Source organism: Chaetura pelagica, unplaced genomic scaffold, assembly GCF_000747805.2.
Source record: "Chaetura pelagica isolate M959 unplaced genomic scaffold, ChaPel_1.0 scaffold232, whole genome shotgun sequence".
Taxonomy (NCBI): Eukaryota; Metazoa; Chordata; class Aves; order Apodiformes; family Apodidae; genus Chaetura; species Chaetura pelagica.
In genome coordinates this window covers 2,224,207-2,295,599 of record NW_009952441.1, presented here as the reverse complement: position 1 = coordinate 2,295,599, position 71,393 = coordinate 2,224,207, and the positions used below count along the sequence as shown (strand labels likewise).

General features: G+C 39.9%; 4 protein-coding genes across 5 annotated transcripts in view; 3 read left to right on the top strand and 1 right to left on the bottom strand.

Annotated features, from left to right (window-relative positions):
• TJP2 (tight junction protein 2) overlaps positions 1–6,322 on the top strand; it is a 53,970-nt gene extending 47,648 nt beyond the window's left edge. Inside the window, exons 15-23 of one of the 2 annotated variants that reach the window (XM_010008439.1) lie at positions 438–533; positions 641–720; positions 1,763–1,973; positions 2,349–2,449; positions 2,817–3,029; positions 3,502–3,612; positions 4,892–5,230; positions 5,665–5,750; positions 6,154–6,322. In XM_010008439.1, the coding sequence (XP_010006741.1) occupies positions 438–533; positions 641–720; positions 1,763–1,973; positions 2,349–2,449; positions 2,817–3,029; positions 3,502–3,612; positions 4,892–5,230; positions 5,665–5,750; positions 6,154–6,322 (1,406 nt within the window). The remainder of the gene's footprint in view (positions 1–437; positions 534–640; positions 721–1,762; positions 1,974–2,348; positions 2,450–2,816; positions 3,030–3,501; positions 3,613–4,891; positions 5,231–5,664; positions 5,751–6,153) is intronic. The other variant, XM_010008440.1, reaches the window with a different exon arrangement.
• A 7,966-nt stretch (positions 6,323–14,288) lies between these two features.
• LOC104398336 (interferon epsilon-like) lies at positions 14,289–14,843 on the top strand. The gene has a single exon (XM_010008438.1). It carries the CDS (start codon positions 14,289–14,291, stop codon positions 14,841–14,843), a length of 555 nt encoding a protein of 184 aa, XP_010006740.1.
• Positions 14,844–27,624: 12,781 nt separating this feature from the next.
• On the top strand, positions 27,625–38,837 carry PTPLAD2 (protein tyrosine phosphatase-like A domain containing 2). The gene is made up of 6 exons (XM_010008437.1): positions 27,625–27,731; positions 28,612–28,739; positions 34,990–35,102; positions 37,140–37,246; positions 37,901–38,032; positions 38,755–38,837. The coding sequence occupies exons 1-6, from the start codon at positions 27,635–27,637 to the stop codon at positions 38,835–38,837; spliced, it is 660 nt and encodes a 219-aa protein (XP_010006739.1). The 5' UTR covers positions 27,625–27,634.
• Positions 38,838–44,401: 5,564 nt separating this feature from the next.
• FOCAD (focadhesin) overlaps positions 44,402–71,393 on the bottom strand; it is a 93,121-nt gene continuing 66,129 nt past the window's right edge. Inside the window, exons 23-43 of the mRNA XM_010008435.1 lie at positions 70,608–70,649; positions 67,373–67,481; positions 66,757–66,873; positions 65,051–65,289; positions 63,384–63,473; positions 60,462–60,609; positions 59,024–59,143; positions 57,951–58,073; positions 57,106–57,183; positions 56,645–56,716; positions 56,364–56,466; positions 56,049–56,129; positions 55,797–55,925; positions 52,913–53,028; positions 51,702–51,962; positions 50,983–51,072; positions 49,688–49,865; positions 48,206–48,303; positions 47,121–47,372; positions 45,897–45,972; positions 44,402–44,475 (exon numbers count right to left, since the gene is read on the bottom strand). Of these exons, the coding sequence (XP_010006737.1) occupies positions 44,402–44,475; positions 45,897–45,972; positions 47,121–47,372; positions 48,206–48,303; positions 49,688–49,865; positions 50,983–51,072; positions 51,702–51,962; positions 52,913–53,028; positions 55,797–55,925; positions 56,049–56,129; positions 56,364–56,466; positions 56,645–56,716; positions 57,106–57,183; positions 57,951–58,073; positions 59,024–59,143; positions 60,462–60,609; positions 63,384–63,473; positions 65,051–65,289; positions 66,757–66,873; positions 67,373–67,481; positions 70,608–70,649 (2,596 nt within the window). The remainder of the gene's footprint in view (positions 44,476–45,896; positions 45,973–47,120; positions 47,373–48,205; positions 48,304–49,687; positions 49,866–50,982; positions 51,073–51,701; positions 51,963–52,912; positions 53,029–55,796; positions 55,926–56,048; positions 56,130–56,363; positions 56,467–56,644; positions 56,717–57,105; positions 57,184–57,950; positions 58,074–59,023; positions 59,144–60,461; positions 60,610–63,383; positions 63,474–65,050; positions 65,290–66,756; positions 66,874–67,372; positions 67,482–70,607; positions 70,650–71,393) is intronic.

Sequence of the window (71,393 nt, the reverse complement as noted above, 5' to 3'; positions counted from 1 at the left end):
GCACTTGTTTTGACATAAGTGTAACAGAATGTTGTTGCATTTCTTTTTTTCTTCAAGCTGCCCTGCAGCTGGTTCAGCATCTGTATCTCTATTCACTCAAAACTCATTGGGTCAAGGTTCATGCTGTTGTTCTGGATGGAAAGATTACTGATGATCTGCTGTATGTTTTCAGAATGTAGAATCCTCCCAATACATTTTCATTAGAAGGAGTAAGGCAGCTGTTAAAATAAAACAACCCATTTTGCTTTCTCACCTGATAAAAATAGCTTCCTGTGTGAGCTCTGCTGTTGCACAAACTTTTTGAGAAATATTTTTTTTAATATCTTCACTCACTCATAACCTTGTGTAGTAATTGAGGATCTCTTCTGGGCTGTTTAACTTACGTATAAAACCAATCTTATCAGACTTATCTTTTCTCCAAATTTTTTCTCTTTCAGCTGGTTTTAAGAGACCGGTGGTGATATTTGGCCCTATTGCAGACGTTGCTATGGAAAAGTTGTCAAATGATTTACCTCACCTGTACCAGACAGCAAGTAAGTTGTCCTCCTAGCTTTCTTCTCATCCTTAACTGAGAGAACAGGCAAATTAATAATCGCAGCTGACCAGCCACTCTAAATAAGCTAAAATACTGTCTTTGCAGAGACAGAACCCAGAGACGCGGGTTCAGAGAAGTCAACTGGCGTAGTGCGCTTGAACACTGTGAGGCAAATCATTGAGCAGGTAGAGTATTTGTTTGTGCAAATTGCTTACACTCAAAGACATTGAATTTCATTTGTTTGCTTCTTAGACTTGCAGAGTCCTCAAATCTTCACTGCGTCTATTTCTGCAATAAGCAGACTTGCCTTAATGATAGGGCTGTTTTGAAATGGTTCAAGAACAATTTTTATCATTTTGGTAGCTGTCCTCCAAGTGGGAGGGTGAACCTGATACTAGAAATTAAATTCTCCTTAGTCCATTTTAAATCTGAAGACGGGCATCTGTGTTTTTATATATGCTTTCTGAATTTGCAATGGAAACTCTACTTGCTCTTACTGTCATGAGAAATGTAACATTTAAGAATACTTCAGAGTTGCTACTACTGAACTGAAAGGGAAGTGACTATGACAGCTAAGTGGCTTTTACTGAGACTGTGTCACAGTTTGCATTAACTGTTTTTATAATATGTTTAGAGGTCAAGTAAATAGATGGTAATCAAGTAACCTAAAGCAGTGGGGCAAAACAAATGAACTCCACGACTTGTTGCCCTGAGCCCTATAAAGCTGATGCCAGAGGGTTTAGAATGTCACACAGAAGTCTGTTCGAAGCTCAGGCCCCACTGAAGCACATGTTTGAAAATCCCATTCATCTTTGCAGTAGAAGTAGATAAGAAGGAATATATTGAATCAAATGAGATTTGCCTTAGCTAGCAACTGTACATAAAAGCTCACAGATAGCACCCAGAATGGTAGTGGAAGCTGTGTTGAGACCAGGTTAAGAGAAAAACTAGTTAACTTTCACTAACTATTTAAAAAAATAGTGTAATAAGTGCATTTTACTTAACTTGTGAGTTAGTTAACAAAATAATGAGAACATTCAGACAAAAGCTGTTTGGAAAAATGGAGCTGAAAGAAAACAGCTGCTTGCTCTGGCTTCTGAATGTGATAAAACAAGTTGTGGTCTTATTTGGACAAAAATACCCTGATTTTCCTAGGATACCGTGTGCCAACCTCCTCCTCCTCATGTACTCACAAGCAGTACCCTGACTGGGTTTTCTTGTTAACAGGATAAGCATGCGCTGTTGGATGTGACCCCTAAAGCAGTGGACCTGCTAAACTATACCCAGTGGTTTCCAATTGTGGTCTTCTTTAACCCAGACAGTAAGCAGGGTGTGAAAACCATGAGACAAAGGCTGTGTCCCACATCTAACAAGAGCTCAAGAAAGCTCTATGAGCAAGCGAACAAACTGAAGAAAACTTGTTCCCACCTCTTTACAGGTAAGGAAGAATATGTGTCTAACCTGCTTACTACTCTGCATGTTAACTCATGCAGGCTGGAACTAAAGGTTGTGAAGGTATGGTCATGACCAATCCCTTCCTTGACTTTTTTCAGCATTCCTGGTTCTGCCAAATTCTAATACAAAAGAAATAGTGAATCAGCATACTGTAATTAAAAAATAAAAGGTATTTATTAAGCTTGGGAAGTGGACAAACAATAAAATAAAAACTCTGTTCTTCTGTCAATGATCTAAATGAAATGGCTGTTTGACATTCTTACATAGCTAAACCAAAAAGTGTTAAAGAGCAAAGACTGGATAAAGGATCACTGTAGCACCTACTGTGTATATATACTTTTCCCTTCAATTTTTGCAGCCACCATCAATTTGAATTCAGTCAATGATAGCTGGTACGGTCATCTGAAAGATACAGTTCAACAACAGCAAGGAGAAGCAGTATGGGTATCAGAAGGAAAGGTAAGCATTCGGTCCACACTGTGCTAGGCTATACAGATGTCTCAAGATATGTCTTGCCAGTAAAAAGTTGTTCAAAATTTTGTTTGACAATGCTGCATTGCCTGGAGAATTAGTAATTTTATGTCTGCCTTGGTAACAAAAAATAATTTATTATTTTTCTGTCTGCTATACTTCAGAGCTTTCATCACTAAGGCTTTGGCTAGGCAGGAGGGCTGACGAGGGGTAAACTTTTACAGGACTTTCGGTTATGACTCTTCATTAGAGATTCTTTCACTTCTGCAAAGTCATTCTTAAGGAACTGTTTGGCATGATGTTGACTCTTATATATTTAATATCTGTTCCTTAATTCTTACTGACATTTCTCTAGATGGATGGCATGGAAGATGATGCAGATGATCGTATGTCTTACCTTACTGCAATGGGTGCTGACTACTTAAGTTGTGATAGTCGGCTGATCAGTGACCTAGAGGATACGGATGGAGAAGGAGGTGCATACACTGACAATGAACTTGATGAGACCTTGGATGAACCAAGGATTTCATCTGTTAGCAGGTCTTCTGAACCTGTGCATCAGGAGGAGGTGAGATAATTAGATATGAATGGCCAAATTAGATAGGGCTTCAAGCAACCTGGTCTAGTGGGAAGTATCCCTGCCCATGCAGGAAGGTTAGAGCTAGATGAACTTTAAGGTCCCTTCCAAACCAAACCATTCTATAATTCCGTGATTCTGTGTTTTTTAACAAGGCTGCCTCGGACTTTCTGAAAGCCCTTAAAAATGTGAGTGTTTTTATCTGCAGCTTTCTTACCTCTGATAGTGTTTTAGACCTACATTGTTTAGAACAAAAATAATCACAGCACTGCTTTTCTGCCTAACTCTACGTTTTCTGATGAGTTCTCATTACCTTGAACTTTGCAATTACATCTGCACTGATTGTGGTCAGGTTGCTGACAATCATTTGAATCCAGGGTTTTAATACAATAGTAAGCTAGAGAGAGAGAAAAAGATTGAATTACTGGATGCTGCAGTGATCTTATCTCTTATTTTCTTTCAGAGTCTAAAAAAATTTAGTCCAGAACCAAGGGCGCAGTTGAGAAAAGCTGGTAGTAGGGAGATCCTTAGAGAACCCAGTCCACCTCCAGCATTCAAGCCTGAACCGCCTAAGGTAAACTTGCAGAAACAAACCTGAATACAAAGCTCCTCTTTCTGGAGAACTCTCCAGGGTAGCACATTAGGAAGAGCAATAGGAATGATCAGAGAATAGAAAACTGTAAGTGTGGAGAGAAGGAATGACTGAAGGCATTGCAGGATCAAGAAAAGAGGAAACTTAAAGGATGATAGTTCTTTTCCAGTATATGTGATCTCTTAATGGAATAAGAAAGTAGACTCCTTTTTGTCTGCCAAGAAATTGAAAGGTACTTTTTTAGCTCAGCAAGAACAAGTGTAGTCTAATCATCAGGAGAAGCTATTTGATGGCCATTATTGTGGCCATCACAAAACCAGATTATATGATGTCTGAAATAGGTCTCTTATCACTAGAAATTGATGTTAACTGTCTATTCAAACCTTGCTCAGGAATGATGCAGGGTAAAAATTTATGATGTTTTGACACCAATTTCTATTTTAGAAATTCCTGATTCCCCTGGGCCCAAAGTCCTTCCTTTGTGAAGAAGGGTGCCTTCACATACTGCATGTATTCAAAATGCATCCAAGTATGCCTTGATAATGAAGACTGGGCAGAGTAGGATGTGTAAGGAAAATAAAGATGGAATAAAAAACCTTCTGATAATCCTTAAGTGAGGCAAACAAGTCTAAATGTGCTAGTCTTCTATAGGTTGATGTGTAGTGAATGAATATAGGATGAAGATGCTGCAGTAGTTCAAACACCTTTCAAAGGTTACTTCAGATGAAAATGATCTTCACCTGGAGTATTGTGTCCAGTTCTGGAGCCCCCAACACAAAAAGAACGTGGAGCTCTTGGAGAGAGTCCAGAGGAGGGCCATGGAGATGATGAGAGGGCTGGAGCAGCTCTCCTATGAAGACAGGCTGATAGAGTTGGGATTGTTCAGCGAGAAGACACGGGGTAATGGATTAAAGCTGGAGGAGGGGAGATTTAGGTTAGACATAAGAAGGAAATTCTTCACTATGAGGATGGTGGGAAACTGGAACAAGTTGCACAGGGAAGTTGTGGAAGCCCCATCCCTGGAAGTGTTCAAGGGCAGGTTGGATGGGGCTCTGAGCAACCTGGTCTAGTAGGTGGTGTCCATGGGGTTGGAACTAGATGATCTTTAAGGTCCCTTACAACCCAAAGCATTCTGTGATTCTATGATTGACAGTTTTAATACATACGTAGTAGGCAAAATAATTTCAAATTAAAGCACTAATTTGAAATTGAAATTTAAAAGTTGTGATGTAAGCTTTGCTTGCATGTTTTATACTTACAGGGAAAGTTACAAAACAAAGAGGATCTGTATGACTTCCCCAAGAACTATGACTCCAAATCAAGTAACATTGCAGTCAGCAATGAACCTCCAACTGTATCAGCTAAAGCAGTGCCACCACCAGTTTCTGTGAAACCTGCCTTTGGGCGTCCCATCCTGAGAAACCCTCAGCCAGCAGTCCCACCTGCAGAGGAGAAGGAGGAAGCGAAGTTGGAAGAGGAGGGAAGCGAACAAGAAAATACTCCAAAGTCTGTATTGAGGAAAGTCAAAATATTTGAGGAGATGGATCACAAGGCAAGGATGCAAAGAATGCAGGAGCTACAAGAGGCCCAGAATGCCAGGGTATGGAAAGATGCATTCTCTCCCTGCTATGCTTTCCAGCATGCAGAAGAGCCTGCATCCTGAGAGTGAAAATCATGCCCTTGCATGGTGTTGCTTCCGGAGGGAGAAGTCTGAGAAACAACACATACAGGCATTGGTGTGGATTTGAATGTAAAACCAGGATGTATCTTTAGGCTTCCTATTGCAACTATAGAAAGGTGTCTTCTAATAATCATGTTGGCTTTGGCAGTCCATTTTTTTCATATGCCCTTTGAATAATGACTACACTAGCAAGAGATTCTGTAGTTGTAGGAATAAGAATAAGATCAGTTATCAAGTTGTGCTTTAATTGTTTCAGATGTAGCTGTGACCTGCTAGATCTACAGTCTAGGATTACTGTAAGTCTGTGGATAGACTGAAAAAGAACAGTTATTTTCTCCTACTTTCTTTTAAAGATTGAAATAGCCCAGAAGCATCCGGATATTTATGCTGTCCCTGTCAAAACACAGAAGTCAGAACAGAACTGGCCCCAGCCTATGAGGTAAGGTGTATCCAATTTAAAGAATTTTGTATTGATTGTTTCTTTGACCAGCAGGCGGAGAACTGATCTTACCAGTTTTTAATTCATACAAATAATCCTGCCTTGGTATATCACTTTGCTGGGCTTCAAAGATTACTCTAAAGGTGGGGCAAAATTTCAGTGAACTGTTCTTGGTTTTCATTGTTGATTTTCTTTTCAGCTCATTCACAGTAGCTGAGTTACCTAGGGAGAAATGTGATGTTCTTTTGCCAAAGTATTTGCAGAGCCAGTTTTGTTCCCCAAAAGTATTACTCAGCAGCTTTTCTGCATGCTTGTTCTTTGGTGTCCTTCCTGTGCTAAATACTTGATGACTGTTAGTCCAATACCAAGTATTTTCAGCTCTTTCCCTGTCTTGCTGTGTTAGCTCCAGACCTCCAGAACCCCAGAAACCTCCTATCAGGCCATATCTAGAGAACCGTGGCACTTACGGCAGTGATGCAGAGGATGAGGAAGAGTACCGTCGGCAGCTCTCAGACCACTCTAAGAAGGGGTACTATGGACAGCCATCCAGATACAGAGACACAGAATTGTAGGCTTGCTAGGATGTGCATGTACAGTGCTCTCTCAAGGTTTCTTCCTTCACAGCCAAAGTGGAGCAGTAGTTAGTCTTGATGAGCTATATTTTTGTTTGGGCTGGTGTCAGAGGGTACGTTACTCAACTGGGACATATCTATAAGCCGGAACTGGAAGAGTTCGTTTTTGGGGATATTATTTTGTTAGCATTAAAGAAAAGAAATCACTATTGCCTGAATGCTGTTGCCTGTTTTATAAGGACCAAATTCTGAAAGTTCGTGTTAATTCTCGTTGTTTTCATATTTTAACATAAACCCCCTTTTTTCCCTTTTAATAATGCTGCCTTTTTTGACTGTTCTGCTGTGTTATGAAAGTATGATCCCAGAGATACACTTCTTAATGCAATAGAACTAGATTTGAAAGTGTATTTGAAGAACAGTAAGTGCCTTTAACTGTTGGTTTTGACATCTGAAAATTGGTGTGAAGCCATAACACACTAAAAGGGGATTAACTGTTTTACCTATCTTTTTTTTATCAGTTTCATAGTAACAATTTCCTTGCATGTTATTTTTCTAAGTTCATAATGCATATGTAATATTTCATAAATACTGAATGCACATAATAAAGGTGCAATTGACTGTGTTGTTCAAAAAGACCAGGATGGGTTTAAACAGAGAAAATTATGTAGAAATTCAATCAGGTATTAAAATTTACACAGACTGCAAATAATAAAGGATATATTCTAGACAAAGCTTGTGTATCTTTTTTTTAAAAAAAAAAAGTGTTAGTCTCTCATGGGATAAAAAATATGGTTTTCTGATGCTCTTTTGAATAAAGAGCTAGATTTTCTTGTTGAAGCAAAGGAAAAGATGCATCTCAGGTGAGATCATAATAGATTAGACTTACAGAAGAGAATCATTTAGGTTGGAAAATACCCTTCATATCATAGAATCCAAACATTAACCTCACACTGTCATCCACCACTTTACCATGTCCCCAACTAAGTTCCACATCTACACGTCTTTTAAATACCTCCAGGGATGGTGATGCAACCACTTCCCTGGGCAGGCTGTTCCAGTGCCTGACAACCTGTCACTGAAGAAATTTTTCCTAATATTCAATCTAAACCTCCACTGGCACAACTTGGGGCAGTTTCCTCTCATCCTATCACTTGTTACTTGGGAGACCAACCCCACCTCAATGCAACTTCCTTTCAGGTAGTTACAGAGAGCAACAGTCTTCCCTCCTCTTAGCCTGTTCTCCAGGCTAAACAACCCCAGTTCCATCAGCTGCTCCTAAGAATTGTGCTCCTGACCTTTCATCAGCTTCATTGCCTTTCTCTGGACATGCTCCAGCACCTCAGTGTCCTTCTTGTAGTAAGGGGCCCAGAACTGAACAGAGTACTCAAGATGCAGCCTCACCAGTGCTGAGTACAGGGGCACAATCACTTCCCTATCCCTGCTGGCCATGCTATTCCTGATACAAGCCAGGATGGCCGCCTGGGCACACTCCTGACTCATATTCAGCTGGCTGTTGACCAACACCCCCAAGTCCTTTTCTTTTGTGATCCAAGTGCAGGAATCCAGCACTTGACCTTTTTGAACCTCATACAATTGGCCCTGGCCCATTGATCCAGCTTGTCCGTGTCCCTCGGCAGAGTCTTCCTACCCTCAAGCAGTTCAACACTCCCAGCCTGGTATCATCTGCAAACTTACTGAGGGTGCACTTGATCCCTTCATCCAGATAACGGATAAATATATTAAAAGATACCTATGTAAAAATTGAAATAAATACATAGAAATATGAGTATCTAATTAATATATATTCTTATATCCATATAAAAATACTGATACATTGCTTCCATTAAGCCTTGTTTTAAATTCAGATATTTGTTAGCATTGTCACTTTTTCTCTTCCAGCTATATGGGTTTAGTTGTGGATTTATCTGTACTTCAGTACCACACTCTTACCTTTGAAATGGCCCTTCTGTGATTCTAAGCTCTCTACAAATAGGATTTCCAGATTTCTGAAGAATGAGGTAGGGATGGAAAGTCAATGGAGTAGCCTCATCTTACAGAGATTTAAACCTGACAGGGACAAGCACTAGAACCAAGTATCACAGGGCTCTGTAATTAATGCATTGAGTGGAAATGCAAATGCAAATGAAAGCAGAGTTAACAGAATAATAATGAACTAATGTGAACCCCAATACTAATGCATGACACAAAGTTATACTCAGCTGCAGATAGTCACAAACTGTGCACTCCTAGCAGTGAGGGCTGACTGCCCAGCACTGCCAGCACAACAGCTCTGGTGAGAACGTGTTGGTCACAAAAGGTGCAGGAGTAGGCGTCGGGTGCAGGATGGCTGGGGATAGATGGGATCCTCTTAGGCTGCCATGGGGTTCCCACCTTAGAGTCTGCTTCTTCAGCATGGCCTTGTAGTTGTTGTTCAGTCTGTGGAGAAGGGAAAGGCAGGGGGGAGGAGGAGCAGCCATGTTGAGTAGTTTAGATCACTGCTTCATGAGGCAGCCAGTTGCTCCAGAGAGGGGAGAGTACTGACCCTCACACTATCCCATTTCTCACCAGCATATGGGCACTTTTGGTTTCTCCTGCCTTTGTCCATCCCAGCAAGAGGCTTGCATCTGGCCAGCCACATGGTCATAGCATGAGAGCAAAGAATACAAGTTTGCATTTTAAGTTTTTGCTCACAAAAAAAGAAAAAAAAAAGTAATATCAAAGAGAGAATTTAGATGTATATGGGAGAGGACTGGCAATTTACAGCTGTGGTAGAAAGCATAACAAAGAACAACTGTCTCCTTTCAACACAGGCTGTGCCAGGCTAGCTGGGGAGGAAGCTCTCTTGGGCAGTGCCAAGCTGAATGTATTTGAACTCCTTTGTGGCATGTCACAGTATCACAGAATTGTCAGAGTTGGGGAGACCTCTGGAGATCATCTAGTCCAACTCCCCTGCTAAAGCAGGATCTCCTAAAGCACGTCACTCAGGACTGCCCTGGTGGGTTATGAGTATCACCAGAGAAAGGAACTCCACAACCTCACTGGGCAGCCTGTTTCAGTGCTCTGTAGCCATCATAGCACAGATTTTCCTCAAATTTAAACGGAACTTCCCATGTTCCAGCTTGTGCCCATTGCCTCTTATCCTGTCACTGGAACAACTGAAAAGAGTCTGGCTCCGTCCTCCTTGCACCCACCCTTGAGATACTTACAGGCATCAATGAAGCATCCCCTTCAGCCTTCTCTTCTCCAGGCTAAAGAGTCCCAGTTCTCTCAGCCTTTTCTCATAAGGGAGATGCTCCAATCCCCTAATCATCTGTGTTGCCCTCCATTGGACTCCCTCTATTAGTTCCCTGTTCTCTCTTGAACTGGGGAGCCCAGAACTGGATGCAGTATTCCACATGTGGCCTCACCAGGGCAGAGTAGATGGAGTGAACAACCTCCATCAACCTCTCTTCCACACTCTTCCTTATGCTCCCCAGGATTCCAGTGGCCTTCATGGTGACAAGGGCACATTGCTGGCTCATGGATAATTTACTGTCTACCAGGATACCCAGATCCTTCTCCTTGGAACTGCTTTCCAGCAGGTCTGTCTCTAACCTACACTGGTGCATGGGGTTCTTCCTTCCAAGGTTCTTCCTTCCCAGGATATCAACTTGTTAACATCAGTATGTTTTGAGTGAATTAAAGGAGAAAATAACTGTGATAGCTAGAGTAGGTGAAATGTTAAGCAGAACTGGTTATTTTGATTTGAGGAAGCTGGTGTAATGTTATGTGAAGTAATTTAACATGAAGTAGTTATCGCAAGCTAAAAGCACACTATTTTGCCTTGCACTGCTTCATTTGCCAGCACATACGTAGGCTGAACTTGGACATACCACTTGCCTTGGTGCCTGAGATAAGAGAACTCATGTCATAAGGGATAGTAAATATTCATTTTATTCCTCTATCGCATTACAAAATAAAATTTTTAAAAAAACCTTCCATAAGAAAAGCAATTTGTGGCATTTTAAGGTGTCAGAAAATAATAAAATTATGCACGTTTAGTTCCAGGCTTACACTCCTGTAATGAATACAAATATAGCTAGATGACCTTTTAAGGGCAGATCTTTCTTGCATGGAATAGAAAGTCAGACAATATTGGAAATACAACTGTGCTTTGTAAACTCATTTCCTCTTTTCATTATAGGTTTGAGAGGTCTGTGCTTCAATCACAGGCAGAGAAATAAACAGCAATCTGTGCTGCAGCTTCATGTCACTCAGCTACCTCTTCCAGTCATTATTTTGAATTAACTGTTTGTTTCTTAATTAAGCAATAAAGATAGGTGATTAGAGGACTATTATGCTTCACTTAGTGCACTAATCAACAAACTGGCTCAGTGCAGAAAAAACAATTGTTGTCATAAAAACAAACAAACAATCAAAGCCAAAAAACACTGACCTCAAAAACTTGGAGGACTAAGTGAAGTGTAACTGTTCTGTGAGGAAGGGTGAACAAGTGATCAGTTACAAATAAGAGAATAAAATACCTGGACTTACTCTGTTTTTATAAGAAATCTGGTTTTCCCTATATAATGTTTGTGACACTCAGGATGGCACCTCCAGCTTCTCATTAAGAAGGAAATGCAAAAAAATGTTTACAAGAGGAAAGAAATAACTTGTGTGTCTGAGAGATGAAATGAAGGTGAAGAAGTTTGCCTGTTTAAATCAGTAGAAGGGTTAAGCTCATATAATGATTGCAGTTTGGAAAATAAACATTTGTCTATAATTTTTGGAAATAACTGTAGTGGTATTTAATATTTTTACTGAGCTAAATACATTATTTATTTAAGTAATTATTATTGTATTACATATTTACATTCTAGAGCTGTATTTTTGCAAAAGGGATAAATCTCCGTGGCCATTTTGCATTTAACACAATAATGCACTTCAGGCCAGTTTTTCAAAAGTAATTAACATTCTCAATAACTTAAAAGATCTCCTGTGTCCTGTGTTATGCACTTGGTATCCCTTTCTGATTGTTCTTACTCTTCTTATTTATAGGTGATGGGAGATTAATGTTTTCCTCACACTGGCAATACATCCAATCCAAGGTCACTTAAGCAACATCAGGGCATACAAGGAGTTTGCTCATATGAATAATTGTTCTCAGCTTAATTTATGACTTTTTAAAGCCTGTCAAATATCTGTGTGCTGAACACAAGGGAAGCCCTACAATAGCATCATAAATCTGCTGAGAGTGACTACCACACTGGAAACGAAGCCAACCACATACCAATGGGTGCAACAACAGAACAAAAAGAGGCAGCCAGGTCTCAGACTGAACACACAATTTATTTGACATCTTCATCAAGACATAATCACCTGCAGAGAATTGTATTTGCAATGCTGTATGTTTGCACAGGAGGCTGGGGAGACAGAAAATGATAGCTTAAGACTAGCTTTCATCCAAATAAAATCCAAGACAGATGTCAGATTTCCCAGGGTACTGTGCAAGGCCTAACCTCCTCTATTATATGGCTAGAGAAAGCAAATGGCTGAATTTTAGAGTATTTTTTGGCTTCTCTATCAATTCTCTTCCCATTTAATATCAGAACTCAGACCTGTACTCTACCAGCATTGGCATTAGTTATGACTCAGTTACTCATATGGGGTTAAAAGGGAATATTTCATCCAAGTATCTAACCTGTTCCCATGTGAGTATTTGTGTTGGCATGGCACTTACATCTTCAAGTGACATCGAGGCCTAATTTAATTAGCAGTGTGTATGTATTAAAATATACTTACGTATTTTCAAGCTTATACACATTTTATATATATATATATATATATATATATATACATACAGCATTCAGCAGGTCCCTGACCTATTATTAAGAGTATTATTTTATTTCAACATTCCTTCCACTACTAAAACATCGTAGAATCATAGAATGGTTTGGGTTTGAAGGGACCTTAAAGATCGTCTAGTTCCAACCCTCTGCATGGGCAGGGACACCTCCCACTAGACCAGGTTGCTCAGAGCCCCATCCCACCTGTCCTTGAGCACTTCCAGGGATGCAGCCCCCACAACTTCCCTGGGCAACCTGTTCAGTGTCTCACCACCCTCATAGTGAAGAATTTCTTCACAATGTCTAACCTAAATCTCCCCTCCTCCAGTTTTAATCCATATCCTCTTGTCCTCTTCATACATTCCCTTGCCAACAGTCCCTCCCCAGCTTTCCTCCCTAGGCTTTCTGGGCTGCAAGTGCATACTGACTGCCCATGTTGAGCTTCTCATCCACCATCACCCCCAAGTCCTTCTCCTCTGGACTTTCAGTTCTCTGGATTTTCAGTCCATTTTCCACGCAGCCTGTCTTTGTGCTTGGGATTGCCCCAACCCAGGTGCAGGAACTTGCACTTGGCCTGGTTGAACGTCTTGCAGTTTGCATGAGCCAACTTCTTGAGCTTGTCAAGGTCCCTCTGGATGGCCTCCCTTCCTTCCAGCGTGTCGACCTCACCACGCACTTTGGTGTCACCAGCAAACTTGCAGAGGGTGCACTCAATGCCACTGCCCATGTCACCGACAAAGATGTTAAACAGCACTGTCCAAGTACTGACCCTCGGGGAACACGACTTCTCACAAGTCTCCATCTGGTCATCAAGCTGTTGATCACATCTCTTCGAGTGTGACCATCCAGCCAGCTCCTTACCCAACAAGTGGTCCATCCATATCATTCCAGTTTGGATACCATGATGTCATGCAGGCCTTGCTTCCACTCTCTGTAAATCTTGTTTTTACATGTAAGTGTGGCCAGAAGCTCCTTGCTCATCCATGCAGGCTTCCTGGCACTCCTTCCTGCCTTCCTCTTCATTGGAATTCATTGCTCCTGGGTACGGAGGAGGTGATCCTTGACTATGGATCAGATTTACTGGGCTTCCCTCCCCTCTAGGGCTTTGTCTCATGGTACCCTACCAAACAGATCTTTGAAGACACCAAAATCTGTTCTCTTGAAATCAAGGTGAGCTTGCTTTGCTCCCTCCTTGCTGCCCTAAGCATCCTGAATTCGACCATTTCATGGTCACTGCAGCCCAGGCCCCCATTAAGTTTTACATCATCAACCAGCCCATTGCTGTTGGTGAGAACAAGGTCCAGCACAGCACCTTTTCTTGTTGCTTACTCTACCATTTGTAGGAGGAAGTTGTCATCAATGCACTCCCAGGACTTTCTAGATTTCTAGTGCTTTGCTGTGTTGTCCCTCCCGCAGATAATCCAGGGGGTTGAAATCCCCATGAGGACCAGGGCCTGTGAGCACGAAGCTGCTCCTGTCTGCCCGTAGAAGGTCTCATCTGCTTGGTCGTCCTGGTCTGGTGGCCTGAAGCAGACCCCCTACTATGATACCTCCTGCAGTCTCCTGAGTTAATTAAGAAATGAAGGATATTTCTGTAGCTTTTTCTTCTAAATTCTCCTTATAATGCCTGTAGAACTTTTGAAGGAGAGGATCTAGGTAGTCTAAGACATATATAACATTCTAATACCCGGTTGAAATTACAAGAATGAAGCAGACCCCCTACTATGATACCTCCTGCAGTCTCCTGAGTTAATTAAGAAATGAAGGATATTTCTGTAGCTTTTTCTTCTAAATTCTCCTTATAATGCCTGTAGAACTTTTGAAGGAGAGGATCTAGGTAGTCTAAGACATATATAACATTCTAATACCCGGTTGAAATTACAAGAATGTGGTTTAAAAAAAAAAAAAAAAAAAAAGACAATGAAGTCATAAAGCAGAAAATGAAAGTGCTAAGTGTCAAAAGCATACATAAGGGGGAAAACCTTAAAAACCAAAAAATGATGAAAGAAAACTTCTCATACAGAATAATGAAATTTCAAGATTTGGAGAAAGAGAAGCCCACAAATGACATTCAGAGCATCCCAGCCTATCTCTCAGAATTTATCCAGAGGAAAGGAGGAAAATTAGAGCTTATCTTTACCATGGATGCTTTTGGCTTGATACAAGTTGGTCTCATACTGTTGTCCACCACCACCATCTCCAGTCTTCAGTGTAATCACCTTCAATTACAGCAAAGAAAAGTGATTGAGAACAGCCTGCAACTTCTGGATAAAATGGGCAAAACATTTCCTCAACAATGTCTAAGAGAAAAAATGTCCTTCAGTTTTCCTGAGCAGGTTCTAAAGCCCAGGCAGAAAGACATAGTCAAAGTGGCCCTTGAAGAGATCTTTCAACACATTTTCTATATCTTTAGCCAAAACCTGACTCTAGCTGCCTGGGACAGGACAGCTTTGGAACAATTCCAAAATGGACTTTATCAGCAAATTGAGCTATTGGAGGCATGTGTGATCAAGAAGCAGAACCTCTGCTTTAAGAGTAAAGAAGTCAACAGGCTGAAACTGAAGAAGTACTTCCAAAAAATAGACAGTTTTCTTAAAGACAAACAACACAACCTTTGCTCCTGGGAGATCAGCCGTGCAGAAATGAGGAAATGTCTTCAGATGATTGATAAACTCATATGGAAGCTTAACAACTAAGGTACAAATATTTTGACCAGACATAACTTAGCTTTAAAATTTTTTATGTAGATTATATTTATATGTATTCTTTGTTCTATGTGGCAGTGCTTATAGTTAACTTTGATTGTATTTAAATACTTACGTTGCTGAAACACATTCTTGCAAATGTCATGCATTATTTAATGTAAGTAAATTTTTCCCTTGGTAAGCAAGGTGTCTACACCAGCTATAGATTAATCTGTATGGCTTTTCAGTGAGAGTTACTCCATAGGAAGGTATAGTAATCTAAGGTCCTTTCCAACCCAAACCACTCTATGATGATTTTATGATTATGACAAATAGTGTAATCCTATGGTGACTTCTGCTGAGAAAATGTGCTGGTATTTTCCATCTAATTTTCAACTACTTTTAGAGAATCAAGTATTTGTGAATGGACTACACATTTTTCATCCTGGCTACTGCAATCTCAGACATCACTACTGAGTTCTGTGTTTGATGTTGCTGCATGAAATTTTCTGCCTCTCTTCCTTTGCTCACAAATTGATACACAGAAACATAAAGTACTTGGTATCCCAATGGATTTCCCCTCCAAACCACATAGTTTTGATTAATAATTACAATATAATTTAACTATTTAAAACAACTTGCAACAAACTGTGCAAAACTCTACTACTGTCTATCAGGTCAAGCATGGATTTTACCCTTGGGAAATTGTCCCTGGGTAACTCCATTTCAAATGGTTGTACTTTCTCCAGTCCCTTGCTGTATATTAGTAAGGGGGAAAACAGTTACATCCAAGCTCTGTTACCTAATGAATATTGGTAAAAATGTAGTAGAAAAAGAAAGAACAAAAAAACATCTTCAAAACAGAGCTAGTGACCAAGACTGATGTATGTTGAGTACAGGCTTCTAGGTCTGGCATAAAGAAGGAGAGGAGAGAAAGCATGGCTGCGGCTCCCAGGGGAGGGTAATGTTAGATCCAGAGGGATGAAATTGCCAGAGGTAGGTGTAAGCATCAGGTGAGGAAACACTTCAGAGTTTCCCCTAATCTCCAGTTATTCAGAAGAGTATTCAATGGGGTGATAATAAAAAAGGTATATCTGAACAAAAACTTGACTGGTAAGAGGAATAGCTATGGTACACCAGATGTCAGGTACCATATCTATGACACAGGTCTCTTTTGCAGGGTGTACATACTCTCCTTTCTATCACTCACGGATGCAAACTAAAGAAGTGACAAGAGACACAGGTATCAGGTATGAAGCTGAAATACCAGAAATAAAACCAGCTGACAACTTCACCATAATCCAGAACAATAGAAAAGACCGAAGAAACAGAGAAAGGCATCAGAGCCATTTTTCCTCCTGGTGACACCCTGCTGCAATTGTTACAGCAAAATTCGTATTTTCTGGTGTTTGTAACTAATGGCACTTGAAATTACCCTGTTGTGAGACTGTTTCAAATCTCGTTTCTGATGCTTGCTTGTTTTTGCTTCTCTTCAAGCCTGTACAATAAAAGGACATTTAGCCTTCCTGCTTTTATGGTTCTGATATCCTAGGTGACTTCTGCAATGCAGTAAACTGTTATTGAAATGGCCTGATAACTTCTGAAATTTGGAAATAGCACAAAAGATTTTCAGCTGCCCTTCCCTGAAGGATCCCAGTTTTTATTGCCTCTCTTGCCTGCAGTGTAGTCTACTAACTGTTCATAAACTCTCATACCATAAAACTTTCTTTTAATAACTTTTCATAACTTCCCTTAAAAATCTTATCACCAAGTAAAAATATGTTTTGAAATATTTCAGTCAACAGGGTACTTTGCTGCACAGAAAAAAACCCGAATGGGCACTAGAGGGCAAAGTGAGATTATAGACAAGTGTAAGAATTGTAGGTGAATGCAAGTGTATTTTGGCAAGAGTATTTCAACTCTTCATGAGCCTGCTGCTTAGCAATAAACTGCTATTGGGTTCACAGAAGGGAACTGAAAGAAAAATGCACTATTCCTGAAAGGAGGAAGAAGATACCAGAGATGATGGACAGGAGCTCATAAAACAGGTCTTATGTGGGGGGAGAAGATGGGCTGTTCTCCACACCAGAATTTCATTTAAATTACTTTTTGGGCAGCTGTGAGGTAATAGAAATTGTTTGTACTGAGACAATGTCTAGAAGTCCCATTTAAAGATGGGAACCCTGGAACAGACATACTTGCACAACAAATAAAAAGGAAAAAGAAAGCAGAAAACCAATATATCTTTGTTTTATTCTTACTTTTTAAAGAAAGGTAAAGGAGCTCTTAAGGCAAAGAAAGAAAGTGAAAGAGTCAGAAGATACTCACCTCCTTGCCATTGAAACATTTTGGACCAATCTATTTTAACACCATTCCGTTACCAGGTCAGCTGTATATTAAACCCTTGGTTAACTGAAACCATCTGGTATTTCTTTCAGTTAGTGTTTTTCTAGAAGTTAAACAAATGTAGCAAAATACAGTTTAACATACATTCTTTTCAAATCTAAATGAACAAAATAGTGAATGTGAAGGCTCAAATCTCAGTAAAATATTTAAGGTTCTAATTCTGTCAGTCCTCAGTTTTGACTGGCAGAATTAATCTACTTTGCTTTGGAAACAGAACGCAAAACAAACAAACAAACAAACAAACAAAAAGTGATCAAAGCAATTGAAGATTGCATTTGATAATTTCCAGTAACATGACTGTGCTTTTCAATACAAAAAAAATCTTCCTACCAAACCTCATATAGGTAAGGATGAGCCATTTCTATCAGTATCATTTCTCACATAAAGAACATAACTAAATCCTGGTAAGGTGCAAGGGCTTTTTCAGCATTGAGGTTTCCTAGCAGAGATAACTCTAACAAGGCAAGTGAGGACAGCGTTGCTCCTCAGCAGGCTGACATGCTGTTGTCACAGCCCATTCTGCATCCCAGCAGGCAGCTGCAGTGCTGCCCCAGGGCCACCCCACCAAGCCCACCTTGCTTCCAAGTGCAATTTAGGCTCTTCATTAGTTGTGACCTGGATAAATTCCTATTCTTTCCATACATTAACACTTAAATCCCCAGCTCACATGAACTGGCAACCCTCTGTTTTAATTTCAGGGGGAGCTGAGGATGATGCAATGGTAGGTGATGAGCTGATAAGCACAGTAAATTTAACGTCCTGCCTCAGTTCTCTCCACAACAGGCTGCAAGGTTGTTTAATTTTTTAAGACCAACCTTCTAAAGTCAAAGTGCTTGCAATTAAGATCCTCAAGCCACGTCACGTTCAGCAATGATGTCAATCCTTTAAGCAAATAACTGCTTTTGAAAGTGTCAAGTAAACACAGCTAACACTCACCTCTACAAAATACTTGTTTAAAACATGGTAATGCATTTGCAAAGTCAAAATCCATATTAAAGAGATTAAATACTGAAATTTCAAATAGCATTATCTGCCCCTGCATGCCATCTACCACCATGTCTACTCACTGTAATTCTTATTGTCCATTGTATTCCTCTACTTTCTTATCGTGGTAGGCCAGAATCTGCACAACTTCCTCTGGACTTAGCTGGATGGAGTACTGTGCACTACAGTTCATTTTCCCAGAAAGGAAATACCTTGACAGACATCTTTATATAAAATAGAAAGTCTTTCTTCTATCAAAAAAACCCCAAACCAAACCTGTTTGGATTCAAGTATTATTTTTAGATTTTGCACTCTTTTTAAGCAATTCATATATTTCTCTTCAAGTGTCTTTGATTTTGAGGTGGACTTAGTTCTGGCCTCCGTTTTCTGGGAAAAGCTCTTATTGGCTGCAGCAGATCTTTTATTGTGATAGGATTTTTTTTAAGTTAGAAATAATTTCCTGCTGCCTGTAGTACAATTCAGCTAATGTTCTCAGGACAAGCAATAAATCCTGACAGTGCTACTCACATGTATTTGAAAAGGATTTTTGCTGAATGTCATTACTGGTCTTACTGGTCATTATAAGTATTCATTATAAGTATTTCAAGATGACAAAACCTTAATTTTCTCTCTTTCTGCTTTTTTTTTTTTTAAGGAAAAAGAAAAAAAAAAAAAGGCAAAAGAAAAACAGGGCACATCTCCCTCTCCTTTCCAGTTCCCCATATCAGGGTAACGGTCACTATTTGTGCAACCATTAAACTAGAAAATGTCAGAAGCTCTTATCGCAACGTCCGTTAAGAGTGACGGGGTTATGACTAACACTTAAAAAAAGGGAAATCTGCCAGCCCATCAGGCTGTAATTCCTCTTTGTTATTGGATTGGGCCACGGGTCTCATCCAGCAATGAAACCGAGTGCAGTGAACTGGGAGGCACAGAGACTGTAGAAGAATGACTCATTCCAGAACTGGGTATGTTTTTGATGTTTAGTTAATCCTTTCACTGTCTCCCTAGCAGAACCAGTGAATTTCTCACTTAGCTGAGAAGAGGCTGGCTGGGAATGAGAAGGAAAGACAGGAACCTCTACTAAAGGATTAAAAAATAATAATAATAATAAATTAAAATGAGTGATGCTATTTACTACACTCCCTGTAAGGAAGTTAATTTGTACAAAAATTGTTACCCTAAAAAAATACATTATTTTGTGCTTGAATATGTAACTCAGATTCTTTAAGTACAGTAGAACCAGCTTATAACAAACATCCTAAAAATAAGTCACTCTTTGCATCATAAAATCAAGCTGCTTTCAAGTTGAAATAGTTTTACTAAAAACATAATTAAGGTGTATTACAGAAACACAATGGTTTGCATTCTTTTTTCTCTGCTGAGAGCATAGTCAGTAGTCTCCTACTGATGAGACATCTGCCTGGCAATTGTGGCAATATCTTGTGGTCTGGGAGATCAATGCTTGAAAAAAATGAATCCCCAAAATAAATTTATTCCTACAGAGTTGTAGAGCTGCTTATGAGTACAAAAATCAACCTAGAGGCCTGAGGACCTGCACCCTCAAAGTTTCCCAGGAAGAACAAGTAAGGAGACTGTCACATCTCCAAGTGACATTTTTGGAAAGTCTGGACAGGAGCTGCTGGGATGCTTTTGTCTATCTTCCCTTACCCTTTGTTCTGCTCCAGCTGCAGGGCAGTGGCAAGGAAATGCCACCAGTCTGCTTTTTCTGAAATACCCCTGCCTGCATGACAGCTCAGCTGTTCTGAAAGATGTTAAATCCAAAAGGTCACTTGTATATGGCCAAAGCCAAACAGATGGGCTGGGATATTTTTTTCCTCCAAAAGAATTTCTAACCTCCACCCGTTTTCACCTGATGAAATTGTAAAGCTAAAAATCCTGCCAGCTCTGTGTCTGTTTGGTGGACTCCTGTGGCACAATGCTTGCTCACCCACTGTGCCTTTCCTCATCCTAAAGCAGCCAGGAACTTCATCTGGTGTGACTTAGTCAGCTGATGCCAAGTCAGCTCTGGTAAGGCAGGTCTCTGCTGAATTTACAAAATTGTTAGGGTGTGAGGAGCAAGCAGCTGGCACAGTTGCTGCTTCCTCTTTTGCCCAGTTGGAGAGTATAGACAAAAGCTCTGACACTTTTCCATGTTAACTTGCTTGCAGTATAGAGATGACTTTGCTTCCTTGTCTGCCTCTGCACAGCCTTTCTTTTCTCATTGGCAGTGGTAGTCACAGGATGTAAACACCAGCCTGCACTGTACAAATAAATAGCGGCTAGTGAGAAGTAAGAGTGTCCAGCACTGCAGCACATCAGCCTCACAGTCCCCAGGCAGCCCATGATTTACTCTTCTGCTTTAACTGAACTAAGTAATACTGGAGTGTGTGCTTCCAATTAAGCAACTGTTCAGTGTTTATGAGCTGTGATTTACCAATGCTTAGAGTAGTGTTAATCCACTGTCGAAAACACAGGCTTGAATTCAGGTAGCCAAAAAAATTTTCTCATGGATGAAAGAAGACATAAAGTTAACAGGAACATTGAAAATTAATGTGAAGATGCATGGTTTGTTTTCTTAAAACACATCTGCATATTGTTTTTATAGCAAATATTTGGAAACAAAAGCTATGCATAAAAGAAGCAGATGCTTTATCCTGGTGATGTCTGCTATTTGAAGAGAATGAGATTCTTTCCTTATCACATGGAACATTCTGGTGCTGCTGTTAACTTCTGTCTTAAAGCACTCCCTTGCAATGGTTTCTGGCACAAGCTCTGTGCCCAGACAGAACATATTTTTTCTCAACTCATGAGGCAGGGAAATGGTGATGCATGGAAACAGTTACAATCTGTTTAGATTTTGAGAAATCCAGGAGATTTAGGCTTAGCATGTGCTGAAGAGTCATGAAGCATGTATTAAGAAATGCCAGCAGTTACATACAAACTATTTTTGATGCTGGTTAAGTACTTTCTAGGCAGAAGTTTTTCTGTAAGGGAAGCAGCTGGAGCAGAGAAAAAAAGTTTACTTCCCAAAAATAAGAGCTAGATTTTTTCCCAAGGCCTATTCTACTCGTCCCATATCCAGCTAATGTGTTCCAATATTGCCATTTAATATTTGTTTTAATCTAAATGTTTATGCAGCTTACACAACTGTGAATGTTTTAAGCACAAAATCCTTTCTTCAAACCCGGTGTGCCTGGAAGTGTTCCCACTTTGGTCTAGTGTCATAAAAGCTTGAGGGCTTGGCATATACCAACATCATTGCTTCCACTGACATCCATCACTTGTTTCACATACCATCACACCAGGAGACATTTTTCCAGGAAGCAACGGCCCTCCAGTCCACAGGGACAAGCTGCTATGAAAGGAAAGCCCTCAAAAGGCTCCAGTGGTAGGCACCACCTCTTCAGCAGGGGTTGCTTTGCTGTGAAGCCCTGCCTGGGACAGGGTAGCACTAGTTGGTGCAAGGTCCCCACAGTGGCTGCAGGCTGCCCAGGCCACCCCAGCCTTCCCCTGCCTCCAGCAACCACAGAGAGGAACTGGTGGCCAGCTCACAAGTTCCTGCAGATGCACTTGTCATCTGAGGGGCTCTTTAATTTGGCAGCTGCCAACAAGAAGGATTTTGCACATCACAAAGCTAGGTGAGCTTTGTTGCTCTTAGGTGTTTTCCTGATGTTTTAAAAGAGCTGTTCTTCCTGCTGCTGGATCCTGTTACAGCCGTGAGCTCAACTCCTGGCAGCATTAGTCATGCCAGTTGTCCTCCCAGCAGCACCAAGTGTGGTAGCTGTTTTGCAAGAGCTATGGGCTGAGCCTTTCAATAGCCATTTGTTTAATTATTTCACTCTAGATTTAGCACTGATTTATTATTCCCTCCTGAGAAGGAAATACATTTTCTAGGCTAGAAAAAGATGATGGTTCTTGAGCAGTAAAAGTGAGCTGCCACACCAGCAGGAAAACAAGGCAAAACTGCATGACCCTGCTGCTAGGGTCCTAGGTGGGAGAGATAACCAGGAAAAAAAAAAGGTGTCCCACTGTATTTGCCAGGAAACCACCCACTTGCCAAGGAGGCATTTCTCACCTCTTCAGGACACCACAGGGTACTGAAGACGATCTTGCCAGGAGCTCAACATGACTAGCAGTAGGGAAGTGACCCAGTAAGGCACATTTTACTCCCCAGACTTTTTGCACTTACACACCATATCTATACTCATTATGTCCTCGGTGACTTCTTCAGTCATAACATCAAATTTCAAATCTCACCATAGCTTGGATGTGGCTTCAACATGAGTGCCAGTGGGAAAACTTAGTTCTTGGCAGAAGGGAGTTATTCAACATTTGATGACATTCTTCCTCATCTGACTTATGCTGAAATAAGCCAAACATACAAGGGCAGAAGTAAAACAAGAGTGGTTTACTTCTCTGCTAGTAGTGCCCATATTTCACCAGGGGCAGGAATAAACAGACATTTCTAGGTTAGGAACTGGAAAATTCTTTCCTCTATCTAAGTAATTTAAAGTGCTCCTTTTATAAAATGCTCTCAGCCTTCTGATTTGAAAGCCTTGCTAGAATTGTTGCAGGTACTGAAGATTGAAACAGAAGAGAAAAACAAATTTTTAGATTTTACATTTATTCTGCAAGAATCCTTCAAAGTACTGCTTGGGCGTTAAGAGATACAGGTGGTAGCATTTACAGACTGGCTTACTGGTACAGCAGCAAGAAACCGATTTAGGATAGCTTAGTTTAGGTGAGGTTATGCTAAGCTTGGCTAGACTAGGCTGGGTAAGAAGTCGGGCAAACGGAGAGGAGATAGAAACTCCCTCCTCGGGACGTTCAGCGTTGTTCCTGCTCAGCGCTACATACGGTGACGTCGTGGGGTGGGGGAAGAGGGAAGAGGAGGGGTGACCTGACCAACAGCTGTTGCAGCTGTGGGGAGAAAAAAGAAGGTCAGGAGCGGGAGCTGCCACCCGACCCCTGCAACAGGTAAATACCTCGTGAGCACAGGTGGCCTAGACAGCTCAGATGCCAGAAGGGCAAAATAAAATCGGGTGGGATATGCCTGAGGGAGAAAAGCACATTTGTTGTTTTTTTTTCACTCAGCCGCTTTCTTCTTCCTGAGCTGGAAGTGCTTGCAGCTTGTCAGCGCGGTGGAAGGGCTAGAAGGAAGCCGTGTCAGCAAAGGGGCTTTTCTAGCACACCTTTGCTGCAGTAAAAATAAATAATTAAACAAATACATTTAAAGAAAAACTAAAAAAAAAAAAAAAGGAACGTCGCCCTCTGGTTGCAGCGCCAGGGCTGCTTCCTCCTGTGCGGCCAGCCCGGGTGGCACGGGAAGGCGGGGAAGTGCTCGGGGCATGCTCGTCTGGGTGGGACCCCCTCGAGGAGGGAGCTGAGGGTGCCCTTCATCCTGGCACCTTGCAAGGGACAACCAGGCTGGGGAAAGGGCTGCCCTCAGCTGGGTGCTGCTGCTATGCTACGTGTCACCTTAGCTCGAGGGGTGCGTGGCCCTGAGCACCTTTCAGACACTGGGGGAACCTGCCTCCTTGCTTACCACGGATGGCAGCTTCCCCAGATGTGCTAAACAGCTTTGTGCTTAAAAAAAAAATTAAAATGCAACAACTGAGTGGTTTTTGTCTGCCTGTGGAAATGCGTCAGGTTTTATAAGCTAAAACTGTATCATGGAATCATAGAACGGTTTGCACTGGAAGGGAACTTACAGATCATCTAGTTCCAGCCCCCTGCATGGGCAGGGACACCTTCCACTAGACCAGGTTGCTCAAATCCCCATCCAACCTGGCCTTGAACACTTCCAGGGATGGGGTTCCACAACTTCCCCGAGCAACCTGTTCCAGTGTCTCACCTCCCTCATAGTGAAGAATTTCCTCACAATGTCTAACCTAAATCTCCCCTCTTCCAGTTCTGATCCATTACCCCTTGGCCTCTCACTACAGACTCTTGCAAACAGTCCCTCCCCAGCTTTCCTTGTAGCCCCTTCAGGTACTGGGAGGCTGCTCCAGGGTCTCCCTGGAGCCTTCTCCAGGTGAACAACCCCACCTCTCTCAGCCTGTCTTCATAGGATAGGTGCTCCAGCCCTTTGATTGGTTTTGTGGCCCTTCTCTGAACTTTCTCCATGAGCTCTACGTCCTTCTTATGCTGGGGGCTCCAGAATTGGACACAGTACTCCAGGTGGGAGTACTCTTACGAGAGCCAAGTCAAGGAGGAGAATCATCTCCCTTGGCCTACAGACCATGCTTCTTTTGGTGTAACTCTGCTGGTGAAAAAGAAAAAAAAAAAAAAAAAAAAGGGAAAAGAGGATGTTTGGGACCATGTTGTTGTGTGTACTAGTTCTGAGTGGTCTTGTATTTCATCTAGTTTCCTAGGTTTTGAGCCCAGATAGAAAGCAGATAAAGTTTTCCACTAAACCAGTTTGATTCTAAATATGATTAATGCATCCCTAGCATTTCAATGTATTTTAACTGACAGGTAGAACTGAAAAAAAGACTATTCGTCCAGGCTTCTGGGTCTCTCTACTGCAAGACCTCCGTCTGTTTCTTTCTCCTGCCATCAGTGCAGGCAGAGTACTGAAATGTGCCATGCTCCCTCAGTGCCTCCAGATGAATGCAACCTGCAAGTGTTAAAGCAGATCACATGACAAGGAATAAATGCAGCAGAAAGTCCATTTTGCAAGCCAGGCAGCAGTGAAGCTAAGCAAGGTTTGTAGAGTCAGCCAGCAAGTTTGGGGCAGGGTGGGGAACTGAACAGCTGCCCAGTGGATTGCTAGTGTTTTGTTTGCAAGGGGGATGCAGAAGCAGGCTCTGTGAAGTAAAAGTGGAATGATGCCTGCTGTGAACTGAGAGGAGCAGGAACTCTAAGTAAGTCCTGTCTCTTCTGCCACTGACCTTTCAAATAGGAGCAGATGGCTGAATTTTATAGTGTGACACAAAACTGTTACGACAGTGAAACAGGTTTTCCTCAGTCTCCTTCTGGTTCTCTAGATAGAGAAAATAGACTTTGGATGAGAAAGACCTTAGAGGAAAGTCACATTTCAGTTTCCTTTGATTACACCAAAATCACCTTTTGTTCTCTGCAGATTTGTTCACCTCTTTCAAAGGCTTCTGTTTGGTCTTAGGCACCTTTTGTATGGGGACTAGCAGTCAAATGAAATCCCATTTTGAGATCCAGGCTGCCCCTTCACAGTGGAGAGCATCACCAAGTGAAGGAGCTGTGCTTCTCGCAGCTCTGGGGCCTGGATTGGTCCCTCAGGTGACACCAGCATGCTGCCCACCAGCACATCTCTGCATTTCCCCGCTGGGAATGTGGGCCCCTCTATACATGCCAACAATGTGTATACACTCAAGCAGTTGCCAGTACATTTTAAAGATGGTGAGTTCTAACATGCAATGGCTGCCATATTGCTGAAACACTAACGTGAAGCTGCATTTACAAAGGTCCTCTTGCTTGGCCCTGTTTAGCCAAGATTAAGCAGTTTAAGAATTGTAAAGACAACAATTTGCTAGCCAGTCAATGAATGAAGTGTTTGGAAAATAAGCCCTCATCAATGAAAGACAAGTTCTGAGGATGAGAGATAGGTGTAGGCAACTAAACTTCAGAAGAAGAAAGAAACCACATGTTCAGCCTGCATCCCATGCAAAGCCCACATGGCAGTATCAGAACTAAGAGCTGAGTGGAGGTGCTGACTGCAAAGCCTTAACAATTTTAGAACTGTTCCTGTAACTTTCATACCCATTACAGTAGTTCATAACCATCCAATAATAAGTTTGTTAAATCAGAACAATGTTCTTAATTTTTTGCCTTTTTGTAATGTACTGTGTCCCATCTTTTATTATTACCACAAGAGATAACGAAGTGTCATTCAATAATAAAGCAAATGGAATTTTGGGTCAATATTTAGAAAGGCAACTGGACTTCAGTCCAATTCAGTTGTGTAATAATTTCCCCAAAATGAATGCTTATGGAAGATAATCCTTTGGGTTCTCCTGTGTCGTATTTCCATAGTATCAAAGGGCACTGATGTCTCTTAGGAGGTGAATTATGCCAACAAATCTTTCTGTGCTTATCAAAGTGATGATATGAATAGCAGTCATCCTGCATAACAGGAAGAGAGGAAGAAAGGCATTTTCTTTGACCTCCCTAGGACACACTTAAATAAAAAATTTAGAAGATCAGTTTATCTGGATCAATTTACAGAAGTGTGTGTTGTTATTTATAGTCTTGCTCCAATGCTGGGGATGAAGTATATGTATTTATCATATTTGGATGTTTATAAACACTGAAGTTTCCTGTGTTTATTAATGTACATATGCAACTGAAATAATGTTTAATGGCACAGATATTCCACATTAACACAGTGGATCAAGGGGCAACTTAAAGAATTCTTACTACTTCCTGGGGCAGGAAATTAACTGGTCAAACACAGGAGATAAATTATAGTACAAAATTAAAAATACGTTATCCTAAAAGGTAGAAAATGTAGACAGTAGACAGTCTTTTTCATGCCCAGAGGACAGGCAATCCCCTCTCTCTGGAATAATAATAAAAAAATACATTTATGGGAAAGGAACATGAAGTATCTTCTGAGCCCATGAAGTTTTGCAAAAAAATCATGTTACCTATGAAATTTAGGTTAGACTACCTACAAAAGTTAGTCTGCTCCAACAGGAGAAGATTATGAAATGCAACTTGAAACACAGGCTGTGCAGAAAGACGAAGACCCTAATTTAATGTTTATCTGGAAAACACTAAGTTGGTTAAATATATTCTTCAGACTGCCTCAAATAAAAGCAGGTTGAAATGTGGCTTTCTGTTCCATTTAGTCATCTGTGTTTTTACAACTACTTACAACTATGCTGTCTGTGGGAGAAACTGCAAATTATTTGCATTATAAGCTGTCTTGAGGGCAAGACATGATAAACTTCACCCAGATGCAGCATAAACCTCAAATGGGGCTAGTTCTGCAGGAGTCCAGGGCCCTCAGCAGGGCTGCAGTGAGTGTTAACCCAGCAGTCCCTGTTGTCTGGCAGCTAAGGCAGAGACAAGCCTTGGCAGCTTGAATGCAGCACTCCATGGAATGTCTTTATTTGGTTACTTTGTCCTCTGGAGGTGCAAATTTCATTGTGTGGCCACGGATCACCCTCATTACTGGTGAGAGCTCAGAATTTTTTTCTGGGCATATCCTAGGGATGCCAACAAAGGGAGGCTTTGATCCATTAGGGAGAGTACTGACCTGTGACCACTGGCAAACATAGACAGTTTTCCCTGATCCATGTACATTTCAGCCATTTTTCTTTCATCTACTAACATGTCCAAAGGGGGTGTAATTTCTACAGATCAGAAAGCTTGCATGTTGCAGTAAGTCATACTGTATGCTTTGTCATTTTCACCTCCACAGCTTCACCATGAATACCTACCTCTTTGTGTATGACTTAATGCAATTCTGTGGACATTCCTGGATATTTACAAATATGATCATCCGGTTCATGTCATTTGGAAAAGGTAGGATTCCTCCTGTATTTTCCTTAAACTTTTTAAGAGGTAGGAACACAGAGAAACATTAAATTAGAGATAAAGTTAGGATTCTGAATAGGTGTACCTCCAATACCAGGGGCTATAATTTCAATTAGAAAAATATTTTTATTTCTTCCATTAGAAAGGATGAACAAATCAGTGGTACCTTCTTGTATCACATCAGGAATGAAGCCCTTACTTTACTAATGAGCTTTAATATTAAGCAGCATGCTAGTAACATTTGATTTAGACATAGATCTAAAGGTGACTAGGTCTAGTCATTATGGTGAATATTAACCTTATTGAGGCCATTAGAAAGGATTATCCTTGTGGTTATTGCACACGACTCTCTGTCTCCAAAAACATTACAAGATAGTGCTTTTTCCCTTGCCTCGGGTTAAGGCACAAGAATAGGAAATCCGTGACTAGAAGTTTGAAGTTATTTATAATGGTAGACAGTTATAGGTACATAAAATACCTACTTTGTGGTCTACTTGATTTAGAAAGTGCCATGAGTACAGATACAGGCAGGAACTCAACATCTCATGTTTAGACATTCCCCATACATTTCCTTAACATTTCCTCATATTTAGAAATATCTTAAAGCAGTAACTTTGAACCAGCACTTGCCAGTGCACTCACTGAGTATTGGAGATCCCATTATTTTCTCAGCTTCCTGCCTCTGTGTCAGAGCCACACACAGGGAATGGGCTGCCTCCTCCTGTCCCCAAAGCTTTACTTCTGCCACCCAAAAGTCTGGTACTGTGTGAACTTTATTTCTTGTCATAGGGCAGGAGCAAACCCAGTGGCTAGTCTAGACTTTCACTATACAACCACCCTCTAATTTTGCTCCTCACTTTGTCTGTAGATTCCATGGTCGACACATTTTACTCCATAGGACTTGTAATGCGCCTTTGCCAGTTGTTGTCTATACTGGAGATCCTACACATCATTATTGGCATTGATAAAAGCCGTCTCTTCCCCAGGTTTTTGCAGGTAAGTCCATTTCTCAAGACTCTCCTTCCACAGCCTGCTCACTGTAGCCATGGCTGCCCCTGGGCACAAGCCCAGGCTGAGCTACCCTGGGTGGTCCACCTGCACTCTTCCTCAGGACACTTGATCTGCTGTTGGTTTGCTAACTGCAGAGACTCAGAACTGGGTTGGGAAAAAGCTGCTCTCTCAGCTTTTTTCTTTTTTCAGTGGAACTAAACAGTGAGCACCCCACGTCCAGCCCAAAACATCAGGGACTTGGATGATGTCCAGAAATGGGCAAGTCTCATTTCTAGGGTGCCATAGGTGGCTGAGGATGGATACTACCCCCGCCCGCCAAGTTGTTTACTGCCAAAAAGTGACATTTCAGAGCCTAAGTTTCAGTAGCTAATTCTTTTTCATGCCATTTCTTCACTTAAAAGAGCACATTTATTTTGTAGACAAGTACAAGACAAGATTTTGTGGCGTAGCAAAGGGATGGCAGAGGGAAAACCACCAGCACATCAAGCATCCTGAAACAGGGTTTGCTGGCAGTCATGGAGTGTGGAAGGAAAATAATTGAATAAGAAAGAGAAATTAAGGGACTGAAGAAAAATAATGCTGGCAGGGGAAAAAAAAGATAATTCATATTCTTGCTCTAATGGTCTCTGCCCTCTCAAACTCAGACATGGGCAAATTGTGGCAACATGCACAGGTTCTGATGCTGTTAGGGGTTTATAGGGTATAAGTTCAGCTGTAGGCAGGAAACCAGCCAAAAGATCACATGCTATAGCCATAAACAAAATGATGCTCTGACATTTTCCTTGCCACACTCTTGTTTTCTGGTGGGAGTTAATATGAGGTTTTGGTATTTTTCTTAATACATTGGAAAAAGTCAAAATGTTGACTTGAGTTTACCTTCAAACCTTTCCAATCCTTAGTATTTGAATAATGGTGAAACTGGTATGACTCTCAGCATTCAGAACGTAGCATACTAAGAGTAGCTAGTTACGTTTTTAGTTTTCTGGGTAGCCCATTTTTGTCAAATGACATATTACATGGGTGAAGATGTTCCTCTTTTTAAATCTCCATTAGGAATTGATTGACTAATTCAGATCTCTGTTAATTATGCTGCTCACTAAGGATGGTAGCACATTTGTCAAAATGCAATTAACTGTTTTTTCCCCTGCCTAAACCTTTGTGCTTTTACACTAATTGGGAGAAGAAAATTTAAAAAAAAAGTATCCTATCTAATGCATCCTGTAACAAATCTCATGGCATCTCTTGGAGGGAAGACTAGCCTGCCAGTGCTAAAAGTCTTAATTAAAGCAAGGCTTGTCCAGGCAGAGTTCACACATTCCCCAGCTGTGGCGTAGTTCCTTTCCTACCCAGCCCCATAGAAGCAGAGATGAGGGAAGTTTGCACAAACACTGCACTGTGTCGACCCAAAAGATACTAGATATGTAGAAATGGATACTCTGAGCAAGAAAAATCTGCTCTTCTTGGGCAGTGCAACTGCCACAGTGTTTTCCAGGGCAGCATGGAGAAGCTCAGCTGGGAACAATACAGCACTGTGACTCCAAACTTGTGCCTCTCGACAAAGATAGCTTTAGGTCCTTAGTTGGCTCTTTACCAAAGTGTTCTGTCACCACAAACACTCTTGCCTTGATGGTAGTCAGTAGTTGCATGCTGTCCAAGCAAGGTGTAGAAACTTTTCAGTGTAGGCTCTGCTTTCACTGGCGTTGCCCTGCTTTTGCTGTGAGAGTGCAGGGTAAGCAGTTGTGTGCCAACAGGACTCCCATGTGCCTTGCCGTACTTTTCTCCCTGCCTCTTAAGGAAGAAACAAAACATATAAATATATAAATATAAATATATATATACAGACATTCTCCATAATTAACCAAATAGGAGCAACTTGAGATGCTTACCTTACAGCACCCCACTGGACTACTGCACGTAGTAAGGATACTGGTAAAGCTGGCAGAATTTGATAGTGGCTGACCTGTTCTGCTGGGCCCTGTTCTGCATTCCCACCACCTGTTCCGAGTCCAAGCTTAAAAGGTATCTCTAGATGCACCCCTCAGGCCATGCACACATATGCATGTCCACACTCAAGCTCACCTCAGGTGATGTCCAGAATGCCATGGTGGCTGTGGCAATGTCGAGGAGGCACATGGAGTGGAGTTAATGCCACCTTGAATAAAACAAGCTGTGAAAACAGCTCTTTGGTGATTGGTTGTTTTTGTAGGCATTATAGCAGAGAGAAATCTTATGCAGAGTTTAAATAAAGGATTTCTGCCTACCGTAACACCCATTTATAATGGTTTAGTAACATTTACAAGGAACACTTTGAGATAAACTTTATGGATACTGGAAAGGCAAACTCAGAGGTGTTTTCTGGAAAAACCCATTCAGGATGCCCTTACTGAGAGACAAAGCCTCAGGCCATCAGGCACCTGAGAAAGCTTGGGTAGGCCAAGGCTATGTCATACCATGAAAGACAAATCCTGCATGATGGATGCTCTGGAAGAAGGGAAGAAAAGAGGAGTCACAAGGTTGGTGCAAAGGGCTGCAGGGCATTTGCAGCCTGCATGGTCGAGGGGAGGACAAGAATGTGTCGTGAACTAGTTAATGGACAACAGATTTAGTATTATTTGTTATATTTAGTGGATAATGACATTTAGTACTCTGGCCAGGGAGTAAAGGCTGATGGGTGCCTTTAGAAAGGAAGACAGTAGGAAAGATGTAAGAAAGAACTGGTGGTTTTGTGAACAAAACACTGGTTCTTCACCCTATGCAAACAGGATTGGATTTACCAGACCAAAAGCTATGTAATATGCCTTTGTGGCTAATTCTTACAGTATTCTAAGTATTTAGTAGCATCCTTGCCTTGCCTTGCCTTCCTTTCCTTTTTTTCCTTTCCTTTAACAGTCACTCAATCAAATAGCTATGTAAAGGTTTCGGGTACCAAGTACGATACTGCACAGTCACGGTTTTTAAAAGTGGAAGTGAATGTGCTGCCTGCTCCTCCCCTAAGCTCACTAGTCTAATTTTCTCTGTTTCACTTACTTGCTTCAAATGCCCAGGCTGCCTTGTGGAAATTCATGCCATTCTACAGAACTTGCTGCATCCTGTGAGAGACCAGTGCTGGGAAAGAAAGGAAATTCCAGTTTGATTTTAACACAAAAAAGAAGAAGGAATGAAAAATGAAACCATTGTATTTATGCTTTCTGAGGTGTCAGCACATACTTCCTTTTTATGAATATGAAAACACAGGACTTCTAGTTTGTCTTTTTTTAAAAAGCAAGAGTGTAGCAACAGACAATACTCCACTTTCATTCATGCAAGGACTGATGGTCCATGGAAGAAATGAGGTGTGGCTGAGCAGCAGCACATGCTTATATGTATTTGTGTATCTATGTGTATGTGTATACACACACGCATACATACATGTGTGTATATTTATATATGTACATGATTCCAGTTCTTCAAATAGCATCCTGCCCTGCCACTTGCTGAAAGGTCCCAGCCTCTGACTAAGCCCTGCATCTACCTTCAATTTGCATGGGCTACCTAAAGGCATGAGTGCTCTGAAAGAAAAGAACACAATGTCTTGTAGGGTAGTAAAGCAAGCAGGCAGGCAACCTCCCTATTTGCACAGAAAAAAGGTAGGATGCCACTTCCTGTCCTTATGAGGACATCACAGTTGCCCTGAGCAGCCAGGAATATGTCCTGCCTGCAGATGAGCTCCAGAACAAGGCAGTTTTCTGTTTTGGCCTCAGCTGGCTGCTTCTTGCATCCCATCACTTGCTTGCTAAGGCCAGCAGGAACAGAAGACCTGCTTTTTGTCAAGTCCACTTCCCTGCTCTTGCATGTGCTTAACCTACTTTACACAGTCTGATTACTGACTTGATCATCAGCAACTGTGATGTCCTGGGGACAGAAGGAAATCCACAGCCTCTTCTACTCCCAGACCATGAGGCTGAATTGTGGGTCTCCATTGCCACTCTGTCTCATTAGCCAGTCATCCTTTTCAAAGTGGGGATGGTAAGTCTACTTGCTGTCTACTGCTTATCCTTCTGTCTCCTTGAAATAGGATCAGCTCCTGATCATTTGACCTGTGCTGTTTTCTAGCACTTTTCCACCCAGCCACCTTCTCAAAGAAGTGACTGTTTTAAAAATCTACCAGCTCTTGCAACTAAAAACATGTCTACCTTTTCATTGTAATGATAAATCTTTGGTCTCTAGGTGAAACAATTCCTTGTGACAATTCACAGAATCTTAGAATCACTGGAGTTGGAAGGCACCTCTAGAGATGATCTAGTCCAACCCCCCTGCTAAAGCAGGATTGCCTAGAGCACATTACACAGGATTGCATATCTCTCCTATTAACAATACTGCAGCACTCTTTTCCCACATCCCAGACTGATTTTAGGGACAACAGCAAAATGCCCGCACCACCTTTAGCACTCTTCACTGAATCTAACTCAGGCTCTGTTTTATTTATTCTCTCCAGCACACAATCCCATACATTGCTGACACTGCTTTTACCTTTTTTTGATTTCCCTCTGGTGATGGTTGTCCCACCGTGCTTCTCCTATCACTGTCATATCTGGTTTCAGATCCTGCCAGATACTTCCAGTTCCCCCATTTTCTTGCTAGGTTCTTCAGCATCAGTGTACGACACAGGACTTAATACCTCTCATACTCTCGTTTCCTGGCTTGTCTTGTACCGAAGTCTGTCAACATCTGACCTTCTTAGAAATCAGTTCCTCAGTTGGGGACCAGTGGGATCAGGAGCATAAGACATCAGCCATGGCAGGGTGAGAGGCTAAAAAAACATGCTTATCTGTTGTGGTCCCTCAGTGCTTTTCAAGACAAGGAGCCATATCCCTAGGGGATGGACATGCCCTCTTTCTGTGTGAAAAATTGCTCTCACGTCATTTTGCTAAATAGTGAAGTGATGGCTGCTTATCTGACATATGTGGTTTGCAAAAAAAACTCTGTAGCCAGAATGTTCCACACAGGAAACGGTAAATGTTATGCAGCAAAACTACTGCACTAACTTGCTGAGAGGCCAAGTTCTTATTTTGTTTAAGGGACAAGTAAGGTGAATGGGGAAACTAGTGAAGAATGACTCTGCTTATAAATCCATCTGGTTAATCCATTTACATTTCATGTCTTTCCATTGACTTGACATCTTGAACCCATAAAATCATTAAACATAAGGTACCTTATGGAAGAGATAGCAGTGGATATAAAAAAACCCTAAAACAATAATGAGGCTATACTGATTCATACCAACTGAACCAGAGGCATGTTTTCTCCTTCAAAACTTTCAAATAGAGGGTAAATCTGAGTGAACTGGTACTGTTCTGGGGGAGTTTCACAAGCACCTGTTGGCAGTACTGAATATTACAGACATGTTTATTTTACAGGGCATGGCATGGATACTGATTGGAAACTTGTCCAAGAAAGCTGCAAAAAGACACACTTGTTTTTACTTTCTAGAATTTTAATATAACCACAGTATTTTTTTAAGCTGGAGACACTGTCTTTTTAAAGCACCTTCATATGTTCTCATCTATAAGGCATACCTTATGGGTTAGATAAAGGTATATGTTGTGAGTGAGATAAGAGTCAACCACTACAAAAATGTTACTACATAAATATTATGGCAAAGGTTCATAGAAATGACAAGCTTAAACCCATTTCTCCTAGCCAGGTATAAGAAGGGAAGATAAGTAAGGAATTTTACTTTTCCTCCTCCTTTCTTCAAATCTTATATGATCAAGATCCTGTGGGATGCAGCCTTCCAAGCAATGGAAAGCAGAGCTGGGACTGTGACATTAGCACCATCGGATGTACTTCCCACCCAAGGATCCTGTCTTGTCACAGCCTCCCAAACAGGAAGGACACTTACCCTGGTGGTCTTTCAGGCACCAGGGTGCAGGGGAAGTCCTTGCTCCCACGACCTTAGCTGGCTCATTCACAGGTTCCCTGTGCCACAACCTCAAGTCATGCCCACTGGTAAGCATGGCAATCCTTTACCATAGCAGATTCTGCAGCCAACTGTGCTGCAACCAGCAGTTTCCAGTTCCCTAAGCTGGAGGCCAATGGGGTCTTGAACAAAAGCAGTTCAAGAAACAAAACATTCACTGGACCATGTGTGTACAGCAAACTGGGTTAATCTGTGGCCTCTTATTTTGCCAAAATGGCACAGAAATGAGAGCTGCAGAACATGCTACCTGAATTCACAATTCTTTTTTCTTTTTAGATCACTGAGAGATTAATTGTTTTATTTGTCGTGATCAACAGTCAGGAAGAGGTTCAAGGGAAATACATCGTGTGTGTTTTATTTTTCCTTTGGAATTTACTAGATGTGGTCAGGTAAGGAGTTAATGGCAAAACCATGAGGGGAAAAATGGGTCATTCCTGTGGGCAGCATCCTACCCCAACTGTACTGCAGGCTCATTTCATTACTTCAGAATTGGTGGAAAAGTATATTATCCTTTTTAAATGGAAGATTTTATTTAAGAGCTACTTACCAATTTTTTAAAAAATCTGCACTTACTCAGAGCAGGGAGCTCATATGGAATTAGGAAGCATTTTAATAAGGCATAGCCCTCATGACAACCTCTGTGTGGGAAGAAAATGTTTTTCTTTATCTCACCCCCCTCCCCCCTCCCCCCGCTATTTTTTTTTTTCTGTTATTTTAAAAACATTACTTTGAAGTCAGACTGGGGAGTGTGGATTTAGGAAGCAAAGGAAATGTATATTATAAAAGAGATCTGAAAAAGGAAAGCATCAGGTAGGATGGATAAGAAATATTTTGAGTCAGCTTTGAAGTATTTGTACTACGTGTGTTAATAAACTACTATGTTTATTAAATATTTGAATTATTGCTCCATTTCTTTTTGAAGTTTGTAAAGCTATAATAGAACTTGCTCTCAAATGCAAGGGTTCTGTGCAGCTGGAGAAAGGCCAAAATTGTAAACAGTACTGGCTGTAAAGTCCTGTCAGTGTGTGGTAGTCCTATCAATGCATCATCTTTTTCTACCACTGCTAAAGAACCTTGTCCAGCATCATTGCAGTAACAGCAGCTGTTTAATGGGCAAGATACCGTGGTCTATAGCAGCAAATGACCTATTTAAATAATAACACACAGTGCTACCCATACAGATTTAAAATTCTTACCTGATCTATTTTACTGCATCGGTGCCATGTCCTAGCATCTCAGATAATCAAGTCATGTCTAAAACCTGACCCATCCCTTAACCAACTAATCTTGAAGTATTACAAGGCCTTCCCCCTAGTACTTCAGGAACATAAATAGCCTGTGCATTTTGTTTAATGATACTCTAAGAGCAAATTCTGCAAGGTTTTCTGTATCTGATCTTTCCTGCTTATAGCAAGGTGTAAGGTATGTAGAGAGCGAGTAGCTGTTTCCTTTTTGCATTGAGGTAAGGCCTTAAAAGAAGCAGTAATTAAAAAAATTGAGACAATCCTGAGGTTGCAGAGGGCAAATTTGAGAGAAAATGATACATTTATAGCCTATCAAACAGTTCTACAGTACATGAATTATGCAAAATTAGTCAAATGAATTAATAAGGAGATACAGAAAGTTTGTTTAATGCTAGTTCCATCTGTTAGAAACAGTCGTGGCCAGCAGTAGCTTAAAAATCCTTATTTTCCCATCTCTAGCAAGGACACAAGGCAAAAAGGCTTTCTGCTGACCAAAAAAGTGATCAGCCCTGTTTCTGCAGTGTTTGGAAAGCTGCTGTGCCACTTTTAGAAGAAACTAGCTAGGATTAGCTCACCTTTGGAGACTGAAGTCCTAGACATTCTGGTCTTTGAGTAAGCAACAGTAACAGCCACAGTAAGAACAGAACACTGCAATACTCTAGAGGGCAACTGCTTTTTTTTGCACCTACTCCCCCTTCTGAGGTCCAGGGGAGAGACAGCAATACTGCAGAAGATTAAGTACTTGTGATTACCTTGCTGTTTGGCGTCCTCCAGCAGTGGTTTAGCTAGTTTAGCAGTCATAAATCCGCATTTTCTCAGCTCCAAGCAACAGTCATATTCTGCCTGCCCCTCTCAGTTGTAACATCCCTAACTGAAATACATTTTCTGGTGGACAAGGAAAAAAATCATGCTGGTTTCTGATTGAGCCTTTGGGCTGGAGGGCTGTACTGCTGTTTGCTTGCTCAGGGGTAGTACCACAGACAACCCTTCCCAAACAATGAACCATCTACTTTCAGACATCAACTAGAGCACAAACAAAAGGGTTGCATTATTGGTCTGAAATCCTCTCAGATAGGCAGCTCCAGGCTCTTCCACAAGTCCCTTGGATTTTTCAGTAATATATATTTATTTCAAAGACATGATCATTCCCTCTGAGCTCATCTGCTGTTCCTCTTGCTCCAGGTACACTTACAACATGTTAGCAAGAACAGGAATATACTACCTACCACTGACATGGCTCAACTTCTCACTGTGCATCCCGCTCTATCCCCTTTCAGTTCTGGCTAAAGGTAAGGAGATGGGGAAGGTACCAGTGACTTACTTCGTTAATCTTCTCCAATAAAATTTGATCTGTTCAATTGTCATTTGTGTTTAAGATACTTCTTTTTGTGTTGCCAAAGCAGTCATAAATGTTTATGTACTCTCATATTAACCCATACATCTTTTTCTGTACTTTTTCCTTAATAGGGGATCTTTGGGGTTTGTGTGCCTGGTTTTGTTTTGTTCTTACAAGTATGGGAAAAACTTCATTTTTCTGGGCAAAGCAGGAAAACACCCTCAAGGAAGACACACAGGTTCCTCCATTCCAGACTGACCACATTAGACAGCCAGTCCCAAAGCTGCCTTCTCCCGTGCTGAGGCTGAGCCTACTGGCCCAGGCCATGCTTAGCAGCTTCTCATACTCGCACCACTGAAGTAGAGTGAAGGAACTTGTGATTGAGTGGGAAATACTTGCTAATTGTAATATTAGGAGCAATTAGCACATCATACCTACAAAACTGAACTCAAGGAGAAAACAACAGGTGCATATACATACTAAAGAAGTGGCAAATTCAACATACAGTATAGCTATCTGTGCCTTAAAAGGTAACTGTTTTTTACATTAAGCTTTTTGATGATCGTGCACATCCCTTTGACTAAAGATTTACCATGTTATTTTACAGCATTTGCAATTTGTGTATCACTGCCTTATTTTGAATCCTTTGGCACATACTCCATCAAGCTACCATTTCCATTTGCCTTCTCAATCTACTTCCCTTATGTTCTGAAGATGTACCTGCTAGTGCTCTTTATAGGTAAGTATCTCATGTTCCAGTAGCCTGGGTCTCAACACAACTGAGATGCCTATGGCAACAAAAAAAATCAAATTAGTATAGCTTTTTTCACAAACTTTATCTCTTCTCTTCCACATTTTCCTGCGGACAACTTCAGTAAAGCTCATAACCAGTTATTTTGCTTTCCGGTGCCTTTCAAATACAAATAATTGAATTTGGAGGAGATACTGTATGTGTGAGGCATAAATATACAAAGCAAAACCATAAAAAGTGCTTCAGTGATCCTGGCCTTACAGTTACTTACAGAATTTTGCTTTTTTTTTTCTTTTTACATAAATTCCCATTTAATCATACTCTCATTCTGTGCAACCCCATTGCACTCATTCCTTCTAGCTGGTATAAGAAATTATATTTAAATTAAGAATTTTACAGCTTCATTATCCAAGGAGGTAGCACAAAAGGCCTACTCAAAAACCTGCATGTAAATAAACGCCTTCTTTCTCTCAACCAAATTCTTCTGAAAAATTTGAACTGAATTTGGCCACATTACAGCCAAATCCTCTTTCTGCCATTGGCTTTAACATAATTTGAAGGATCTCATCTTTGTGATGCAGTATTCTTAAGTTTATGGAAGGAACCGTGCAAGGTTGCTTGATGAATACTCATACTGTTCTTTCTAAATGAATTGAAGACACTTTGGATGCTACTCCCTCATTTTTATCCCATTTTGTGTTTTGATTCAGGTATGTGCTTTATCATCCAGAACCTCTTCTTAGAAAGGAAGGCACACCTAGGGACAGGCAACATCAAAAAGAAAAGAAGCTGATTTTAAATTTTTTTTTTAATATAAATGTATTCCCAATGGGCAGCTGTATATCATAGGTTAAAAAGAAATTAGACAAAGATTTTCACTGCAAAACTGTTTGCATGTCCATGATCTGGCTGTGTACAATTTTCAGAAAGGCAAGTCTCTTTCATGCACCTCAAAATGTAGTAGCTCAAAATAACAACTTACTTTTGAAAGTTTTGACTTCCAATGATAATGAAGAGTGTGTTCACTCACAATCACACTAACAACCATTATTTTGGTAGTAATTTCTGCCTTATTAGCAACATATATTCTGTAATGAAAATACCATTTAATCTATAAGATTATCTTAGGCCAACATGTATGTGCCTCATATATATATATATATGTATGTATATGTGTGTGTATATATATGCTAAATTGGCTAGAACTGAAATCTCTCAAGAAGCCGAAGTTGGAAGCTTTGCAACATGATTCACATGCTGATGAGCCCCAGGCATTGTCAAAGGATCCCTCATGTTCTCTCAGCCTTTACTTTTCCAAGCAAGATTCCATAAAACGTACCTAAACCACACAGTCAAGTGATCAGATACTCATCTACTCTATATTCAAGGGGATATTTAAGGGTCAGAAAGGCCGTCTTCTATAATTTTTATTTATTTAATATATGTGGCAGACAATGCCTGCAGACTGTTGTGACCCCTGGAGTATTTGCAAATCATAAGAAACTAGGTCATGCATGCAATAATATAGGGTCAACCCTGGATTTTTTTTTAATATTTTTTTTTTTTGCAAGCACTGCAAATGGAGGTAGGAATTTGGAACTTATTAGAGAAACAAAAGTACTTGTACTTCGGATTTCTGTCTGCCCCAAATTGATTTAAGTGTGGGCAACGTGAAGAAATACACAGAGCAGCTAAATAGGATGAAAGCTTTGAAGAAGAGAGCCAGAATAAGAACACATCAAACCACTATATAACATGCTAAAGGTGAAACACAGGCATTTTTCTCCTTGGAAATTCAACTGAATGTGTTTGTCATTAAACTGCCTAGAGGTTACATACCCAGTATGAACAAACATGACATACAACATAGTACTTGGTGTATGTGGCAAGGCTTTGGCAGTGAGGAAGCTGCAGGGAGGGCCTGGACTTCCCCATGGCAGACACAACTGGTTGCAGCCAGCTGTAACAGAGCCATCATGGGACACTGCTGAGCCACACAGCAAAGCTGAAAGCACCTCTATGAAAATGTATTTAAGAAAATGTAAAAAATGCTACACAGCAGCTGTGGGGCAGAAGAATAAGAAAAATGTGAGAAACAGTACTGTAGACACCAAAGTCAGTGGGGAAGGAGAGGAGGCACTCCAGGCACTGCAGTGGATTCCCATGTGGCCCATGGAGACCATGGTGGAGAAGGCTGCCTGTCTGCAGGCCATAGTGGATCATGCCAGACAGGTTGTCCACACGGCATCCTGTGGGGGACCCCATGCTGCAGCGAGTGGGGTCTTTCCAGCTGCAGCCCACGAAGAGCCCACACAGGAGACCTGGCAGCACCTGTGAGCCATGAAGGAGCCACACTGGAGTAGCGTTTTCCAGATGGATGCTACCCCATGGAAAGGACCCATGCTGGAGCAGTTGGTCAAGAGCTGCAGCTGCTCCTTGCTGAAGCTGTTCATGAAGGACTGCATCCCATGGGAGGGACCATATGCTGGAGCAGGCGAACACTGTTAAACGGAATAAGCAGCAGAGATGAAGGTCTATGACCTTTCTGCAACCACCTTCCACATGCACACTTCATTCCTAGGGAGGAAGGAACTAGAAAAGTCAGGAATGAAGGAGTGAAGTTGGGCCCAAGAAGAAGGAAGGGGTTGAGGGAAGGTGGTTTTAGTTCTGTCTTTCTTACCATCCTACTCAATTTTTAAATGGCAATAAATTATTCTTCCCCAGGTTGAGTCTGTCATTGTGACAGTAAATGCTAAATGTCTATCCTGACACACAAGCTTTCTCATCCTATTTTCTCCCTGTCCTGTTGAGGTGGAGTGAGAAGGGCAGCTGAATGGGCATCTCCCAGCTTGACAAGATGAAACCTACCCCAGATATTCATATTAAACTGTGTTTATTGTTTTATGTTAAAGAAATAGCAGGATGTGATGCTCTTCCTTTGCATTGATTCTTACAGGTGGTTAAAGGGTTGGAATAGGAGGATTATTTAAAATCCACTATGGGGAGGACCCCCAAACCTAAACTGCAGGAAAAATGCATGAAGTTAGTGACAGAAGGCTTCCCCACCTTTTTCTAGTGCAAACAACTTTAGGGGCAGACAACTGGGAGATCCAACGAATCAAGCCTTCCACATGTGACCATAGTAGGCCACTGTAACTTCAATTCTAGTGCCTTATCTTAGTTTCTGGAAAAGCTCAGGACTGGACAGACAAAAAGGTGTTTAAAAAGTTGCTTAAGTCTTTCCACCTCTGGGAACTTAAATCTGTGTTCAAAAATCTGTATCAGTCTTGAGATACCAGCTCGTTTGTGTCTCCATTTAGATAATCTGATATTGGAATTTTAAAAGTGTTGGTCTTAAGTATCTATATAGACACTGGCAAAATAATGTACTATACAGAGAAAGATGAAGAATGTCACTAGGGCAGTGATACATAATTGAAAGTGGTTAAACAAACTCTTAAGGAATAGAAGGGTATCTGACTACTGTATTTGCCTGTCATTTAAATAAAACCCAAACACTAATTTTAGTACAGCAAAAGTACTGTGTGATTGACTTAATAAATATGCACAGAAAATATATATTGTGGAAAAGAAATAATATCTAAGTGCTAAAGATAGGGAAAAAATTACACCCTGAGGGACACAGCTGGTGACCAGTCACCAGCCAGATGTAGCCCCTTTCACTAGAACTCTTTGACCCCTGCCCTTCAGCCAGATCTTCACCCAGTGCACCATGAACCTGCTCATCCTGCTGATGGACAACTTGTCCAAAAGGACGCTATGAGGGACAGTACCTCTTGCTACCACTTGCAGTACTCTGGGGTAAATCCCACTAGGCCCCATGGACCTACAAAGATTGAACTAATACAACCAGCCACTTAAAATTTCAGTGTCCGCTCCTACATGCCCTCCAACTCAAGACCAGGAACCCCAAGGTCTACCAGTATTATTAAAAACTGGCAAAAAAAATGCATTTAATGCCTCTGCCTTTACTTCATCCCTGTTTATTACATGAGCACCTTCCCAAGTACTGGTCCATTACTTTCCTTAGACCTCCTCTTGCTCTTAACATACTAAAAAAAACATTTTTTATTGTTATCTGACCCGACAAAGGCAAGTTTCATCTCTACCTGACCTGTGTCCTTTGATGTTTTCTCCCCAAACATACAAACCACAGCTCTGTAATCTTCCTGCAAAGCCTGACCTTGGTTCCAGAGGTCACAAAATTTCTTTTCTGCCTAACTTCCACAAGAAGTTCCCTGTTCAGTCAAGCTGCTCTTCTGCCCTGTCTACTCAACTTTCAGCACAATGGGATTGCCTGCTCCTGTGCTTCTAAAAGGTTGTCTTAAAAACTGACCGGTAGATTCCCAGGGGACACCACTTACTACCTCCCCAAGCAGCTTAACTTTTGGTCTGTTGAAATCCAGAGTAGCCACTCTGCTGACCTTTTTTCTCATTACACCAAAAAATGTAAACTTAATCCATTTAATGATGACTGTGGCCAAGACAGTCACCTACCATTACACGTCCCACAAGTCCTCTATTCACAAACAGCAAGTCTAGGGGGAAGTCTTTCCTGGTTGGCTCACTGAGTACTGTTGACAAGAAGTCTTTCCACCATGTCTCCCTAATACCAATGACATCCTAGCTCTGGGAGCTGACAGACGCTTCCAGTTCATACTGTTTTTTTATCGTACTGTGTGTGCTGGTGTACAAGAATTTCAGATACATTCCAAAATACTCAGTGCTTCCTGGAGCTGTGTTAGCATTGCTGCCCTCAGGTGGTGCTATGTCATCCCTTGGCTTACCTTGCCTACTGTATGTCAGCATAGTTTAATTCAGATGTTTATATACTGCTCCGCTATGCAAACTACAATATAGTATGTGGGCACTACCCAGAGATTCCTTTTAAAAAAGGGAAACCTTTCATCTGAATGCAAACTTAAGGGAGTAAAGTTATCAGTTAGTCTGGAACAGTACGCTAGAGATGGCACCAGTACAACATGTAATATCTGACTTTCTTAGATGTTACTTACAAGTGCACACAAATGGAAATGCCATGCTCTGAGATACTGACTCAATGACAGCTGCCTTCAGTGAGTCCATCATTCACCTTTAGCCTGTCTTCTCAGTATAAACCAGCATATAGAACAGGAAATTACCATTATTATACACTGTTTTGGAAATACAAACAAGTACTGCATTAATCCCACACACACCTCATCTTTGAAGAAATGTCTAATTGCTGTGGGAAGCTCACTGCCATCTCACAGTAACCTTTTTACACAAGAAATGTCCAGAAAGAAATCAGAGGAGAATTCGTTTTGCAGAGGAAATTTTAGCAGTCCTGAAATGATGAAAATTCCTGCAGTGGGGTGTGGCTTCTAGATGTAGGTTGTAACATTTCATACAAGCTCATAAAAATGCACAATTTTCTCACTTGTACTGCTTTGGAGGACATTAAGAGACCAGTGCCCAGGCAGCTATAGTCAGTTAATTTTTGTCTACTCTAGTGAGGAGGATTGCTAAATACAGAACTCCTTTTAAGGTCTCTCTTAGCAAGACTGTGAAGTATGGAAGTTCTTTATTCCTTCAGAAAGAGAAAAGTATTAGGGAATATGGCAGGTGCTGATCTATTTAAGATGGCAAAGATGGAAAAGAATTGCTTTATTGTCCCTTTCACCTGGAAGCAGAGAAAAACTGCAGAGCTGGGTGAAAGAGGCAAGAACAGTTAAAAGTGGAAAGAAACTAACCATCCTGAGACAGAGCACCCATTAGGATCATTGACTTATTTCAGTGATCTTGGTAAAGCCACTGCAAAACTGACAAGCATATCACACCTTTCAGAAGCCCTGCTCACATTACATTCCTTGTGTTGTGACTATTGCTCAAGAGCATTGTGTAATTAGTAAAATAGGGTTATCAGCTAAAACAATAATGCTCACTCACAAGTCTGGTACACTGAAACATACTTTAATAAATGGACTACATTCAAACAAATGTTATGAGGGCTTTTTCCACACCCACTCCTATAAAGCTTCCATGAGCGAAAGGAATATTCCACTGCAGCTTTCAAGGCACCCAGATGCAACTGAAAGAACTGATTTGGAACAACTGAATTTGTATTTCTCATTTAAATTGAGTGCAACTCAAATCCCCGTAAGTGGTTTGTAGAAGAACATCTCATCAGTGAAAAAAAAAATACTGTTCTTCTGCTCATGAGTCTGGTAGAAGGTAAAAAAATAATAATAATAAAAAAAATCAAAAATCTTCTGATAGGAAACCTCTTTGAAATTGGTCTTCCTGATGCCTGAGTGTATTGCGTGTTCAAGTATGAACAGTTTTCTTCACACGCAGCTACCACCCATAAGCTTTAGTCCACACTGCTTTCTTCTTGAACTCTGGAAGAGATCTCAAAGCCAGAAGTGTAACTGTGAAGACAAGGAAAAATTACATTAATTTGTGCAGTGCAGACTGGAAAGGATGTGAGAGTTCTCCCTGATTTTAGTAATACAGGTATGGATTCAGTTCTCCTTTTACTGATTATTTTAACTCCTTTTTCACTTCTTAGCCTGATAGTTTTTGATGTTATGCCTGCACTCACTAGATACACTAGGCTTTACACCCCTCTAAAATGTGATGTTCTACTAGGCCGTTCCTCTGCTTTATGGCATGTCTCCTATTGAAACTGTATCATGTAATCTGCTACTTAGACTATCACTTTGATGAGGCACAAAGATCAACCACCACTGCAGGAAGTTTTAATTCAATGAGCAATGATGCAAGAGGGGAGATAGGAGGCACTGCAAAGGACAGAAGCACCATGTCTTAGGTCCTCTGTGCAATTCACTGGTTGGATATGTTATTCCATTTGAAAGGATCATGCGTTAAGGCAAAATCCAGTAACCAAACTACTGACATTCTAGCCATCCAGAAGGGAGTTTCATGTTCTACTACTTAAAACAGTAAAAAGCAACAGAAAGCTCAAGGGCAATAATGATTCATCTCAATCAGGGCATGCTGAGAATATAATGTATGTATCGGAATCCTCTGATGTACAGAGGAGATTCTCTGGTAACGCTTAGCATTGTTTTTGGAGGATATTACCAGACACAACAGGGGAATTCTGAAATTTATGAGCGAGTGACTAAAGATTTCAGACCTACAAAACAAGGCTACTTATCTTAGTAATGCCAAGTTTAGGTCCAATAAATCAGGTGATTCCTTGTGTTACTGGAAAGAAATACAAGCGCACTCCGAGTATTTGTGATGTCCTCTTAAAATGACTTATACAGGTTGTATTCACAATCCTGCATCTCTAGGAGAGCAATGGGGTCCACAGGCCATTACAGTAATTCAAAATACCATGTACTTCCCATCTTTCTTTTCATACATATTCTCAGCAACCCTATCTACGCCTCTTGTCAGATCACTCTACTAGCTATCACTGCCTGTCTCCTATCTCTTCTCCACAGTTCAGTCTTAAATTGCACATGAATAAATTATGTAATTCCTATTGTAGTACTGAAGCATTTCCAAATAGTATGTTGCATTTTATTTTTAAGGCTAACTTCAAAAGCAATTGACAGATCAATCACTGAAATATGCTAGTAGGACCAGATGTACCTCTACATTCTTTGGATCTTTAGTGGCACATTTTAAGTGCCAGCAGATGAGACAGCAAATATAACAAGGTGTTACAGAGAGAAATATTAACTTAACCTGTCAAGGTTTCCTTAAAGACAAAATATAGGTATCATACATGTGCTAATAGCAGAGACTAATCTTACTCCTTCTAACAACTGGATTTTGATCTGTGATGAAAAATAAGGACCCAGATAAAATATCCTACCTTTCAGCAGGTCCATAGAAGATTTTGATAATGCTTCCTTAGGACTTCCCATCATATTGATCAGCCAGTCAATAAACTACAGATTCAAAAATGAAGGAAAATCTGAATTAAAAGAGCCTCTGTATCAGAACACCACAAATTCTTTTAAGTTTGACAGGCAACACCTGATTGTTGCTAAACTCATAGTTACCTCATCAGAGGCAGTGGCCAACCAAGCACCTGCCCAAACTATCCAAAGGCCAGAGTACATCTCACTGATGCACTCCCACAGTTAAATCTGGAATCCCCTTTGTTCCTTCTCACTACTTCAGAAATCACTCTTTGTAATAAAGAAGGCACTGTAAATAGCTTATCTTTGTTTTGCCTGTTCATGCCTTTAACCTATTAATACAATCCTTTCTTAATGGTCTCTTGTCCAAACGTTTTACTGCAAATCCTTCAGAACTCCTACTGCCTTTGACCCTCTTTCACCCTCTTCCATTTTTCACTGTTTTTCTGGAAGTGCAGGCTACCTGGAGGACAAAGTGGTATTTCAAACTTATCAGGATGATTTTCAGGGGATAGTCTCAAATTCTTTCCTAATGCCTGGTTAGGCACTTGCATATTAACAGCTCACTCTGCATTCCACCCACATTCTGAATTCTGACTTCACTGGTAACTCTGAGCACAGGAGTGTACCAAGACCCAGTCCTTAAAGGATTCTGGTTTGCACAAAACAGCTAATTATTAACCTAGCTTTATAACAGTATTTCCAGATATCACAACCATGAGCAATCTACAGTAGGCTTGCCAAATTAGGCACAGTTTTCCACACTTATTTTCAGCTTAGACTTGAAAATAAATGACACATACTATGAACTGTACAGATGATCTTTGATTGCCCTAAACTACCACTGTGATGATGTCGAACTGCAGAGGAGCTGTCTTTCAGTGTTTAAAAGACTGACTTGCTACCAGCAGCTGCCAACTCTCCTCTCCCAGCTGTATCATCTTAAGAATTTAACTCCCAACATTTTCTTGTTCTTTGCAATTCTCACATTTTAATTAAGAAACTACATTCAATCTTTTGAGACAAGCCATATCTGATTGCAAATAAAGAAAAACAAAATCACAAGTCAGATGCAATAGACAGAAATAGCTGCTCCACCGAAGACTTGAGCTGACTACTAAAAATAGGATGCTTTCTGATTCTTTGAAAATTCTTACCACTACAAGTGATTTTACCTTCTGTGCTTGTTCTTTCCAAGGCTCTTTAGCCAGCAAAAGGGAAATGCTGCTTGGAAGAAGAGTGAGAGTCTCCTGTATAGCAAGCTTGTCAGTGGAGTCCTTGCTGATGTGATCCTCAGGTAGTTCTGGTGACGCTGTCTGGTGCGTCCATGGTGACCAGTCAGCACTGAGGCCAAGCAGTAACGGTGCACTATGATCAGCCCAGGCCACCACAGAAGCTGCAAACAGCCACAGGAGGAAATCTATGCACTAAATGGGAAAAAGGCAAAAAATGCACTATATTAAAGGAGTAACAGAGAGGGGAAAACCCCCCAATTAAACAAACAAACTAACAAACAAACCCCTCTGCAAATGATAAAGACAAATCCAGATGATAGCTTGCTCTTCAAAACAATCTGAAAATTCAGGTAACACTCAAAACACAAGCAAAGAATACTTAATATTCTCTTAAGCTTTGAAGCAGCATAAGCCTTTTTCTAAACTCCAAACTAAAATGTCAACAGAAATAAAAGCAAAACCACACTATTCTAAAATAATCCTTCGGCTTAAGGCTGATCCACATTTCATCTAAAATGGGGAAATTACTTCTTTATAGCAAGCTGACTGTGAAGGGAAATTAGAGATTGTCATGTTTGTGGTGTTACAAATGGTTGGGAAATATTGCAGCAATGTAATAAATGCCTTTCTGATCTAAACAGCAGCTTATTTTATGTTCTCAACCAGAGAGAAGCTGAAGAGATGTAATGATGAACAAACAGCAGCTGCAGTTTTGACCTGTGTGGACAATATTACTGATTAATTCAAATTTTTACTTTAATTGTTCTAATTGATTCAATTTTATTGTATTAATTTCCTTTAATTGCCTTCATCATCTATCATAATTTAAATGTCACTTTTTTTTAAACTAAGAGCTTTAAGTACAAATACACTCACAACAATTGAGAAGTTGTCTATGGAGGTAAGAGGACAATCTTCTAAAATATGAAAGCAAGGCAAATCATACTTATTACTGAGAAAGAATGTGAAATACATAAAAATCTCCTTTTTTCCTGAAAGCTGCACCTATTTTTCACAGCATTTACCTCTTTAAGATTAATATTTTCCAAGGGTGTTGACTTGTGTGCTAAATTTCTGAGGTAGCCCATAAGGTCTAGCAGCCAGTCCATTCTTTTCAGCACTCCTAGAAGAAGAACAAGAATATTGATTCACATAAAACATTAGAATGCACCATTTTCTATTAAAATGAAAGCACAAGGAATCACTCTAACAACAAAGCATTGACTGTGGAAGAACGACACCACTATCACATTTGATTCATGGTTTTCACTGACAGAAGGCATGCAGGCAACACACTGAACAAACAGGAAAAGAAAAGCTGAGGGAGAATTGTTTCACCTAATGGCAGCCTTCAGATTCTTCTAACCCAGTCTGCATAAATGACCACTACAGAATTCTAAAGCCTCCCTGAAGTTTTTGCCCCAGTTCTTCACCTAAGTTTAGCCCTGATGTCACTGTACATTGGGCAAGAATGTGAGGAGTCCTGCAAAAATCCTCCTACAGTGCAGGCAAGATCAGTAAAATACAGATATGACTCGCAAATAAAATCAGCCCTCAACTGAAGGATGAAACACGCTTCACTGATTCAGATTCTGCTGTCTGAAATCTGTTCTGCCTCTACAAACTAAGAACCATGTCTGCCTTTGAGACCATGTCACTTCAGACTACCATTTCCTTATACTCTTTACATGTGCCTTCTTTCATGTTGCCTCCTCTTTTACCCAAAGGAGCCTCAATTCACTCATTCAAAACAAAGTTTTTCAACTACAGCTGGCTGCTAAGGTATCTAGCAATGTAATGCTTTGAAGTTGTTTTGTGAACACAGTCAAAGATCCTTCTGCTCTGAAAATGAAAAGACCTCATTCTTGCTTCCCTCTGTTCCCGTTTCTTCCTCCTTCATCTTTCTGTGTTCTAGTACTTCTCTTGCATCAGCTCCAGTGCTTTATGAGACCCATAGTAGAGCCAGCCTAACTCATTAACCTGACAAGTGGTGGTATGGTTATGAAGAGATAGAAGGTCAATTGGTTTCCTGTGGTAACTCAATGCAAGAAGACCAGAAAAGCAAGCTATCTCCTTGGTTCAACCAGTCTCACAGGGAACATGTCACTACATACCATGTCACACACGGGTAAATCAGATACTAGATCTGAAGGTTATCAGAGCTGCACTGATCTCTGATGTGCTGTGTACACTTCTAATAGTACCTTACAGTGAAAGTCTAAAAAGACTAAGAGACATGAATCTAGTCAAAACTCTGCTCTGCAAACCACCTGGCTGAGATAAATGACTTGTGACTGATCTACAGGAACATAAAGAATTGGAAAAAACCAAAAGCATTGTTTGATAAAAATATCTGAAGAGCAGAAAAATTCTTAAGATTGAGCAGCTTCTAATATGGAGGAATCTGAAAACACTTGGAGTTAAAGCACCTGAAAATTATTTCTAATTATTATTAAAGTATCAGTGTAGTTCCATTATATCTGTTGATTTTTTAAGCCTGACCTTACCTGTGTTTTCGTGGCTCACAATGCGAGCATGATAGAAACTATGCAAGAGCATCCATAAAATCGTATCTTTCTGGTGATATCCTGCCACAGTATTGATCATGGCAATCAAGTTTGTGAGAGGCAGTCTGCCTTGAGAAATTAAATACACTTTCGTAAATGTGGCCTTCTCTATATTGTTCTGCAAATGCAATTAAAAACATGATAAATTAAAACATACCTTTCTTTCGGGAACAGTAGATGCTACATTCCCCTTTATATAAAAAGAAGATATATTTGATTATCTAGCAGGATTATTTTTCCTCAAGACACATAATGAAACACAAGACTGTAATTTTACATGCAACAGTCCAAAAAAGTGCAACTTCATGCACTTTTCATACTGTTTAAATCCTACATTCCCATTTAAATTGAAATGAGCTAGCTTGACAGTTCTGGAGGTTCAAGTCTTCTTGCAAGACACATTAACAACAATAACAAAAAAGTTTTTCTTAAATGGCATTTTCCAGTGTAGAAACACAAATGCATAGATACAAGAAAATGACATAACCAATTTAAATGCTGAGTCCTCTGTTGAATCTGCCAGTAAACAGAACAATATGGCTTTATGTCATGGATGTTTATTTATAACAACCTGATCTGAAGCCATCAAGTACTTCCACACAGGTAATTTCCTCAGCATTTCAGCTGTTAAGAATTTCACTGCTAAGTGACTCCACTGCTGAGTTAGAAACTGAATCACTATTCCTTTGTGATCCCTAGCCACCCTGTCCATCAGGAAACATTTGAGTATGCATGCAAATATAGCACATTAAGTTAAGAATGAAAGGTTGTGCAGTCAAAGCATTTCACATTTTTAACAGAAGGAAGGATCTGCCAGTTCAAGCACAGCTAGTCACTGCTAGTTACAGGCTGCTTCAAGTGGGTAATTACATTAACTCAAGAGGACTATGATCAGATGTTTGCATCCTGCTCTGGGATTCAGAAGATCTAACACTGGTCCTGTACTGCTAACAGATTCCTGACTGAACCTGACAATGTTAGATTCTCCACTTGAAAGCTCCCAGGTGAAATCAGTAGTATTTCAGTTGCCTTGATAAGGTTTTGGATATGGGCTCTTACTACTGTTGCTTCTCTCTGCTGCCTGCTAATTAAAGTCAGAAAACCCTTACCTGCATGGCAGATAAAACAATCAATGCTCTCAATGAACACTGATTGTGAATTGATGACAACAAAAAGGTAACTCATGCTTGCTTCACATGATTTGGTGGTAAAGGATCAGGAGTAAACATCATTACCTTAGAGATCTGGACAATGCGCTCAATCTCTGAATCAGCCATTTCTGAGATACACTTTGCCACATCAATATACATCTCCATTTTGTCTCTCTAGAAACAGAAAAGTAAATACATGTTTAGATGCATACTTCCAGGTTTCCTCATCATTAAAATCTGTGAGTTCAGAAACTTCGTTAATGATCATTATAACTATTTAATTTAGTCTCTAGCTTTGTTTTATTTTTTCTATTTTAGAAATTATGTATTTACTGGGGACTTCTATTTACTTAATTACTAAGGAATAATGGTATCTGAAAACTCTGGAAGATTTAATTTTGTTTTTAATAGAAAAGTGCTCTCCCTTGTAGATATTTCTGTAGTTTCTTTAAATCACCATGGGAAGCTGAATCCTCTGTGGTAGAAGAAACCCCCCCCCTTCTGATTGTTCTCTGCTTCTGTTTCAGCAACATTTATTTCAGTACTAACACTGTATTTTTCCATTACGAAATAATTTACAAGGTAGAAGTGTACATTAAATTGGTTTCACAGCTTAGTCATATTCTAAAGAATATCCAAAACTAACTTAAATTGGAATTATGAGGGTATCTTAACTATTATCACTACAAATTTTACATCTATTTCATGTTTCAAATCTGATGGGTCAGTGCAGAAAGACGGGACTTACCAGCAGAAAAAATACCCAGTTACAATGTTCATGCACCTCATACTTATTTCCTTACCTGAACCTCATTTGGTAGGAGTTCAAATATTTTCTCCACAGCCTGGCACAGAAAGCCCCAGCAGTACTGGGCAGGGTTTGGGAGTTTCATTGCCTGCATAAGCCCCTGTAAAACACACTGGCAAATTTCTGGGTTTTCTGTGTGGTCCTTCACTTCAAATTGTTGTAACAGAAACACTTCTGTAAAATACTGTAGTTTGTCTTCTGCAACATGTTTCATCCACAAAGGCAAGGACATGGAAAGGTATTTCTGAGTTTTCATCTGAAAAACAGAAACTTTTGCTTAGTTTCACATTCAAGCTCTTCAGTGACCATCAGCTATTGTTACATAAGATGAAATTACAAAAAAGTGGCTCAACACCACGTTAAAACACATTCAAAAGTAATAAATATTTCTCAGTTCTTCCCTCTTTTGATGAATTGCTTGAATTAAATAGTTTAAACATGTCAATATTCTGTTTTCCTTAAAAACTAAGGAACTTTCTAGAAACCTTAGAATTCTGTTTCTGTGCTGGAAGAACAATTATGATTTCCCTATATGGTGCCCACTGTGTTCTTACATCAAGTACACACACTGACTAGACAGCCATGCACAGAAGTATGGTACTCCTAGTACTGTTAGTATTACTGTTACAAGATAAAAATATCCCTTGAACTGGAAAAGATCACAAATCCACAATGGAGTTTCTGAGAATCGTCATGAACTTGGCTCCTCAACTTGTAAAAACTGACAGAACTGCACACTGGGATTCAAGGAGTTTTACATACTGTATCAAGCAATCCATGTTGTACCTCAGTAAGAAGAACTGCACTGTAGTGGAGTATTAGCCAAAATTTGATTATACTATAGGTCAGTCTATTGACCATTAACAGAATTTAGGTAAGGTGTTCAAGAAGTAACACATTTTACTAGATCAAGAAACATTGCTGGAAGAAGCAGACCAGCATTTGGACAGACAGGTTGGACTTATTGTCTAAGACTATCAGCTGGTAAAATAGAAGATACTTTTTCTCCCTACATGCCACGCCTTCTTACATCTCCAGGTTTCCAAAGCTAGAGAATGGAAAGTGAGGAAAGAGGTCTTAAGCAATCCAAGAGAAACCAATGAAGCAGATCTTAAGTCTGCCTTGAATGTCAAGGCTTCAGAATAGCCTCTCACTATAAATATTTGCTAAACAATTTTTCTGACACAAGTTTTCTGACATACGTACACTGAGACTATAGATAAGAGGAGGTGTGACCCACATCCCCAAAAGCATTGCTGCATTTTGAGATGACTGGGCCTGTGTCACAGCCAGCTGAAGGCAGAGATGTTTCACCTCATCACCTAAAGCAGAAGAAAACAAAACATGAAGAAATTATTTTCACTTTAAATTTTTTCTCAACTCATGAAATAAAGGAGTGTTATTGTTCTGCTAGAGCACTACATAAAAATTGCTTCTCTAGAGATGCTGCTTAAAGATTTAAAAACAAGTTACAAGTCTCTTCTCAATCATGCATTTTTAGCAAGAAATCTCAGGATTTGTTCATATCAGTTTCAATTCACTCAACATTAAAAACGTGTGAATGGTAAAAAAAGTAAGAATTAAAAAACTTCTTGCCAAATAAAGAGAAGATATAATCTACAGAAGCTGAAATGAGTCAATATAACAGTTAGACTCGATCTCAAAGGTCTTTTCCGACATAAGTGACTCTGAATACTCCTTCTTCCTAAATGCAGGAGCATTTGTTCATGTTTCTACTCTTCCAGGTATCCCATGCTCATATAACATGTCGCAAAACAGATGTTAGTCACTGTTACCACTATGGGTGCTTGGCTACAGCATTCTACGGATTAACTCATGGGAACACCTTACTGTGCCTGAAGATTTCAATGGTTATGGAATCCTTATTGGTTTCCCTTTGAAGTCCCTTAAATGACTAGTACATCCTGTTTCTTAATAGAATTACTAGCCATAAATGTGTTGAAAGTATACTTTAGGCAGTGGCATGGCTTTCATATAGTACATGATTGCTACAGCAACAAAAGGACTAAAAATTTAAGTCTTATATTAGCATTTGACTCATTAAACAGAAGACGTATTACTGTTAAATGTCAGCATAAAACTTAATAGGTGCTTTTCAAATTAAACATCTTTCAGTAATTAACATAACAATCTATATAGTATAGTATGACTTCCATAAGTTCACTAACACCACTCCATGAACAAAGCAAATATTTAAGACCCTAGTATCAGGATCTTTGAAATAAAATATCTTACATGACAAGTCATTTGCAGAACTCGGAAAGGATGAAATTGTAACAAGATACATTGGTAATCAATTAAAAAAATTTTGTTTCACTATCTTGGACTGCTGAGACACAGATTATGATTTGCCTATGACTGCTCAATCTAGAACACTACTGAATAACGAGCAGGTATTGCTTCAATCCCATTATACCATTTCTGCTCAACAATAACTGCAATAAACCTTGTAAGATAGGAAAGCCATTATCTTAAATATATCTACCAACGAACAAACCTTCAGAGTGGAGTATGTGAAACATTCAAAGCTTATAAAAAGCCTTGAATTCTCAGACATGAATAATGGTGACCTAGAGAACCAGAGAGAATTGAGCATATAGCCTCATTTTCATAAAATATTCATGATACAGACATTCCATAAAAAGTGTGTTAAGAGAATCACATTTCTAGGTGGACTGTTAGGTCATATTACAACTATTCTGAGTTATACCTGCTAACATAACATTAACATTGCTCATTACCACACAGCAAGACCTATTTCTGTGTACATATATAATCAAGAGAAGGTTGTGCAACTTCCACAACACTCCAGACAGACAGTCAAGAGAAATTGTGTATAAAAAGGCAGACTGTGTTGCTGTCTGGAGTCAATAAAAACATAGCCATAAAATGAATTTACTGTTTCCTCTGGAATTTCCCCATTTTACAAAAGTAAAATTCTTAAATGAAAAACCGGAATAAAAAATCCCCCATACATTCAACAAGTTTCAGCTATTCATAAGGTTGCACACAGATTTGCATCAGAATGGACTGTAGAGCTCAGTATAGGAAACTCTCAGTCTTACAAAAGACTTTACAGTCAATTGCAAGAATACCAAGTAAAACAGAGGTTGCAGCTCAAGTATACACAAAATGTTTATAGGCAGCGAAATCTTTCTGTATCTACCAAGTAGTTTTTCTTCATTGACCAGTTCAATGATTTCTAGTGCTTATACAAGCACCAGAAAGAAATTTAAAAAATGTTGCCATTTTCTGGACACAACAGTAGTTTCCCAACTAAGCTTTTAAAGAATCTTTAAGGCCAGTAATAACATTTACATAAAGCAGGAGAAAAAAAAACCTCACAGGAAACAAACAAGGGAACACAGAATTTTGCACAGCAGTTTGCTGGAATTTTTTAAGGAAATTAGTTTGAAACTCAGACACTTATATTGACCAAAACAGGCACTGGCAGATACCTGAAAATGAAATTATACAAATTGTTCAACACAGTACTTCAGGATCAAAGTTTTTTTCCAGCATGAAGAAAAAATGCTGTGAGAAGCACTGAGAAAATCAAGATCATGATGGAAAATGGGATATGCTTTTCTTTGTCACCTAGTGTAACTCAGTAGAAAGTGTATTTCAGACTAGTGATAGCTAGATGAACTACAACAGTTTAAACCCATGATAAAGCTGCCTGCAGCTTCTGACACAGGCCCTGTACCCAGCGGGTACTGAAAATAAGATACAATTAGTTGAGTTTCATAGTGACCTCTTCTTACCGTAAATAGTTCAAATGAAAAACTTACTTAATTTTCACTTGTGTTTTAGGGAACTTCCAGTCCTGCTCCCAGCTTTTCAGCTCTCATCTTCTCTAGTCTGTTCTTGAGTTAAAACAAACTGTCCACATAGAGATCACAAATACATGCTTGTAAACATTAAAAAATTGGTCTTGAAAGTATGGCAAACACTTGATCTCTGCAATAACTTCTAGCCCTGAAGTGGGCTCTAAAGTTTGTGAAAGCTGCATTAGAAAAGAAATCTGGTGAGAAATTCAAAAGACTTAATAGAAAATTATTAACCTTACCAAAGTTTAGCCTCATCAAAGGAGAAAGAATGGATGCCCAGTTTACAGGTGGATACTGATGGCTTTCTCCAACTAATGCAATGGGTGTCAGCGCTACTTTCACCAGCTCAGCTGAGACAGATTCAGGGCCTACAACAGAAGGTTTAATCAGAGTCTGAGTTCTACACACACACTTCTCTTTGCAAATCAGAGGGAGTTATTAGGGTCACTGTTTACAGTTGTAACCAATTTCCCAGAGGGATTTCTTCTTACCTTTCTTTCCACTTTCAATGGCAAAGTCAATGGCTGCCCTGATAAGGCTGTTTTCAGGCAAGTAGCTAAAATCTGGTGGAACTGTGAAGAGAAAAGACTGTTTGTATACTAAAATGGGCCAGCAGAAATTATAACATTATTATAAGCATGTTATAACATTAAAACATGAGGTATCTGATTCAAAGGCTGTCATGTCATTTAATAGGGCTGTAATGTCTAGCCTGTGCTGTCTAATGGGTCTCTTCCCTCGATGCCTGTTTAGCACCTGTGGCCACTTCTACATGTTCTTTAACCAGCAATAATAAAGCCTCTTACCTGATGCCCTGTTCTGGGTAGAGGACAAACAGGACATATGAAGGCAGCCCAATAGTCCTGCTGCATTCGTCTGAAGGCCAATCTGCCCTGAAAAACTGATTATCTGTTGAGACAATAAGCCACTAGTTAAGACAGACTTCTGCTGCTGCCTCATTCAGGCTGGACACAGACATTATGCAGTTTCTTTAAACAGATTTGGCCTGTGTGTGCAAAGTGACACAGTACAATATCCAAACTGTTAGTGCAATACCCAAAGCAGGAAACAGAGGATACTTTCTTACCTGTGTAAGGGTTCTGATGACTTCATTCAGCTTATTTTGAAACTGGGAAGACTGAATGCTTTCAGATTTCAGCTGCCAGAGAAAAAGAAAGCAAAAATGATATGAATTTTCTAAGGGGTAAAAAAGAATCAACAAAATAGATTAACAGGTGCTGAAAAGACAGTTTATATTTGCACCCATGCCTTTTTGTGGGGGAGTGGAGGACAAACAGAGAAAGCCTACATGGCGGTAAACTTTTCCCCAGTGGCACTGCACATCAACCATATAATGTGAAAATGGAACAGACCCCATTTTACACATTGTAATTCCATCTCTCTTGGTTCATACCCAACATGACTGACTATTGCATAAATGGTATGCAATACCAATGCAATGCCCTGGTATACAACCACTGATGTAAGGATGCAGAAGATGTAATTCCATCTTGCCTTGTATGTTCTTGTATGCTTGTATGTTCTCACCTGTACCATGCCTCCTTCAGAGCCCACCAGTGCAACCAGCCCACTGATAGCAGCCAGACGTTGCATTGTTGGAGAACCCTGGAACAGTAATTCAGGATCAGTGAATCCATGTGGTCACACAGCACTACTGAAGGACAAAACACTTGTTTCTTCCAACTTAAAAACCATGACTGCTATCACTTGCACATCTCATCTCAGCAACCTCTTCAGGTCAGCCCTTCAGCGTGCTGGATAATTATTCATCCCTTTCAAGGTGAATGAAGGATTTATATGGAGCTTCCCCACCCTCCCTGCCCCAATCCAAAATCATCTTGGATTTCTCCCAAATAACGTTATGCTAGAAAGTCTGTATAAGCCAGTGCAAGTCACTCTGAAACACTGTTTCTTTATTGATAATTACCTTCAGATGCAATCTTGATGTGAAAGTTTAGAGTTTGATTTCAAACAAACGATTTTTGTTACAATGAGATAAATAAAAATTTTTGTCACAACTGAGGCACTAAAATTACCATTCTGTTGGGCTTTGATAAGTAGCACCCCATTTCACAAGGCATCTTCATTCACTAACCTAGATTTTATCCTTGGATAGTGTTAGTTAAAATGTCCAAATTAAGATCTCATTGCCATAAGCATTACCCATAAATCATCCAAGCAGAAGAAAAAAATTTCCCTTTAGTAAACAGACCAAAAACTTTTTCTTCCAAATATTAATCAAAATGCATGTTCTGATAGACCTAACCTACCCTAGCATCAGATCTGCAGAAGCAAGGAAAAATTACAGCCCTACTTTTCATTTAAAATCACCTCCTCCCCAAAAAACAGGCTATGAATTCCAACCCCTTTACCTCTGCAAGCACAACTTTTATCCAGGCAGGCATTAGTCTGTTACTTAGATCTTCAGCTCTCCCATGACCACAAGCTGACAATCCATGTACTATTGCACCTAGAGCTAAAGCAAAACTGTGGGTCTGTAAGGTGAAAAAGGCACATTAAAAAAGATATTCCTGAGGATGCTATTTTTTTTTTTTTAATTGCAACATTACTTACATATTTATTATATCCAAATAATTAGGTGTAATGTCTTTGTCTAAAATACTAGATGTTTTCTTATTTAATGTATTTCCTCATGTCAAGTGATATAGAATTTTTTGAGATTAAATACTGATCTTTTAAAGATAGGTAGCTCTGGACCCTTTATTTTAGAGTAGACTTTCTCATAGTAAGATAAAAAGCTGTAGCAAAGGTAGTTTCTTTTTACTCCCTATTTTCCAGATAAATGTTCTAAACAGTTCACTAGTGTAATAGTAGGTTTGAATCAAAATGGGTAAATGGTTGTCTTTTTTCTTTCTTTTTCCTTCCCCCCCTTTTTTCTCACAAACATTAAACAAAAAAGAAAACACACTGAAATACAGAGATTATTTTTGGTACTTTGAGGGTAACCCTAGGACACTAGGGATGAAAGAGACACTTGGAGGGATAGCTGTGGCTGTGGTTATGATGCACTGTCTGAAGGCTAAGGGAAAGCTAAAATTCAGAAAAGCACAGTAGATGTATTTTCCTATCAAGAAAAATAATCTAAAGAAACATGTTACTAAGGAGACAAAATTTTGCAGGACTCAGAGACTAAAGACATGAAAAACTCAAAAGTAAGAACCTATCTTTTAAATGCTGTCAAATATATAAAACATGTTTCATTTTACTGTCTAGTTATTGGCATACACCTGTAGACAATGCATCAAAAGATCAAGTGGTGGTCTTGGCAATTGCACGGTAAGCTTAACACACTGAATGTTAATTAATGCTGAACGTAGATAAAAAAAAATATTCTTGAAATTGCATTCTGGGACAAGCAGTATCCAACACTAAACAGGTAAGAAAAAAACAGAAGTGAAGCAAAGCCCAAACTCTGAATTATGACCTGCTGATTATTTTCCACTAAGGTCTGTAGCTTGTTCATGGCTTCCTCAGCCTTAGCTGCTTCTATGATTCCACCATTGAAAGCAGAGACACAGGAACAGGCCACAGAATAGGCAAGTACCTGAAAAAAAAAAAAAAAATTAATGCTGTTAACAAGTGCCTGATTTAACTCATTGTAGCAATCTGCACATGGAGCAATGAACCAACACAAATATCAGATAATTATTTATGTGGGAATACACAGCATGTTGTGATCCCATCAGGGCTACAAGCACATCTACAAGGACAGAAGAGTGCATGTCATCGCAGAAGGATTCACAAGGAACAGTGCATCCTATAAATATAGTAGCATGAATCCTCGGGTGCTGGCCAAATGTAATAATGTAATTATCTGTAAAATTCCTTACAGAGTTTTTAATTGAAAAAGAAAGCCTTTGCCTCTCATCCCAAACTATCTCATGATGTTAAATAGCTGCTGCTTCTCATCTCAGAAGTTGCTGTATTGAACCCAGTTTAAGTTCAGTAAAGCACTTTGAGATCTCTGGGGAGAGTAAAAGTAAGTAATTACAATGAATGAACCATTAACTGCAAAATGCTAATCTGCAAAACATACGTACTGCCAAAAAATTGAACTCCATAAAAGAAGACCTTACATAAAGAGCAATTCCAAGAGAAGAAACACAATAGTACTACCAATCTCTACTAACTCCCTTAGAAAAGGGAGGATTATGCAACTCAGCTGTTTCAGATACAGGGTTGCTTTTTTTGTGCAAAACACCCACTTTTCCCAATTCTTGTTTTCTGTTTTAAGCTCCTCTAATTTAATCAGTTTTCCTTCTCAAGTTTTATCTCAACAAGGTTACAGATTTAGTCCATGGACATTAAAACTTACAGGACACATCCTGGCAAAAGAAACTGAAACACATGCTCAAACAGTTATAAGGGGCAAGCAGGGCCATAGCAGCACTCACAAGTGCAAGATTCACATTAGCTAGTGACAGCAGGAAGGAAGGAAAGGGAAGGCATATTGAAGGAGGAAGTATTAGCATTAAGGTTCTCTCTGACAGTAACTTGCTGTTTGCCTTCTAGTAGATCAGATGAGCCACAAACAGCTCTATATAAGAGACTCATACCACAGTTACTCAGGACCCAACTTTCAACAATTTAATTTGAGATTAAGGAATTAAATAAGCACTTTATATAATTATTATCTTTTCAGGCTGTTTCTTAATGTTTGTGCAGCACTGTGAGTTATTCTATTATTATTACTATTAATATTATTTTCTTCAGCAGATATAAAACCGTATTTTGTAAAAGAAATAACAAAAACAAGTATTCTAGTACTACAGACATAAAGCTTCAGTAAAAAGTCAATAGTTACTAAACAAAGGCAACAAAATAAAAGGAAGATTTAAAATTTGCATTAAAATAGGTCATACCTCCTGGACTGATCTGCTTTGGTCCTCACTGCTATCCATGTACTTGCAGAGTTTTTGCAATGCAGTAGAAACATGCACTTGTGATTCTGTTTGGCTACTGTGACTCATAAATGAAAGAACAAGTCCTACTCCCAAAATACATCCAGTGCTTAAAGAGAAGACAAAAGAAAAAGGATTAAGTATGGCTTGGCTGCTCTGAATGCTCTTTTCACCCCAGCATGGGTTGCTGACCAAAAAGACCTCTTGTAACTACCATAGTCAATATTACAAATGTTTTTATTTCCCACATAGGTAGATAATGCTTTTTGGGAGACACAGGATGGAAAAAGAGCAGCAGAAGAAAACAGGAGTTTAAAATAGTAAGTCCTACACATACAGCCTCATTATTCCTTCTGGCCCTGAAGAACCAATAGCCTCATCCACAAGCACATCAACTAGTATGAAGGAAGTATGGATCCAAGCTTCTATGTCTGATTTATACTGAAATCTCAAATGCTGACATCACACTAAAACATACTAATTGCAGGTCCACTGGCCTGTTGCTCTCAGACTGTTGGCAAGAGGTGTTCCAGTTTGCAAAAATAACGAAATTAGTGATTGAGCCAGAGAGTGGCTACAATGGCTGCAAGAGTCACCTGTTATTCACCCACATTTCAGAACATGAATGTCAGGTATACAGTCTAACCCACAGGTACTAAAATACACATATGCAACAGCTTTAACAGGGCAGACATATCTAGCACAACTAACAGTTGCATGCTGAGGATACTTAAAATTCAACAAAAGGAACATAACTTCAAAGTACAAAAAATCATAGGGCAGATGGCACAAACAGCTTCACCGCCTCTCTTATAGAATCAGGAGTAACTGCAAAGCTCCTAAGGCTTTGCAATCTATGAAACTCTGTTTCAGTTATAAACTGAAGAAGCATCATCTTAACACATTTCATAATCTGAAATGTCTTTCCCCCTTTGAAAGACTACAAGTTTCAATTTTAATTTTGTTCTTCCTGTGTGGTTATGAAAGATAAAAGAGTATTGATTTATGACCATTATTCTTACAATGGTCTTTTCTGAGAGGAAACTTTATTTTATGCAACTTAGGCAGAAATTGTTATGGAACATCACCAAGCTAAAGCACTGGCTCAGGCAAAGAGTCTTAATGCTTATTGGAAACAACTCTTGTTCATTCCGCTTGTACCAGCCTCCTACCCACCTTCCCAGTTGTTTTTTTTTAAAAAGAGAATTCAATGTAGAAAATTATATGTAAAATCAAGATCCCTATCAAGGCTGACAAGATCAGTGAAGCATGGTTATGTGAGTTCCAGTTTGCATAGCACGCGTACCATTAAACCACGTTCTTATCTAGACACTCAAGGTAGAAAAACAAAATGAAAATTCAGTAAAAAACCCCTCTTTTTCTTGATAATGTCCTTCAGGGTGTGAGATGCCTCACTTAACACCCCTAGAAAAATGTGTTACTGAGCAGAGAGGCACATTTTCTGAGACAACTAAGAAGCCTTGCAGGGTGAGAGGTGGGTAGCAGAGCGCTGCCACCAGCTGGTCATAAACCTCAGGGGAGACACATAATTACTTCAGAGAAAAGGAAACTCCATCCCCCCACATCTGCACTGCATAATATACCTACTCTCAAAAAACTTGCAACCCATTTCAGGGGAAAAATAATTGTCATTTTAGCACAGGTGAAACACTGATGAAAAGGTGAGGGCAATGCTTAGGTGCCACAGCTGGCGATGATTATCATACTGCATGAAAAGGTAGAAAGGCCATCACTTTGGAATAGCAGTTTAAGAGTGTACAAATGCCAAACTTAGTCAAGTCTGCCACATTTGCAGCTTTTTATTACTTCTCTGCTCACATAGAGTGTTCCCATTACACACCAACTTGCCATTAAGCTTTAAAGAATGTAGCCATTAAGCTTAGCATAAAAAAAAAACTACCAACCCTTCAATCTTCCCATTTCTGCTTGCCAGTGTTTCACATCCTTCTGGCAACCTTTTGCTGCTAAAGAAGTCTAGTTTGGCTCTTCTGTGAGGTATTTATCTCCAGCTAACAAACTGCACAAACTAGCGGCAACAGGTGTAACAAAGTGAAGCAGTAGATACTTCCTCTGTGCATCATGTGTTACTCCCCTGTGCCACTCAACAGGCAACTCAAATCCTGGTTAAGCTATACGTGTTCACAGCCCAATGGTGTGCAACTGTGACTCCTCACACCTTTTCAGAAGGTCCAGTGGAGAGGTGAAGACCAAGGCAAATAGGAATTATTGCTCTGTTTCCTTTGATCAGGGAAGAATTATGTTCAAAATCAAATACATGAGTAGAACACTGATCCAAATGGAGAAAAGGATACCAACAAAAGTGGAACAAGTTAATGGGAGGCTACTGAGGCAGCACGGCTGGAGACTGTGGTTGAAAGCAGAGGCTGTGGGACCACAGCTAGTTCATCTGCAAAAGGGGATGGCTTTGGGGGCACCCAACAGCGTCTCTGGCACAGACAGGAAAGGTGAGAGGCGATGTAGCTGGGCTCTGCATGGTGGGAGGTTGAGAGGCAGCAGACACAAGCTAAAACATCTGAAACATCTGATTTTCACATCAAGATAACAGTTCAAAAGTGGAGCCAGGGCCCAGAGACACTGTGCTATCTTAAGTTTTGGTGGTTTCAAACCCTGACTGTAAAGCCTTGGGTAACACAGTCCAAATCCATAGCTGAGTCTGTTCTAGAGAGGGATATGGATCTTTGAGGGTCCTTATGAGCCTTTGCTAATTGCTGATTCTATGGAAGTACTCAAAACAGGCCATCCCCTCAGTCTATCCTTCTAATCTTTGTATAATTAAGGAATAATGACATGAATTAAAAAGGTGGAACTCAAAATAAAGTATCATCAATAATGAAGACTCACTTGTACTCAAGACTGGTGTCAAAGCAGCAGTCTTCCAGTGCATCCAGGGACTTCATTAGAGCTAAGTTCATCTGTTGACCAGGTACATCACTGCAATAGTACAACAAAACAAAACAGAAAAATAATCCACAACACAGCTCTGCTCTTTAAAATACAGATTAATAAGAGTTATTTTCTTGTAGCAGGTTCCCATACTAGTCTGTAAGCAATAACTATGTGATTGCTCATTTGTATCATATTCATAGAAATTTACTTGTATACAAATAATAAAAACATTTTAAAACCTTTACTGGCAACTGTTATTGCTACAACACTCAGAAAGAAACCCAGCATCCAGAATTTTTAAGATGTGCCTGACAATATGAGGATACTGATAGAACATGATCTCAGCTAGATCTGTAACTACTTATAAGCTGAAAATTCATGACATTTGAAGTCATAAACTCCATAAATCTCAACTTACTGATAAAGAAGGAAGCATTTACATCTCACATTAAAGTCATCACAGGGACTGCACTCTTGACAAAACATGTACACAATTTTCTTAATGAACTGGAAACCTCTAATAAAAAACTATAGCTATAGCTAATATAAAATCCCTAAAGGTTTTGCTGTTATTGCAAGTCAGAGTTTTTAAGAACGTGTGTGATTAAGCTTTGAAATTATGCAGGACAGTTGAAGAGGAAACATCAAAGAAATTATTAGATAAATGTATTAATTTCAACACCCCTCACCATAAAAAACAAACCCAAAATAAAGATTCATATACTCCAAAATACCAAGCTGACCTAATATAATTCTCTTTAAGAGCCTTTTAAAGTTTGTGTGTAGCTCAGATGTCACCGCTGGCTAATGACAGTCCATGACCAAATTGTTTGGCTGTGTCATAGGCAGCAAGACATCAACACATCAAAGCATGAAGATTAGAACAGATCAATGCTGCACAGTATTTTAAAAAAGGCGTGTTGGAAACATCAGCTTTGTTGAGCAAATAAATAGCTGTCAGCCAAATTTGTTTGCTAGTTGTGCTTATGAACCAATAAAAGTATTTATATGGGAATATAGGCAGACAGAATCCCTAGTAGTCAAGAAGTAGGCAGAATATAAAGCCAAACCTGCTTCTTAATTTCTCTGGGATAAGTGGAAATTTGCAACTGAGGCAAACCCTTCTGTAAAGGAGGCATTTTCTACCAACGTCACAACACCTCTTTGCTGCCAACATGGTACACCTTCAAGACAGTGCACCACGCTACTTCAGCTGCAGCTCCACACTCCTACACGTAACTCACAGTGCAACTGGACACCACCCAGGGTCCAGAACACCACTTAGAAAAGAAACGAGAACTGTTTTACAATTAAATCTCCTGGGGCAGCCAGTCCACTTTAGAAGCTGTGAGGGTCTTCTAGCTGACCACTTTGCAAGTGAACCTTAGGATATCATGAAAATTAACTGTTCATCCTGAAAGAATGGCAAAATATCCAGGATAGCACTGGTAGATAGAGCCTGAAGACTGATAATAAGGGACACCTTTTAAGAAACATTGCAAAGTCTCTCAAGGATCATTTGCCTATGACTTGCAAATACCTCAATTCCTCATAACTTAGGGGCACATGCAGGAAAAAGAAGGAGGTTATTTACACACCTACATTACACATAGTAACCTTACCTGACTTTTTCTTCATACAAACGTGAAATAAACATCCCCAAACCAAGGCCCATGTGGACTTGAACTGCTTGAGACTCATCAGCATTTGGTTTCCCAGGTAACCTGTCAGATAGCATATTCAGGACCTCCTCAATCTTCTCCTTGCAGGATACAATGAAAACTGGCACCAGGAGAGACAAAGCAGTGGCCGCACACGAACGAGCTATAATGCTAGCAGTATTTTCACCTGAATAGGATTTCTAGAAAGAAAAAAAATTATTTATTTTTTTCATTTTCCTTTTAAAGGAAGGAAATAAAATTCATTTCCAGGTACTAACACTCAGCACTTCAGGAATTTAAAATAAATACCGACAGCAGCACAGATGTATTGCATGAACAGTAGTTCATGGAATTGTCTACAGTAATTTTTCATTTACCTTACCTTGCAGGCAGCTTAAAACTAGGGTAATTAAGAATACAAAATATAAGTGTAACTAAGATTGTTAAGTATGAAACTGTAAACAAAGAATAAGACATGTTGCAACTAAAATTTAACAGCTAGTCTGCACATAAATACATTGGTCTATTGTAGTTTTCACCTTCCCTGATAAGATATCTAGCAGCATGAATAGAAGGGAAAAGAGAAACCAGCCATGATCCTCATATACTTCTGTATTTACAACACATCAAGAATTCAGTGAGCTGGAAAAAGGACTACCTCAAAAGCCTAAGATGACAAAATATGAGAACCTGCAAGATAACCAGTAGAGATGCTTTCTAGCAGAAAGATGCCTTATGAAGTTTTTTAATTCCTTTTCAGTTTGAAAGGTAAAATCCATACAGCTACCAAAACAATGGACTGATTCTAAGTATTAGTCTAATCTATTATTTATCTATTTCCATATGCAACTTTTCCTGAAAAGGAAAAGAAAAAAAACCCTATTAGAATGTAAGGCACTCTAGGACAGTGATTTCTATTATGTGCTTTAACATTTTACAAGCTATTTTAAAAAAAATTTTATTATGCAGTGGATTTTAGAAATTAAACATTGCCACATAATTCCATCTCAAAACCACATTTTTTAAACAGCATTATTTTAAAAGGCAGGAGTCACAGAACAATTTGGTAACAACTGCTAATGCCAGCCTAGTATTATAATCTCATTACATCTCATCAATCTAGTGTTTAACACTACAATTGATTTGGTGATCTTTATCTCCTATCAATAATGACAAGGATCACATGCCAGAGCTGACTCATGTCCATCAGTAATTTTCATCTTAGAATCACAGAATGCCAAGTTGGAAGGGAACTCAAGGATCACCTGGTCCAACTTTTCAAGGTACTATTATAGTTTATATGAGATGGCTAGGCACCCTGTCAAACTGAGATGGAAAACGTCCAATTTGGGGGAATTTACCGCTTGCCTTGGGAGACTATTCCAATGTTTGACTGTCCTCATGGTGAAAAATTTACCTCCTGTGTCCTATTGGAATCTCCTCAGAAGCAACCTGTGCCCATTACCCCTTGTCTTTTCCACGCAACCCCTTGTAAATAAGGAGTGTCCATTTTCTTGGTAGCCACCCTTTAAGTACTGGAACATGGTAATAAGGATTCTCCTGTATTACAACTACTAAAGAGCTAACAGAACCAGGAAACTCCATGCTAAGAACTTCAGCTATGAAATACAGATATATTTTCTTGCCTTTAACAGCACAATACATACCTGATAGAACCATGGAAAGACTGGACCTTTAGGGTGATAGCGGCTATTCACAATACTAAAGAGGGTTTCTGTGACCATAGAAATCCAGTGTTTTGTGGGAAGAAAGTCAGGTTCAGTCTGCAAAAAACAAACCTAAATATTAATTGTTATTTTTCATTAAATCAGGTCCTACCTGAACTGAAGCTCAGCAGGTGATGTTCCAGCTATGAGACATCAGGAATAAGATTATTGCATCCTTACAAACCAACAGTAGCATAATTTATGTGCCAATGCTGACCCTCCAGCACTACTTTTTATCAAGCACTATACAATGAAAGTAAAAATTACAAGAAATGAGGCTGGTGGGGTTTTAGTGTCTAGCAGACCTCTATCTCATCTACCAAAACCAACAAATTTATTTGTTTGGGTTTTTTTTGTTTCTAGTGTGAAAGCACCTATATACTCTGTTTTAGCATAGATTACACAACAGCTGCCAGATGGCACTAATTCAGCTATGTGACATTTGAACTTCAAATGTGAGGTACTTCACATTCACTTACCATACCCCACACATCTGGTCATATTGCTTCATTATAGTCTACTAAGAGTAGAGAATCTCTTTCCTAGATTGACTCACCTCAGGCATCCTTTCAGTATCTGAGGAAAGGCTGCTTTCGTATTTGGCTACAGCAACTGCAAGACCAGTTAAGGCAAAAACAGAGTTTCCTTTCACCACTGGGCTCTCTCTGGACAGAAGAAGGGAAATGGTTGAGAAGCATAATAGAGATGTAGGCAATAAAACATGTACCTTGGTGCAGGAAAGTTAAGCTGCAGGTGGTCCAGGAGGGGAAGCCTTTGCACCTAGCAACTTTATTTTGCTGAGCTAGAAGACAGCCCAAGTCTATCACATTTCATCTTCAGGAATTAGTGAAAGAATGGGAGAAAAAAGCATACCAGTCTTTTTTCTTGTTTGTCTTTTATATAAAGCCTAATACAAAGTTGTTTAAAAACAGAAGCTTTTTTACCCTCATTCCTCAGTAATGAGTACTTCAAGTAGAATTCAAAGAAAGGGATCAGTTGGTCTTAGCTAGTACCATTTCTACAGGGGACAACACAAAAAGCTCTTCACACAGAAAATGCAAGACAGGCAGGTGCCACTTCACTGCAACATTAGCTGAGCAGCCATCACTGAAACTTCAGCTTAATAAAAAGTTTTTAATTACTCCCCTGTGCTATGAAAACATTAACATAATGGAAAATTACAGGTTTTAAAGAGTACTAACTTCTACCAGAGCACAAACTTTTATTTTATGGAACTCAAGAAAAAAACCCTGCCACTTGCAAATGAGAAAACAGAACTGTTCAGTTTCATGAAAAGATAGATGTTGATATCCCACTCATTCTCAGAAAAACATAGTGCAGTATAATCCTGCTGGAACTCTCTTAGCTGTCTTACAATAGCAGCTGAACAATACGACTGTATTAGACTACTTACAGTCTTACACTAGACCAGTACACAGTGTACCACACCTTCTGCCTCAGCCTTCCATTTCTAAAAACTTTCTCAACTGTTCCTGTAAAAATACACCTTCACTACAAACATACACATTCATTACAGATCCAAATATCTTATTTTTACAATAAAAATAATTTCTGCATTTCTGATATGCTTTTTAAACTAGGACACACAGGTCTCAGTTGAATGTCATTGACCTCTCCTGTTTGGAATACTGTAACTATTCCCTTTCAGGTAAGAGATACCTACAAATAATTACAACTAGGTGCTTAGTTAAGCTCTTTCAAGTCTCCAAATAGCTGTTGTCTTAAATAATTTACTAATTTATGTCTACAACCTTTGTTGTTGTTGATCCATTTCTAAAAATTCACATTTCATTATATACCTCAAACAGAGAAACTTATAAACCTACACATTCATGATAGCTGGATGGTTGAAATTTAAAGAAGGTAAAAATAATCAATGTAGAATGCCTCAGGAGAAAAAAGAGCAGTGTCTTACTCTGTATTGAAAATCTTGGGGGAAAATGCCAGTATCTTCTTAGAAGAAAATTAGGAAACATAAGTGCTAGAGATGTAACCTATGCACAGGAAATCCCTCTTTTGTTACCTACAGAAAATTCATCACTCCCTCTCAAGTTAGGCAATGCTGTTATCTCAACAAGTTTTGCTAGAACTAGACTTACAACAATGACAATGCACCGTCCATTTGGATCATGATTAGGGTCAAGGCCAGAAGAGCTGACATTGCTGTGGGAGTCTGCTATAGACCTCCCAACCAGGGCAGTGAGGTAGATGAACTCTTTTATAAATACCTGGGTGAAATCTCACAGTCGTTTGCCCTTGTCCTTGTGGGGGACTTCAACTTTCCTTATGTCTGCTGGAACTACAACCCAGCAGAGAGAGAACAGTCCCAGAGGTTCCTGGGATGTGTCAAAGATAACTTCCTGACACAGCTGGTGAGTGAACCAACCAGGGAAGCTGCCCTGCTAGACCTGCTCTTTGTGAACAGGGAAGGTCTGTTAGAAGATGTGATGGTTGGAGGCTGTCTTGGGCAGAGTGACCATGAATTGTTAAGAGTTCTCTCTTAGAGATGCCAGGAGGGGGGGCAGCAAAACTGCCACCCTAGACTTCAGAAGGGCAAACTTTAACTCAGTAGCCTTATTGCCAGAATCCCTTGGGAATCTGTTCTGAAGGGTACAGGAGTCCAGGAAGGCTGGACACTCATCAAGGATGAAATCTTGAAGGTGCAGGAGCAGGCCATCTCCATGTGCTCTAAGGCAAGAAAGCGGCATGAAAGACCAGCCTGGCTGAACATGGAGCTCTGGCTGCCACTTGGGGAGAGAAAGAGAATCTGTGGCCTCTGGAGGAAGGGGCAGGTCACTCATAAGGACTACAAAAACGCAATGAAGCTATTCAGGGAATAAGAAGGTCCGAGGCCCAGCTAGAAATTAATGTAGCCTCCATGGTAAAGAACAACAAGAAAAGCTTCTATAAATACATTAACAATAAAGGAAAGACATGAGAGACCCTCCATCCCCTATTAGATGCAGAAGGAAGCATGATGACACAGGATGAGGAATAGTAGCAAAAATAGTTATGTGAAGGGAATCCAACTCCCTAAGCTAAGTGACAGGGACGAGGAGCAGAATGATCCTTCCACAATCCAGGAGGAGATGGTCAGTGACCTTCTACACCACACAGATGTACACAAATCTATGTGGCTGGATGGGATGCACCCAATAGTGACGAAAAGAGCTGGCAGGGCTGCTCACCCAGCCACTTTCCATCATTTACTAGCAGTCCTGGCTGACTGGGGAGGTACCAGCAGATTGGAAATCAGCCAGTGTTACCCCCATATATAAGAAGAGACAGCAGAATGATCTGGGAAATTACAGGCCTGTTAGTCTGACTTCAGTACCAGGCAAGCCGATGGAGCAGATCATCCTGAGTACCATTATGTGGTACATACAGAACAACCAGGTGATCAGGCCCAGTCAGCATGGGTTCAAGAAGGGCAGGTCCTGTTTGACTAACCTCATCTCCTTCTGTGACAGGGTGACCTGCTCACTGGACAAGGGGAGGGCTGCAGATGCTGTCTGCCTTGATTTTAGCAAGGCCTTTGACAGAATTTCGCGCTGTATTCTCTTAGAGAAGGTGGCTGCTCATGGCTTGGATGTGCACACACTTTGCTGGATAAAAACCTCAAAGGACAAGGTGGGGAAGAGTTCCTATACTCAATAGCAGTCATATGAAATGATGAAATTGGCAGATCACCAATTGCAGAAAATATTCTCTTACACCTTCTGTCACAAAAGAGAACCCCTTATTGTCTGTAATAAATCAGCAGTTCTTACTTGGAAGCACCCTTGATGACATCAGTCAACATATCTCTGACCCTGCAACAGAAACAAAGAATTTACACCATGTTAATTATACTATAGCATTAACTCAGCTCATTTCCCCTTTTGATTTAACATTTGTCCATTCCAGGTAAACAATTATCTCATCTAGCTATTGGAAGATTTAGTGCAAATTAATCACAAGCATTAGAACTGTAAAAGTGCTTATGTACCACTCAACGTTTCTTTGTGATTATGCACACTACCAATGTTTTATAAAAGGTTATTACTTATTATATTAAATATAAATGTATGTATTATTTATTATTCATACCAGTTTTTGTAAAATGTAAGTTTGTGCAACAGCCATAAACCTGTTCTCTGACCTGTCACACAGAAGTTTCCACATCACTATGCTATTTCTTAACATAATAAAATAGGATGCTTTACAACAGACTACGATAACACTGTAACCAACACTCCCTATACTCCTGCAACCCACAATGGGCAGTCAAGCTATCAGGCAGTAAAGTAACCTGAATTAATTTAAATGACAGCCATGGGAGTAGTTACAGTCTCTAATACATTACTGTAGTTGATTTATAATAAGCTGCTTGTCTGCATTTGTTTAGTTTCACATTTGAGAGAAGCAAAGATGCAGTGAATCTTCTATATTGCTAGGTTTGGTCGAGGAAAGAGATCCTCTATACTGCAACACTACAATGCCATCCTGGCCATGACTGTAATTCTACAGAAAAAGATACTCCAAACACAGTTCCACAACATGTGATTAGAAGACTG

Excerpts from the sequence above, each read along its gene's own strand:
- PTPLAD2 (XM_010008437.1), top strand. The coding sequence starts at position 27,635 with ATGAATACCTACCTCTTTGTGTATGACTTAATGCAATTCTGTGGACAT. Across the intron at positions 28,740-34,989 it reads TCTTCCCCAGGTTTTTGCAG|ATCACTGAGAGATTAATTGT; the intron begins GTAAGTCCATTT and ends TTTTCTTTTTAG. Across the intron at positions 35,103-37,139 it reads AATTTACTAGATGTGGTCAG|GTACACTTACAACATGTTAG; the intron begins GTAAGGAGTTAA and ends CTCTTGCTCCAG.
- LOC104398336 (XM_010008438.1), top strand. The coding sequence starts at position 14,289 with ATGGATGCTTTTGGCTTGATACAAGTTGGTCTCATACTGTTGTCCACC.